The sequence below is a fragment of the Acomys minous genome (genome assembly GCF_964271855.1).
Source record: "Acomys minous genome assembly, chromosome: 1".
In the NCBI taxonomy this organism is placed as follows: Eukaryota; Metazoa; Chordata; class Mammalia; order Rodentia; family Muridae; genus Acomys; species Acomys minous.
Window position 1 is genome coordinate 1,824,530 of NC_140483.1, and position 70,216 is coordinate 1,894,745.

General features: G+C 45.5%; 1 long non-coding RNA gene across 1 annotated transcript; it reads right to left on the reverse strand.

Annotated features, from left to right (window-relative positions):
- Positions 1-53,344: 53,344 nt before the first annotated feature.
- On the reverse strand, positions 53,345-60,459 carry LOC311609331. The gene is made up of 3 exons (XR_014783357.1): positions 60,378-60,459; positions 58,021-58,115; positions 53,345-53,400 (listed from the first exon to the last, which is right to left on the reverse strand). It is a non-coding gene; the product is annotated as an uncharacterized lncRNA (long non-coding RNA).
- Positions 60,460-70,216: the final 9,757 nt, after the last annotated feature.

Below are 70,216 nucleotides of genomic sequence, written 5' to 3' on the forward strand. Positions count from 1 at the left end.
CAAACTGAAAGAAAAAAAAATCACATGATCATCTCATTAGATGAAAGCCTTTGACAAAATACAACATCCCTTCATGATAAAAGTCTTGGAGGGATCAGGGATACAAGGCTCAGACCTAGACATAATAAAGGATATATATCATAGTTTTGATTCTTTCTTGGCATGGGACAATGGAGTCAAAGCTACTGCCTTAGGCCCATCTCTGATGAACTATGAGTGACTGGCATCTTAGGCCCCTAGAGAATGCACAGCTGAACCCTAAAAGGGCTTGTCACCTCCAAAAGCCTGTGACAGTGGAAGCCTTCTGTATGATGAGTCCTAGGTCATGAACCCCAGCCCCACACACTGGAAATCTAAGTAATTGTAGGAGCTATGGTGCACTGAGTGTTTACTACCTGCCAAGTACTGTTCTGTTATTTCTATATATTTTTATTTAATGCTCACAAGACTTCTCTGGAGCCAATCCATGAGACCCATTTCTACCACTGTGGAAACTGGGGCACTGAATAGCCCAGACAGCTCATCAGGCACCAAGATACCATTATAAAAAGGGGATTGAACCTTAGGTCAGCTGGCTCCAGACTCCTTGATCTGTAAGAATAGTCTCATCCATTTGTTGCCATGCATTTTCATTGTCTTTGGAGGTGGTCTCTGCCCCCAAGAAAAATGAGTTTTACAAATAAAATCATTCAGACTTTGAATGGCTACTTTTTAAAGAAAAAAACAGAAAGACAAAAGCCCACTAGTGCCTGTAACTTACTTCGTGGATCTGCCAGAGGCACTTGATGCTTGGTGACACTGTGAACAGTGAGGAGGACTATTTTCAACCAGTGAAGCTGTGCGCACAATCACAGCAGCTCCTGCTATGATGGTATCATCCCTAGCTTTACTGCCATGTTTTTTGTTTTTTTGTTTGTTTGTTTTGTTTTTTGTTTTTGCCCTTATACAACTTTGTCACCAACACTTGGGCATCCCACACAAATAACTTCAACTTTGAGAGGCTCTGTGCCCTCTACTACAAAATGGAGTGAAGTTTATACTTTTAAACTCTGATTTTGATTTTTCTTCCAATTGCAGTCTTCCTTGGGGACTCGATCTTCTAGCTCTTCCCTGAGGACTTCTGTAAGTCCTAGAATCTGTGAGTAATAGCTCCAATCAGGGTTACATGCTACCTTCTATTGTTCTACAATTGTTTCTTCTTTTTCTTTTTACTCCTCAAAATGTGTTGTCCAAAATGGCATTTCAGAACAATGTTTTTGAGAATTTGTATTGACGTTTTATATAAGAGATTTAACACAGCAGGCCCATGTACACACACACACACACACACACACACACACACACACACACACACACGCATGCACATGTGCACACACACAAGACAGAGGTGGGGGGGAGAATCAAGTTCCCTCTCAGTTGCCTAAGAAGAAATATCAGGGCTGGCAAGAAGTCTCAAAGGTAAAGGCACTAGCCACAGTATCACTTGGTGGATCCTAATGATCTAAATTTAATCCCTAAAGCTCACATAGTGATTGCAAGTTGTCCTCTGACCTCCACATACCTGTCATGGCATCCATGCGCCCCCTACATACGCACTAAATAAATGCAAGAGACGTCATCTAAGGGATTCTCAAGATGGCTTTCCCTTCCCCTTCATGCCACATGGGACCTGGCAGCTACCTTGCAGGTACATTCTCTGGAAGTTTCCGAGAGCTATGTCCACTATCATCTGTTTTCCTTTCCTACGTCCTATGCTTGACTCCAAGCTATCCAGCCAGCCTGAATCTCTTAACTCTCATTCCCAGAACTAGACATGACTGCTTGGTGGTGAGGCTGGAGCCCAGGCCCTTGCACATGCTGGACAAGTGCTTACAACCTGAGCTGCTTTGGAAGCCCCCAGACATAATCTTGATACTGATATTTTTTGCACATTAGTCACTCCAAGTTATCTAGTAACTTGAAATATTTGTTGCTTGAAAAATATAAAAAGGAAGAAGAAACACTCATATGCTCATCTTTTGTCTCTGAGTTCCTTTCTGCTCACTCACGTTTCACTATTTCCCCTGCAGCTCTTGGCCCCATAGCAGACACAGATCCATCCACAGTCAGAGCAGAACTTCCATCATTTGACATAGCATCAGCAGGGCGGCTTCCCACCCTAGTTACTGCCTCCGAGAGCCCCACAGACTAGAATTGCTAGTCCTGTCTTACAACCAGGTGTTTTCCCAGCAGAGAAGACCCAGGACTCTCAGCCTTGCTGCTCCCTGTGCCACCTGCCACTCACAGCTGCTCGATGACATTTGAGTACAATTGTAATTTGTACTCAGATTGGAATTTGAGAACATTGAGTACAAAACGGGATTACACTCTGGTCCCCTGGTGACTCTATGACACATGGTCGGTGCTGTAATAGCCTCTTTCCAGCATGGGGTCTAATAGTGCCCTTGGGGGTGCCTTCCCATTCTTTCTCAAAAGTAAAATTGTTGTCATTGTGGGGAAAACAGAAGTCACTAGATCACTGTCCCTGCTCTCTCAGCCACTGGCCTCAATCCTTCCCTCCCCCACCCCTCGCCCCCACCCCCACCCCCACCCTCCGCATAGACTCTTCCTATGTTGTGTTCTCTGAGCATGGTTGCTCTGTTAGGATTTTAGATCTCATCCTTTTTTGTGGCCTCTTAGATGGCACCCCTACCCAATCTCTCTCTTGTTAAACTCATCCCTTTATACGGAGGGTTTTCCTCTTTGAGACATGAACACCCTCAGACCTCTCCTACCAGGACTAAATGGCACTAACTAAACATGAGTCAAAGTCTTCTATAGCCAACAAACCTCAGAGCATCCTCTCCTGCCTCACAGTCCTAAGTGACACTAACTCAACACATGACACAGCATGGTCTCTCACCTAGTGTTTATACGACAACACTGAAAACAGTTGAAGTGTCCTCTCATGCCTACTGTGACTACAACCCCACTAATTCAAGACAGTTCACAACATTCTCTCTTAAGGGTTTTCCTACATCTACACAAACTCAAGACAGATCACAGCGTCTGTATCCTTTCATGTGAGGTACTCCTGAAAGCACACTACCTCAGGTTGCAGAATCCTTTCTTGTTTAGTGTTCCTATATTTACACAAACTCTATGCAGTTCACAACATTCCCTCTTACAAGATTCCTACAGTGGTAACTCAGCACATTTCACAGGATCTTCCATTGCTAAGGTTGCTACAGTGACAGTAACTCAGCACAGTTCACATCCTCCCTTGCATAGGCCTCTCCACAAACCCATTAATCGAATACAGTTCACACTGTCCTCTCTTGCCTAGTGTTCTTCCACCCTCATTTGCCCACACAGCTCACAACATCCCCTCTTGCCTATTGTGCCTACTCCACATAAACCACACAGCTCACAGTGTCTTTACTTAACGTTCCCACAGCAACACTGAACACAGGTCACAGTGGCCTAAACCCACCAACACAAAACAGCGCACAGCGTTCTCCTTCGCAGAGTTTTCCGTCAACCGCGTTAATGCAAGACCATTTATAACACCCTCTTTGGCCCAGTGTTCTTAAAAAGAAACACTACTTCAAACACTTTACAGCATAAGTTCCTTTAAAAACAAACAAACAAACCCAACTAATCAGTGCCTTTAAAAAGACAGTTCACAGCATCATGTCCTGCCTAGTATTCTCACTCTCACTAAGACAACACGGTTCGCAGTGTCCTCCACCACATAGTGTTCCTAAACCCACACCAATGCAACAGAGTTCACAGCTTTCTATCTTGACAAGTGTTCATCTAACCATAACCCAACCGTTCACAGCATCCTGCTTGCCTAATGCTCCTATGCCAATACCACATTAACTCAACAACCTTCACGGTGTCCTCTCTTGCCTACTGGTCCTAAACCACAGTAAGTACAGAGTTCACAGAGCCCTCTCCTGACTACTGTTCCTACAACCACACCAACTCAACACAGCCCACATAGTATTGCTTTGCCTCGTGTTCCTACATGTACACACAAAGCAACCACTGGTTTATAGCACCCTGGCTTGTCTAGTGTTTCCACAACCATACTATCTCAATACAGTTGACCATGTACTCTCTTACCTAGTGTGAGTAAAAGCCGCACTAACAAAACACAGTGCACAGTGTCTTCTCTCCCCTTCTTTTACTATATTCATGCTACAGCAACACAATTTAAAGCACACTCTCCTGTCTTGTGCTCCTAGATACAGACTAACTACTGAGTTTATAGCATTCTCTTACCTGCTCTTTCTACAACCACTCCAACAAAACACAGTGCACGGCATCTTCTTGTGTAGTGTCCATAGACACACAGTAAGTAAGTGTTCCTACAGCCACACTAACACAAAACGGTTCACAGCATCCCTTTTTGTCTAGTTTTCCTGCAGCCCCGCTAATTCAACTCAGTTCACATCGTCCTCTCTCGCATAGTGCTCTCCAAACAAAATAATCCAATATAGTTAATGGCCTCCCTTCTTGCTTACGTTACCTATGAGCATATTAATTCAACACAGTGCACAGGGGTCTCTCTTGCCTAGTGTTCCTACAATAATGCTCAATTTCCACAGCACTCTCTTAAATAGTGTTTCTACAATGACAATAACTCAGCTCAGTTCTCAGCCATCTTTTTTGCATAGTGCCCCTACAAATGCTTTAACCATCACAGTTCATAGCACCATTGCTTGTCTCCTGTGCCTACAAGTACCCTAAACCCAACATAGAGCCCAGCTGCTATCATTGCCTACATCTACAACTACACCAACACTGGTGAAAGAGTCCTCTCTCTTTTCTAGAGTTTCTATAACCTCACTAAGTCAACACAGTTTGCAGTGTCCTCTCTTGCCCGGTGTTCCTAAAACCACACTAATGTAACACATTTCACGGTGTCTTCTCTTCCCTAGCCTTGCTACAAACACACTAACCCAGGGCAGTTCACAGAGTTCTCTCTTGCCTAATGTTCCTACAGGCACACTCACTCAAAGCAGTTCCTTCTGTCCTATCTACCGTGCCTAGTGTTGCCTCAACTGCTTAAGTCAAGGCAGTTCAGAGAATCCTCTTACCTACTGTTCCACAAGCACACTAAATCAACAGAGCTCACTTCACAACCTCTTATCTAGTGTTCATACAACCACAGCAACTCAATGTAACACATATTATCCTCTCTTCCCTAGCGTCCGTGCAACACCACTAACACAGCACAGTATACAGGCCCCTTTTTTACTTAGTGTTCCTAAAAACACACTAACACAACACAGTACACAGTGTTTGTTCTCCCTTGGCTACTGGTCCACCAACCACAGTAACTCAAGACAGTTCACAGAGTCCTCTGTTATTTAGTCTTCCTGAAACCACCCCACCCCGAAATAGATCACATCTCCACCCTTGCCACACTAACACCATTCACAGCACCCTCTCTTGACTAGAGTGTCTACAGAGACCGTCGTAGTTCACAATGTCATTTCTTGCCCAGTGTTCCTAAACTGTCATTAACTATTCAGAGTTCACTGCGTTCTACCTTGCCTAGTGTTCCTGCAACGGCCCTGTCTCAACACAGAATACAGTGTACTCCGTTAAATAGTGTACCTATATGATAAGAAGTCAACTTTATAGCAATTTCTCTGGCCTATTGTTCCTACAAACACATTAACCAAAACAATTTAGTGCATTCTCTTTTGCCTAGTGTCCTTACAAACACACTAACACAATACAGTTCATAACATTCTGCCTTGCACAGTTTTCCAAGAACCACACCAACTCAACAGATCTTACTGTGCTCCCTCCCTTCTCCTAGAGTTTCTATAACCACAGTCAGCTGACACAATTGACAGCATCTTCTCCTCCCTGGTGTTCAAACAATCAGACTAATGAACACCAGTTATGAGCTTCCTCTCTTGCCTATTGTTTCTACACTGGTGTTTGTACACACTAACTCAACACAGTTCACATCATCCTCTGTTGCCTAGTGTTCCAACACCCACACTAACTCAACAGAATTCACCTTGTCCTCTTCCTTGCCTATAGTGCCTAGAACAAAAGTAACTCGGTACAGTAATACCATCATCTCTTGTCTAGTGTTTCTACAACCACACTCATGCAACACACTCCAGAGCATCCACTTGTGCCTAGAGTTCATAAAAAAAAAAAAGCACTAGCACAATTTAATACATAGAGTTCTCTTTTGCTTAGTGTTCCTAAAAATACAGGAATTCAGCAGATCACCAAACCAGTTCACAGAATAATGCATAGTGCCCTACAAACACATTATTCCAACACAGTTCACAGCATCCTCTCTTCCCTGGTGTTCCTACAAAGGTACTAAGCCAACACAGTTCATAGCCTCTCTAGCCCATGGTACCTGTAATTTCACTAACTCTACACATTTCAAAAGGTCCTCACCAGCCTAGTGTTGCTGCAGTGGCAATAACACATATGAGTTCACAACATCCACAAACACACTAACTAAACATAGCACACAGTACACAGCATCCTGTCTTGCACAGTATTCATACAGCTACACTAACTCAGGGCAGTTCACAAGTGCATCTCTTGCAGTGCTGATACAATCACAGGAATACAGTGACATCCACAGAATCATTTCCTGTGATGTGTTACTCTAGACAAACTAACTGAACACAGTTCACAGCAGCCTCTCCTGCACAGTGTTCCTACAACCACACTAACTCAATGCAGCTCATGTTATACTATCTTAAAGAGTGTTCCTACAATGACAATAATTAAACTCAGTTCTCAGCAATAACCCTTGACAAGTGACTCTAAAACACACTAAGTAAACACAATTGATAGCATCCTTTCATGCTTAATGCTCCTACAACCACATTAACACAAAACTGTTCTTGCATAGTGTTGCAAGAACTACACTAACTCAACAGACAGCACTGCATCTTCTCTTATCTAGAGTTGTTAAGTCAACACAGTTGACAGTGTCTTCTCTTCCTTGGTATTTATAGAACCACTAATTAGTAAATAGCCATTCAGAGCATCCTCTTGCCTAATGCTACTATACCCACACTGAGTTACCAACACAGTTTACAGAATTCTCTTGTCTACTGCATCTACAACCACACTTACCCAAGGAATGTCACAGAATCTACTCTTGACTAGTGTTTCTAGGGCAGTAACACAATGCCATATACAATGTTCTCTCTTGTTGTTCTTAAAACAAAAGTAACTAAAGACAGTTAGGTCACAGTTTGCCTGGTGTTCCTACCATAACACTAATACAATACTGTACAGTATTCTTTCTTGCTTTGTATTCCTACAACCACAGTAACTCACAATGGTTCTCAGCATCATTTCCTGCCTAGTCTTCCTAAGGTGACAGTACCTCAAAGAATTCACATATCTTCTCTTGCCAAGAGTTCTCTCATCCTTACTAAGCCCACAGCCTACAGTATCCTCTCTTGCTGAATGCTGCTACAACCTTAGTAAATCAAACCCATTCATGGTGTCCTCTCTTTCCTCGTGTCCTACTAACCCATCAAAGATAGAAGAGTCCTATCTTGCTTAGTGTTCCTACAACAACAGTAACTCAACACTGTTCTCAGCATCCTCTCTCACCCACTGTTCCTAGAGCCACGCTACCTCAACACTGTTCTCAGCATCCTCTCTCACCCACTGTTCCTAGAGCCACACTAACACAAGTCACTATAGGGTTCTCTTTTGCTTAGTGTTCCTGCATCCACACTACCTCAACGCATTTCACAGCCTCCTCTCTGACCTAGCGTTCCTACAACCACAATAATTCAACACAGTTAGCCGAGTCCTCTCTTGTCTAGTGTTCCTGCACATATAATAGCTCATCAGTTTACTTCATCCCCTCCTGCCTAGTGTGCCTGCCATGCCTTTCATTTCTTACTTTCTCAAAGGTGTTGTCACTGAATGCTCAACTTCTTTTTTTTTTTTTTTTAGGTTTTTTTCCATTTTTTTCACCTTTATTAATTTATTCTTGTTACATCTCAATGGTTATCCCATCTCTTGTATCCTCCCATTCTTCCCTCCCTCCCATTTTCCCCTTATTCCCCTCCCCTATGACTGTTCCTGAGGGGGATTACCTCCCCCTGTATATGCTCATAGGGTATCAAATCTCTTCTTGGTAACCTGCTGTCCTTCTTCTGAGTGCCACCAGGTCTCCTCCTCCAGGGGACATGGTCAAAGGTGAGGCACCAGAGTATGTGAGAAAGTCATATCCCACTCTCCACTCTACTGTGGAGAATGTTCTGTCCATTGGCTAGATCTGGGTAGGGGTTTAAGGTTTACCGCCTGTATTGTCTTTGGCTGGTGCCTTAGTTTAAGTGGGACCCCTGTGCCCAAATCTGCCTATCATAATGTTCTACTTGTAGGCTTCTAGGACCCTCTGGATCCTTCTACTTTGCCATTCTCCCATGATTCTCTCATCTAGAGTCCCAATAGAATGTCCTCCCCCCTGTCTCAGTTTCCTGGTAAGTGAAGGCTTTCGTAGGACATGCCCCTTGGGAATGCTCAACTTCTTGCTCACCGTTTCTCCATTCACCGTTCTTCTCATAAAGCCTTCTTTCTTTCGTGCGTGCATGCAAGTCATGCCACGTCTTTTACATTTGCTTTTAATACATCTACCTCCTATCTCATGTAGCCATTACTGCTTTATTTTGAATTCGTCTGAATTCCCCCCAAAAAAGTTTTCTAGCTTATCTCCCATCCTGAAGCCTGGTCCCTTTTTTTTTTCAACATATCCTCCTCCCTGCAGACAGAGTTGTCCATTTATAATGGAAATGTGCCCCCATTAAAAGCCTTCAACTGCTCCCTGTGGTTTCCAAGATAAAGTTCAAACTTCATAGCACATAACGTTCCTTGTGGTCTGGCCATAGAGCAACTTTTCAGTCTCCAGCAGTAGGGAAATGCATGTGATTGCCACAACCCATGGTCCTAGTCCATGCAGCCTGCTACCTTAAACTTCAGAGTCTAGATGATTTATAAATTACAGAACCTCATTCCTCTCGTTTATGTGGACTGGGATGCCCAGGATCAAGTTTGGGTTATATGCTAGCATATGCCATCCATTCCCAAGATGACACGTTCACGATGTGCCCTCAAGACAGAATGAGTATTCAGGACACACAGGGCTGGAGGTACCTTGGCTAGCAAAGCTGAGCATTGTAGTAAGCCTTCTCATAAATGCTCTCATTTCTTCCTTGACACAATAGCCTTGTTAGCCTTACCTCTCAAGTCCGTCACATTATACACATGTTCCTTTAAGGGTGAACCCTCAACAATCATGTACTTTCACCAGTTGTCAGTCTCTACATTAACTACCCACTGCAAAAAGAAGATTTTTTGACCAGGGCTAAAATCTGCACAAGTCTGTGGCTATAAACAAATATTTAGAAGGTATTTGATATACGCCTTATGTAGGCTATGGGTAGTAAGTTCTCCCCAGGACCTAGGGTGTCCCAATCCATGGGCTTTTGGTCAGGCTTACAGTGCCAGGCATGAATTACCATCTATGGGGGATGCTTCAAGCCCAAGCATAAGGCAGAATAGTTAGTCCCGTAACAGACACGTTCTTATGTCTAACCAAATGGCACGTCCTGTCCAACATGTCAATATTGTATCTATCAAGGGTCACAGTTGCTGGCATATGATCATCGGCAATGCCCCCACCTCCCAGCAGCCTGCATAATACCTTTCAGCACCATGAATGTTAGTTATCCAGTGAGCAGCGAGCAGCAAGCTTCCACCTCAGCTCCAGCTCTATTTCTCTGTGTCCTGCAACCACAGTGTGGGGCGTCTTCAGCAATAGGGTCTTATGATCTAGTCGTGGTGAGCAACCAGCAGCAACAGTATAGCGTTTACTGACCACAGACTCATAGAGCAGGCAGCCCGCACCTGATATTAGTGTGTCCATTTCATAATTATGGCTTCTAGGAGTAAAGCTATCCATCCATTCAGGACACTTCCATTAAAGCAATATTTTTTTTAATTAATAGTTGAGTTGCAAAGTAGTATATTTCCATATGGAGGTATTTTTGACATCTTTAGATTCTGACAATCACTTCCTGACTCCATCATCCTTTAACCCTTACCCCACCTAAACATCTATACCCCCAGTATGCCCTGCTTCTGTTTTCACATCACCCATGTTTCCTATGCTCCCCAGTTTAGCATCTCCATCCCCTCAGGAGCCCTTTCCTAGATTTCTGGCCTTCAAATTAAACAAATAATCTAAAATCTGAAGCAACTGCCTACATGTGAGAGAGAGAGAGCATGTAGTGTGTGTGTTTCTGGGCCTGAGTTCCTTGCTTAATATAATATTTTCCATTTCACCCACTTTCTTTCACATTTTGTAACTTTTTTTTACAGCAGAACAAAATTCCACTGTGTGTATGTAGCACATTATCATTACCCATTCACCACTGCACTGGCCACACAGTGGAAAATTGGTTTGGAGATTTCTAACACAATTAAAACGGCACTACCATACGACCCAGTTATACTACTCCTGGGCATATGCACAAAAGACTTTGTTGTCCTATTATAAAGACACTTGCTTATCTATGTACATTGCTGCTCTATCTACAAAGGCCAGGAAATTGAATCAGCCTAGATGTCCACCAACTGTTTTCCTCCTGTTGTTGTAGTTGTTTTGTCCTGAGTTAGGGCTTCAACATACCATGTAGCCCAGGCTGGCCTGGAACTCTCAGCTTTCCTCCTGTCTTAGCGTTCATAATATTGGCTTTACAGGTATAAGCTACAAGACTCAGCTTTAATACTCTGGACTGATTTCTGTTCGCTCTCCTCTGCTTGTGTAGAATCATGGAACGTTTCTTTTTTTTTTTTTTTTTCCTTTTAAAAAATGGCATCTGAGTAGATGGGTGAATGAATAAATAAATGCCTTGAGTCTTATTCATCTTATATCTCCATTGCCTGGCATGGTCCCAGGCACACGATCAATAAAGTTTATAAAACTGATTTCTCCCCGAGAGGTGCTTTTGGGAAATTAAACCAAGTTACAGTGTGACTTTGTGCACTTGCCCCTCGTGTGTTGGCCCCTCTTGGGAGGGTGCGCAGCAAGTCTGGGACGAATCTGGACTTAAACATGGCATAGATTTTCTGCACGTTTTCTGATATGAACACGGCATTGCTTGAATCCTAGAGGATAGCATTGTGATATGGTAAGAACTTAACTCGCACGGCACTTCACGCTGACTGACACGGCCCCCGCTGCTATCTCTCATGCCTGTCGAGATGCTTGAATGTGCAGATTTGGGGGATCCAGGCAATGGGGGCCAGTAAAGCCTTTCAATAAAATCACGAATGGCAGCCAGCGGCAAATCCTACCTGCAATTTCTTCCCTTCCTGCTTCGATCCAGGGAAAAATGTCTATGATGCTGTCGGATAAGAGCGAGCCATTGATCTGTCTGTGTGCGGAGAGGCTGGAATATTGATGTCACGAGTCCTCTGTGTGCAAACTGCTCTCAGTAAATGAGGTGTCTGAGGCTCGGGCTTCTTGGACTAATAAACACCTGAAGGGGCTGGAGCCACCCATGCACTCTGCCTTCGCAGCCAGCCCCCATGTGAACCGGAAACCAGCGTTTGTGTAATCACTGCCTGTTCCTCCCTCCCCTGGACTGGAGTTCGTTGCTTGACTGCTCTACATTTCTTAGTTCACAGCTGAGTGCGAGTGGCCCTACTGTGTTATAACACACAGTGGGCTGGGTTCCAGCTGGTTGGGGCTGAAAGTCTCCTTTCTCTTTCCTCCTGTTTGCTTAACCATAAGCTGACAAACTGAACTGAATGGGAAACGCTTTAGTGCAGATTTGTGTGGGATTGGGTCAGAGATTCCTAGCCTGTAGTCTATGGATGAGGTTAGGGCTTCTGTTAAGTTCTAGAAACTGGGTAAAACGTTGATACATGCATTCATGCTTCTATCAAGAAAAGTCACAGTTTGGGCCAAGTTGACACGGGATCCTGAAATTCTCTAAAGCCATGAAACAGGTCGTGTTCTATGTTCACACTTGTGCTCTCTGGGCAGAGCCACCTCGTCACCAGAGAACTCCTGAGGCCTTGGGAAAGAAATAAAGTCTGACAGTCAGTACTGGGTTCTAACCCAAGCTTGTCCACTTGCCTCTTGTATGTTTTGGTGAGTCACTTTACTGACTCTATGTTAGAGTCTACGAAATGGCATAAGAATGCCCGCATGTGCTGTGAGGAAGACAAACAGTGCGCATGAATGTGCTCTGGCTAGCTGTCTAAATATCCAAGGATGCTTGTTCCGTGCACATCTGAAGAAGCAGAGCATTGAATGATGCGTTGCGTGCCTGAATGCCCTAAGTGCCATCTCAAACATATAGATTGATGATATTATCCACATAAATATCTAGATATGGATAAAGATAGATAAGTAAATAGATAGCAATAGATGATAGATAGACAGATAGATAGAGAGATAGATAGATAGATAGATAGATAGATAGATATGATGAATAGATGATAGATAGAAAGAAAGAAAGAAAAAAGGAAGGAAGGAAAGGCACACACTGAGATTGATATTTGGGAGAAGAAAAGGAGGGAATGGGCACAGTTAGTACAGGTTAAACTTGACAAAGACAAAAAGAAAAGGGTCATTTCTATGGAAACCTCATCCTGACACTTCAAAAATATGATAATCCCATTCCACTAATGCTGATTTTACATTGGAGTTGGTCCTGTTTGGGGGTACACTCCCAGTGAGAAGCAGCCTGGGACTGACAAGAGGGGTTCTGCATAGGTGGATATCTTGGAATATCTGAATATTTAGAACCAGCACTAGCCTCCCACCCATTCTCCTAACACCTGCTGCACCAGCATCCCCCAAAGGCTGTTAATGTTACCTACTCCTTTCTCTCTTCCTTGCATCTTTCTCAACCTAGGTACCACTTTCCTTTGGAAGCAGTCTCTCCTTCAAAGATGGTGTTGATATTCCGCCTGTATTCATTTAATGAAAGTAAACCCCTATAACAAATTAACAGACAGATACACATTTAAAATTACATCAACCTTCAAGGCGTCATTACCTTCAGCTTGTAAATGAGAAAATGAAGGTCATGGTGTTACTAAGACACAGAATGGGTTTGAATTCAGATGCCTCTGGCTCAAAAGCTTTCTAAAATAACTCCGAGCTCTCAAGATGCAGGGTGATGGTGAATAGTGTCAACCTAACAGGCATTAGAATTAGTGAGGCTACAAAGCCCTGGGCATGTCCATGAGGGAGTTTTGGCCTGGAGTGAGGGACGTGGGAACACCCACGCTCAATGTGGATGGCATCATTATGTGAGTGGAGGTTCTAGACTGAATAGGAAGGTAAATGTGGACTGAGCACCAGCATTTATCTTTCTGCTTCCCAACTGTGTGGGTAACGTGACCGAGCACGAGCTGCCTCCTGCTCCAGCTGCCGTGACCTCACTGTCACGATGTGCTACACTTGGAACTGTGAGCCAAAAGAAGCTTTCCTTCCTTAAGCTGATTTTGTCAGGTATTTTACTGTAGCAAGAAAAATAACTAATACTCACAGTGCCACATGAAAACAGCCTTTGTTCTGTTTGGTTTAATGCAAAACCTAGGCCTGGAACATGACTTGGACCGAACATGCTTGTGATGGTCAATAGCATCACCTTCACAGAATCTACAGTCACTCAAGAGACAAGCCCTGATCGTACCCATGAGGGTTATGCAGATGAGACTGAACAGAAGGATCCACCATGAACGTGGGTAACGCCATCCTGTGGGCTGGACCCTAGACTGAATAAAGAGAAGAAGAAGCTGGGCCCTAGCATCTGTGTCTCTCTGTTTCCTGATTGTGCGTGCAAGGTGGCCAACTACCTCAGGCTCCCACAACCAGGACTTGCCCATCAGGATGGACTGCACTCTTAAACTGTGAGCCAATGTTTCTCACAAGTTACTTTCGTCAAATATTTTATCACAGCAAGCAGAGAAATAGCTAACACAGTGTTCTCCACGCTGAAATCAGAAATGAAATTGCAAAGTCCGGAGAAGTCACCAGCGAACTCAAGCACATGGCATTCAACATAAATGCTCCTGACAGTGTGACTTGTGAAAAGCTTTGCATTCTCTTTGGGGCCTGAGAGAAGGGAGGCTGTTTTCCTGCCAAGAATAAACTTACGGTCTCTACCCTGATGCTCTGGAAAGAGATAAGGGCTTTGGGGACCCCAGCTACTTTTTTCCCTCTCCCCTTCCCTAACCCCAAAATCCCAATCTCAATACAAAAGGTTATAATTTTCCTTGGCAGAAATTGTGTTGACCTCAGGTTTTCACAAAGAGTATAATATTTCTGCTTGGCTGCACAGCCTAAAACACTGCTAGAGTAGCCAGAGAGCAAGGTGTTCCTAAGCACGTGAGGAGAGCTAACCAGAGGTTTCACAGAAGTGATTGAGGATGGGAGGGTGACCAGCGTACAAAGATTCTTGTAAATCCAAAGAGCTGGGCTGTATCTGGCAACTGTTCTCCTCCAGGGCTCATCCCTCCACTGCATCCCACCACTAGGAGAAAGTGGTCAATGCCCAGCTGATGAGAATGCGAGGGCAAGGCTCAGAGCCTCCCATTCCTGGAAGGCTGGGCTTCTTAAACTGTGGATCGTGAACCATATGAGGGTCATGTAACTGGATGTGGGTGTCGAGAAAAAATCTTGGCAACAGCAAAGGTTTCTGAACACTAATGAAAGAAATTAATTTAAAAGGCAATGTATGATGAATCTGATGTGTTTCTGGCAGCATTTGCCATGCGGTATCATGTGGCATCACCTGGTTCTGCAAAGTGCTCTGCCTGCAGTCAGACTATGCAATGTTAGCCAACACTGCCTGAAACACCTCAGCCCAGATTCCAGACTACTGTACATTATGAACTGCAATATTTTAGTATGTATGCCACATTTTCTGCTTTTCTAGAAATATGTTGGTTCAAATATAGAAAACTTAGTATTTTTTAACCATCATTCCTCATCAGGTTAATATGAAATTAATGTGCTTTTAGATTGTATAGTATTAGAATATTTGTTTCCTTTAAAAAATGTTTGAATTGCTGGCTTGAGACCCTTAAAGACAGTCATTAATGAATTTTGACTTAGAATTAGACTATGATTTCCAGCACTTTCTGCATGACCCTGAACATACTTCTGGAACTCAGTATTCTGTATTTATGTGAAGTGACATTCCCATCATTGACTATTACAAAATCAAAATATAGATCAACTCAATAATGTGGAAAATGCTCTATGTCCTACAGTATCAGCCATTCAACCCTGAGTGAGTAAAGTCTCGAGTGAGCATGGACTTCTGACAAGAGCATGGCCGTGCCAAGGACACCAGAGCCTCGGAGCCATGAAGAATGACAAATCCTTCTCCCCAGGGAGCAGAGGCAAGTGCAAAGCCTTCCCTTCTGGTTGTGTGTGGATGTTGATAGGGTGTGCACAAAATGTCCACCAGCTTTATCTCCTGGATATTTACCACCCCACAGAGACTTCTCCTACTGAAGTTAACTAAACATGTCCCCTTGGTTCAGGTTTATATCGTAAACCCTGCCCCTTCCTTTATTGATATGCAGTAACTCCACGCCCTTGTTTACCTGTGTACAATAACTGTGCCTCCCTCTGCGACTCTACCTAATAAACACACTGAGCTTCCAAGATGCTGTTATTTCTCTAGCCAAAAACCCAAACACCTAATTCCAGCTTTCTGTCCATGTGTCCATCTGTCTGTCTTTTCTTCATTCATTCAGCCCAATCAGCTTCATCCCTAGAGCTGTGCTGGGTGCAGCCAACCTCAGGTATCACTGCCCCATCCCTGGAGCTGTGCTGGGTGCAGTCAGCCTCAGGTATCACTGCCGCATCCCTGGAGCTGTGCTGGGTGCAGTCAGCCTCAGGTACCACTGCTCCATCTCTGGAGCTGTGCTGGGTGCAGTCAGCCTCAGGTACCATTTCTCCTTTTAGAACATTTCTAACCTCCATACTGTGACCTTGGCTGCTCTGTCTTTTAAGCATTTGATAGCTGATGAACAGCAGCAACGGCAGCACAACTCCCTGGTCCTTGACCTCTAGGACACTGATGTCACTAAATGGAACAGTTCAGTGTGAAACGAGCCACAGTAACTCCCTGAAAACTTCTACTAAATGAGCATTTGTGTAGAGGTAATTGCCCTGCACCTAGCTCAGATTTGTTAAAGATGTATATATTTAACATCTCGGGTGTTAATAAACCCCTTTTTTAAAACTAAAAACCCTGTGAAGAGAGGGATATAAATTACCAAATCTTACTATGTTTATGATACTCAATATGCTGGCCCCCTAAGGCTACTAATGTTATAGGAACAAGAAAGACCTTCTACTGGGAAAGGCAAAGTATTTCAAAGTAATTTCAGAGTTTAAGATATGTCTAAAATAGAGAACCAATCATGAGAGCATAAAAACGATATCTCGCTGTTCTTAAGCATATCCAACATAGAGACTCTAGGATTGGGAACCAGATAAAAGGTCAGCTATATGAGATAATAAGGAATAAGGTGCTTAGCTGGCATGAGATAAGATGCTACTGAAAATGAAACACCATACTTCATCCAACAACAAAGGATCTGATCGCCTGTAATTATCAACTCCAGAGTGATCTGCAAAGGAACAAAAGAGAGGAAGCACAAGGAGACAAAGAGGTGTGTGATAGAAGCACCGGGGACTCTTGTCTCAAAGCAGAATAAATCAACCTTTCTACTAAATAATTTGGTTAACACTTATAGATTGTACAGACAATGCAAGATATATTGTGTCTTTGATTGTCCCTTCTGGAACCTTCTCACAGCATCTGCCAGCATTTCACAACACTTCTGAGTGGTTCCTCAGTGATGGGCCACAAGTGTCCAGACCAGAATGGATGCTCACTTCAACAACCATCTGACCGACATGCTATGCTAAAACTCAGAACAAGAGTTCAGGCAAATTAGACCACAGAATACAACATACAGAAGAGAAGGACAGAAGCGAAGACATTAGAAAGAAGAGCAGCTTTGATGTACTAAAGCCACAAGTAAGCAAAGCCATGAACAAGAGAGAAGGGACATTCACTCTGTAGAAAGGCCAGGCTCACCCCAAGCAGCAAGCAGCAAACTATTTGGCTACTGAGGCTATCATACCTGATGGGCAAAGTGTGGTCTACTCTGCTGTCTTTCCATTTGCCTTGGTTTTCCAAACACTACTCAGAAGAAGGGAATCCATACAGAGCAGAATGTGTACATCAAACTGAAGGGAGAGACCATGGGAGCTAGAGTGCACAGGAAAGGAACAGTGGAGGACGTAGCCCAGACAAAGCTTAGAAATCTGAGAAAAAGCATCTGCCTGAACATGTATGACTGTGCAAGGAAAGACCATGGAGAGAGGCTTCACACAGCCAGATCCAGACCACGGTGAGGGCTGGACTTAGCAGAGGATGGGCACTTACTCCGGCCCCTGGGACACTGAAGATGCCCTTGGAATAAAACCACCTTAGTATGGGGATTATTTATCCCTGGACAGAATGCTGCTCTGCGCCTGACTACAGAAGTAAAAGAGACTCACTGAGCCAAACAGATATGAAATGCCTGGAAAGCAAGCCGAGCTACGGCAATCTTTAAAATAATACTATAAAACCCAACCTTCCAACACAAAACAGTCACATCTGTTTTCAATCAAACATGTGCAAAGAGGTAGAAAAATATGAGGCAGAACCAGAGAAAATTGAATTGAAATGAAACTAGAAATGACAGGTGACTCAGAATTATCCAACAAAGTTATTGTAGTTGCTATCTTTAATATACTTCCTTCCACTCAGAAAGGAAAAAGACAACAAGAGTAAAATGAGAAGACATAGGAGTGGACATGTATGCGTGCATATGTGTGAAAGTGTGTGCGCATATTGGTGTGCATATGTGTGCGTGCATGTGTGTGTGTGTTTCCAAATAGAAGGGTTGGGCATACAATGCATAAGTCACTAAACTTCTCAATACTCTTAGGAAAGATATGGAAATGTTTTCACTCAATTCTGGAGAATACAGGAAGGCTTAAGTTGAGTTGAGTTTTGTTTTGTTTTTCTCAAGACAGGGTTTCTCTGTGTAAGCATTGACTGTCCTGGACTCACTTTGTAGGCCAGGCTGGCCTTGAACTCAGAGATCCATCTGCCTCTGCCTCCCTGGCATTACAGGCATGTTCCACTGTGTGTGTGTGTGTGTGTGTGTGTGTGTGTGTGTGTGTGTGTGTGTTTCAAGACAAGATCTCACTATATAGCTCAGATAGGCCTTAAACTTACTGTGTAGGCCAGGCTGGTCTCAAATACAAGCTCCCCTCACCCCACCACAGCCTCTTGAGAGCTAGAGTTATAGCAGATCCCACACATGCCTGGATTTAGATGTTATAGAGCACTGTACTTTATTACCCCTGACTTTAGTCACACAGGTTCTGTGAGTTCCACAAGCGTTTGCATACATGTCTACCAGCCAGCCAGGACAAGAGTTTTTCACCTCCCCACAGTTCCCTTCCGCCCTTTCCTGCCAGCGTTTGTGTCCGCTATGTCAATCAAGCAATGTTCTCTCTGCCACAATTTACCCTGAATCCTATGTCAATCACAGCCACAATTAACCCTGAATCTATACAAGTGGAACAATACAGTGCATAGCCGTTTGCTACCTGTTTCTTTTGCTTATAAAATAGTGTTTCTAGGGTCAACCATGTTGTGGCATAGAGTGGTTCATATCTTAAGACACCGACTAGAACTTCACTGTCACTATCTCTGAGTGTGATGATGCAGAAAGCCATCAAACACTGTATTCAGCAGCAGACAAGACAGTGAAAGAATGAACAGTACACCTGGAGACAGACACAGCAGCACGTGGGTCTTACTTTCAGTTTCCATTTCTATGATAAAACACCATGACCCAAAGGCACTTTGTGAGGAAAAGGTTTCTTTCATCTTACACTTCCAGGTAACTGTCCATTATGGAAGGAAGTCAGGAAGTTAAGCAAACAGGAACCTGGAGGCAGGAGCTGATGCAAAGGCCATGGGGCGAGCAATTTATTGCCCTGCTCCTTGAGGCTTGCTCCACCTGCTTTCTTATAGCACCCCCCCCCCAGAACCAACCAGCCCAGCAATGGCACTGCGCACCATAAGCTGGGCCTTCCCACACCAACAGTCAATCAAGAGCATGTACCACAGGCTTTCCCATAGGCAAGAAGTCCCCCTTCTCAAATGACTCTAGCCGATGTCAACTTGCCATAAAGGTTAACCAACAGAGCATCCCATCCAACTGCAGTGTTAGACAAGTGCAAAATAAAGCCACAATCTCTGTGAAGGACAGCCACCATATATCAGTGTAAGATGCATATGGATAGGGAAGGAAATTCCTGAAGAAAACAGTCAAAATTTTCCAAATTTGAAGAACATATGGATACACACACGCAACGTGCTCACAAAATACAAGCAGAGCAACCAAAGCACACCAAGGTGTGTTATGATGAAATTTCTGAAACTGGTAAAGAAGAAGCCTTACCAAACAAACAAACAAACAAAAAACCACAAATAAACAAACAAACAAAAAATGAAAGAGGAAGGTCACATCCATGCAAGCAGTGAGAATACAAAGACTGCAGCTCATACTGGAAAGTAGATAGGGCTAAAGGCTCTCTGAAAGTTAAGTGACATAAGGAAAGAAAAGGAGGAGCTGAGAAGAGAGGAGGGACGGTGAGGGAAGAAGGGTCCGGGTGAAGTGAGAGGCGGGTAACCTAGGCGCTAGGAATCAGGGACATGGCCAATGCCGCCTGTGTGAGCGGAGTGTCAGCGAAGGTCACTGATTTGTACAGACAGTGACAATTATATGCATGCTCACATTTACGATAATAAGGGGGATGGACACAGGGTTTTGAGCAGTGAAGGAGGCTATCAATTTAGAACTCAATACACAGAAAAATATATTTCAAACATGAAGATTAAAAATAAATAATCTATGCTGACAGAATGTATTTCCAACTAATATGCATGACAAAAATATAAAAAGAGCATCATCTGTGGGCTGGATATGCAACTCAGCCAGTAAAGGTACTTGAGTTCAGTCCCCAGGAGCCGCTATAAAACAATAGGTCCAACAGCTCACACTTAAAGCCCCAGCCCTGGGGACGTGGAAATAGGAGCTCCCTGGAGGCTTGCTGGTCAGCGTGTCTAGCCAAAGTGATGTGCTCTAGGCCAACCGAGAGACTGCCTCAAAGGAGCAGAGTGGAACGCAGCTAAGGAAGCCCCCCAACACTCACGTGCAGTCTTCTTCACACATACACACATGCATACAAGTATATCTCCCATACATATGTACATATTCACCCACACATGTTCATACATATATGTCACACACATGCACCACACGCACGTATAATCCATGCACATACACATGCATCCACACATGCACTAATGCACATACACATTAAAAACTGAAGCAACTTCCAATCTACAAAATGAACAGCAAATGATGAATGTGAGCTTAAATATAAAAAAACATTTTATCTTATTTTATAATCTTCCTAGCAGATAATTGGCAATTTCAAGAAAATAAAATAGTAAACTAATATGATAGTAAGTAAACATAAAATGAGTGACTGAAATCGTAAAATAGAAAAGGGAGCTACAGCATAGTGACACTCTTACACTATACATGCAGTCTTTTAATATTACCTAATTTTCTTTTAAACACTACCTACTATGATTTTAATATTACCTAGATGATGGTGTGTTGAAACTACATTGAAACTCTACAATGAACGAATAATCAGCTCAAGGTGAACTAAAAAAAATGTGTTTAAATTTAATTAATACAAAAGAAGACAGGAAAAGAGAAAAACAGAAACAAAGAGAAGATGGAACAATAGAAAAGAAATAACAAGATGGCAGAAGAGCACACAACCATGCAATAATCTAACATTAAATGAAAGCTAGTCAGATATCTCTATTAAAGAGTAAAACTTTAAATAGTTCACAAAGTGAGTCCCAGTTTTACTAGCCTGTAAGGAATACGCCTTGTTGACAGGCACAGACCTCATCCATGAGAGGGAAGGATTGCCTGGGTAGCTCAGTCATATAGCAAGTGTAGGGCCTATTTCTAGCACCATACAAATTATAAATAAATAGGATGATGGAGGTATGTCAGGTGGACATTTCTAAAATGAAAACTTGCACTGACACCTTAGTTCAGACATGCAGACCTTAGAATCAAAACCACTGGCAGGAATAAAGACAGAAGGGTCCCCAGGGGACAGGAGCTCCACAAGAAGACCAACAGGGCCAGCAAATCTGGGCCCCAGGGACCCTGAGGAGCCTGATGCACCAACCAAGGACCATGCACGGGAGGACGTAGGTCCCCTGACTAGATGTAGCTTATAGGCAGCTCAGTCTTCATGTGGGTCCCCTTACTCTGACACGGACTCTGTGGCCTGCTCTTGTGATCACTTCCCCCTGGCGGGGAGGCCTTGCCAGGCCACAGAGGAAGAGGGCACAGGCAGTCCTGATGAGACGCGGTAGGCTGCGGTCAGTCGGCAGGGGAGGAGGGCTCCCTCTTTCTGAGGGCTAAGGGAAGGGAGTAGAGGGAGGAGGGAGGGAGGGTGGGGCTGGGAGGAGACAAGGAAGGGGGCTACGATTGGGATGTAAGTAATAATAAAAGACTAAATGAATAAATAAATAAAATAGAGCAAATATAAAAAATAAAATAGAAAAGAAAGCACACTCAAGTGATGATACGGTCAAGGTTCATCATAAGAGCATAAAACTGTTCAAAACACGTGTACGTCACACCCAGGATCTGACAGTACATGAAGAAAACCAGTAGCACTGAATAGCTACATAATTAGATATACCAAGACTCTTTGCAGGAAGTGATAAAAATAGACACACACACACACACACACACACACACACACACACACACACACACTAAACTACCATATTCATGAACATGACTGAATGGCAATAGAGTTCTCTATTCATTAAGAGTAAAACACTAACTCAAAAAAGTCTGTAGCCTTCCTATACACAAATGACAAGCTTGCAGAGGAAGAAATTAGGAAAACTACACCCTTCACATTAGCCACAAGCAATATAAAGTACTTAGGAGTTACTCTAACTAAGCAAGTGAAGGACTTGTTTGAAAAAAATTTCAAAATTCTAAAGAAAGAAATTGAAGATGACATGAGAAGATGGAAGGATCTACCTTGCTCATGGATTGGGAGAATTAACATAATAAAAATGGCCATCCTACCAAAAGCAATCTACAGATTCAATGCAATCCCTATCAAAATACCTACACAATTTTTTAAAGACATTGAAAGTTCAATTCTGAACTTCATATGGAAAAACAAAAAACCCAGAATAGCTAAAACAATCTTGTACAATAAAAGGTGCTCTGGAGGAGTCTCCATACTTGATCTCAAACTGTACTATAAAGCAATAGTAATTAAAACAGCATGGTACTGGCACAGCAACAGGCTGGTTGATCAGTGGAATCGAATCGAAGACCCAGATATGAATCCACACACATATGGTCATTTGATTTTCGACAAAGAAGCCAAATCCATTCGATGGAAAAGGGATAGCATCTTCAACAAATGGTGCTGGTCTAACTGGATGTCTATGTGTAAAAAAATGCAACTGGACCCATATTTTCACCTTGTACAAAACTCAAATCCAAGTGGATTAAAGACCTCAACATAAAACCAGAGACACTAAGTCACTTAGAAGAAAAAATGGGAAAGAGCCTGGAACATATTGGCACAGGAGACAACTTCCTGAACAGAACACCAACAGCCCAAGCATTAATGTCAACAATTAATAAATGGGACCTCATGAGGCTGAGAAGCTTCTGTAAGGCAGGAGACACTGTCAAGAGAACAAAGCGACAGCCTACAGACTGGGAAAAGATCTTCACCAACCCCACATCTGACAAAGGTCTAATATCCAAAATATATAAAGAACTCAAGAAATTAAACACCACCAAACCAAATAACCCAATTGAGAAATGGGGCATGGAACTAAACAGAGAATTCTCAACAGAGGAATATCAAATGGCTGAGAAACACTTAAAGAAATGCTCAACCTCCTTAGTCATCAGGGAAATGCAAATCAAAACAACTCTGAGATTCCATCTTACACCCATCAGAATGGCTAAGATCAAAAATTCAAGCGACACCACATGCTGGCGAGGATGTGGGGAGAGAGGAACACTCCTTCATTGCTGGTGGGAATGCAAACTAGTACAACCACTTTGGAAATCTATCTGGTGCTATCTCAGAAAAATGGGAATAGGGCTTCCTCAAGACCCAGCTATTCCACTCCTTGGAATATACCCAGAAGATGCTCCAGCACACAGCAAAAAAATTTGCTCAACCATGTTCATAGCAGCCTTATTCATAATAGCCAGAACATGGAAACAGCCTAAGTGTCCCTCAATAGAAGAATGGATAAAGAAACTGTGGTACATATACACTATGGAATACTATTCAACTATTAAAAACAAAAAATTCCCGAAATTTGTGGATAAATGGATTGAGCTAGAAATGATCATAATGAGTGAGTTAACCCAGAAGCAGAAAGACTCAAATGGTATATACTCACTTATATCTGCATATTAGCCCAAGGGGCATGTCCCACGAAAGCCTTCACTTACCAGGAAACTGAGACAGAGGGGAGGACATTCTAGTGGGACTCTAGATGAGAGAAGCATGGGAGAAAGGCAAAGTAGAAGGATCCAGAGGGTCCTAGAAGCCTACAAGTAGAACATTATGATAGGCAGATTTGGGCACAGGGGTCCCGCTCAAACTAAGGCACCAGCCAAGGACAATACAGGCGGTAAACCTTAAACCCCTACCCAGATCTAGACAATGGACAGAACACTCTCCACAGTAGAGTGGAGAGTGGGATATTACTTTCTCACATACTCTGGTGCCTCACCTTTGACCATGTCCCCTGGACAGGGAGACCTGGTGGCACTCAGAGGAAGGACAGCAGGTTACCAAGAAGAGACTTGATACCCTATGAACATATACAGGGGGAGATAATCCCCCTCAGGAACAGTCATAGGGCAGGGGAATAAGGGGAAAATGGGAGGGAGGGAAGAATGGGAGGATACAAGGGATGGGATAACCATTGAGATGTAACAAGAATAAATTAATAAAGGAGAAAAAAAATGAAAAAAATAGAGTAAAACACAATTCTTTCCTTGGGCACAGATATGCTCACAGAACAACCCCACATTAGCCAATGAAATACACACCAAGTACATTTAAAATTAAAGCCATGAGCTCTCCAACTACAGCCAAACAAAAATGCAAATTAATAAAAAGCTATCCAGAAAACACCCAAATATGTGAAAACAAAAATTATGAGATTACAGCATAACATAAAGGTGAAAGGTATATAATTCCTTAGAATGTATGGATAGGGAAATATTTCAAAATATGTGGATTAAATTTTTAAAAAAAGAAAACTCACATGCAATCTAAATCTCTAGGTGAAAAAAAATACTATGTAAAGAACAAGCCACTATTCCCAAAGTATCAAAAAATAAAAATAAAAATAAAAAGACAGGAATTTAAATATTGAGTGGGATAGTCCTAGAGAAAAGTCAGAGTCATAGACAGATAGTATTGATATACCTCAAGTCCCCAGTTGGTTGAAGAAGGTACCAGGGAAGGGTACTCAGCAAATAAAAATGTTGGAGCTGTAAAGTACAAACCAAACACTGAATATTTCTAGAATAGGAGAAAATCTTTTCTTTCAATTAATAAAACAAACAACATTTCCTTCTAAAACTCCCGAATCCAGGCATCCCAGCATTTCTATCATTATCATCTCTTTAAAGATCTGACAGAAGAGGACACGAAACTCTGAGCATTCGGTGGCTTTTCCAACCCAAAGTTCCAAAAGCTCTCACAACCCTCCCCAAAACAGCACTATCAGGTCTGCCTTGGCAGCATTCTGTGGTCTGGTAGCAGTTCTGTCTCAGTTTGCTTCCTGTGCTGTGGGGAGAGGAAGGGTTCATTTAGCCTCACGGGTTATGGTCCATCACTGAAGGACGTCGGGGCCAGAACTGAAGCCGAGACCAGGCAGGAAGGCGGCTTTCTAGCTCAACTTTCCCTGGCCTGTCAGCTACTTGTCTTCTTATACAGCTCTGGGCCACCTGCTCAGGAGTGGCACCGCCAACAGTGGGCCAGACCCTTCCACAGACATCCCTGATGGAAGAAACTCCTCAGCTGACTCTCTCTTCCCGGGAGTCTCAGTTTGTGTCAGCTGACAGAACTAACCAGATATCTTACAGCTAAAAAGCACAAACTGCACGAAGAAAACCTGATAATTAAGCCACTACCAAATTGTTAAAGGTTGCTCTTTATTCTCTTAAGGGGAAAATAAAAACTGAGAAAAGGATAAATATGTGCAAAAAATATAACGAGCTCTACTGATTATTATAGCACAATAAAGACAAACAACCAAATTTAAAGTGGGAGGAAGTTATTTAATCCGAAAAGATATGAGAATACATAAACACATATTAAAAATGCTAATATCAACGGCGAATAGAGGAATGAATTTAAAATGGGCAAATAACTCCCAGATTACACCTCCTTGGCGGCCAGATCTAAAGGAGTGAAAATGTGGAGTGCTGGGGCAGATGTGGTGGGATTTGCACGCTGGCATCACAGGGCTGCAACTGCAAAGTGCAGCAACCACTTTGGAAAACAATTTGAAACTGGCAAGATCAAGTGCACACTTACAGCAAAACCAACCATTCCATTCTTAGAGTCATTAAAACTGTGCACACAGACTTGTCAGGAAGGTTGAAAGTGACAGTCTTCACGGTCCAAACCCCCCGGGAGCATGGTCAGAGTTTAACAGGTTAATTCCTGATTGCACTTAGAGAGAACGCACATTTGGGGGCCTCTCAGAGTTTGGATTTCAGTAGATTATTTGAATGACCCCCCAAAGATTCTGGCTGACCCCAGAGCGGAGCTGTGAGGGAGTGAAGGCAATTCTATGGCAGGCTATTTCAATAAACCAAATCTGAGGGGAGGACGTTAAGTGCTCTGTGGGTGATGGTGGTGACTTTTTCCCCCCACATCCAATAGGAGAATTACACAAAGATGACCTGGCTGTAGGCCAGTTGTCAAGTGACGGGGAAGGACATGCACTGTCCTGCTATGTTACTTTAAGACCCTCCTACCCCCCCCCCCCAAAAAAAACCTCAGCTTAGCCATAAATTGATCAAAAATAATCAAATCATGATGCGGGAGGAGCCTGGGGTAGAAAATGGTCACCACTGTCAAACTGCATTGACTCACATGGTTGCCGTTGATGCACTTGGTTGTGCACTGTTTTACTCTGGAGTCATGCGAAAGCTCTCACACTCCTGATCAGCTAACCTCCCCCAAGAACGATAGAGATTTTGTTACAACTAGGAAAGAATAGTAATTACTTAGTGGATCGCCTGCCCGAGTTGCCCTTGGTCAGCGTAAGCACCGCACTGTTTCTCTTTCCCCAAACTCAGCCTGTCGGCTGCTCTGGCATGCTTTTCTTCATACCAAGCTGAGTCCTATCCTGGCTCAGAGGAAAGGAGAGTCGGCAGGGAAATGGGGCCAGTGGCTTCTAGCCCTTTGACCTTGGGCCTTAACCCGTCAAAGGGAGACCATGGGTAGCAGAATCTGGCAGGCCCAGCACTTCTGTGTCAGAAATACAATCTATGAAAGTCAGACACAGGAGGTGCGGCCAGGCTGAAGTCTGCCCTGCCCTCTGTGCCCAACATTGCCAGGGTGGGCGGAGTAGGTACAGGGAAGAGATGCGGACCACAGGAGAGCAGACTCTGCTGTCCAATTACAACTGCCAGTCAGAATGGCTTGTGAGATTCTTGAGATGGTGTGGTGCTTAGTAATTTAATCAAAATGGTTATTGCTTACAGTGGAAACTGCCTAGCAAAAATAAGGTGAAAATAGCTGTGAGATAGTAACTAGTATCAGCTGTGCTGCTTCTCTTCTTCTCTGTCAAAACCTCCCTGAGGCTCCAGGGCCATTGTGACCTTTTGACTCCACACAAGGCGGCTGAACCCTGGCCCTACACTTTGGACAGCCCCCCTTTCTATCCAGCTCCTCTGACTGCACTCAACCCCACAGAATAAGAAGTCTATGGGCCAAGGGGCCGACACTACCTGGAGTGCCCAGTGCCATCCTCCTCAACCATCAGGACCGCAGCCACACTCAGGGTGGTAGCCTTCCTCTGCCTGTGAGCTGCGACGGCGCTCTCCTTGCACTTACTAAGCCTCTGCCCAGGTCTTATCACATGCACCTGTCTAAAGCATCTGTGTGAATCAGAGCTGGCAGCAAAAGGAAGGCCAACACCAGGGGCCAGCTGCTCCCACACTCCCGTGGAACCCTACGGCAACCACACTCTGAGAATTCTGAGTTTAAGGTCCCGAGTGCTAGCTAGCGATCAGGAAGGCCCTTGGGTGTAATCATCCATGCATTAAGAGTAGTATTTATGTAGGAGTTTGCTACACCCTGAATGTTTAAACATCTAGATATCCAGGGTGTGAGCTCTGCCTGGCCCTTGTGCCCTGGAGTTCTACAGCATTAGGAACAGGACTGTCCACAGCCTGTCAACAGGTCCGTGAGCGCTTGACCCTGTGAGGCAGCTCTGCTATTCTGCTGTGGGGATGGCTGGAGGGGCACGTGCTACAGACTTCTCTCTTCCTGCCTGGAGAGTTCCGGCCTCGGTCTTCAGAGCTTTGAGTCTCACCCATCTATCATTCCACTTAATTTAAAACAAAACTAATAAGTGGAAGGGTTCTCATTATGCACTCTGATTGGTGGTGTATCTAATGTGGATTGACCTTAATTTGCTACCACAGAGATTAGTTTAGGAAAAAGCCTAGTCTAGCATGAAGGGGAGGTGATTTTAAATCAGTTGAAAGACACTGCTAAAAGTAATTTTGAGCTCTACCAGTGAAATTGCTAGCCAGAGAAGGGGACAAATCAAACAGAAAATAAGTGGCTAACGGAGTGCCCGGAGAGCCCTGTGACGGAAGACATAGGAGGAGGGGATGAAAGCAAGGCTTGCTTACCTGTGTAGGGCCAGCACTGGGGAGGAGGGGTGGAGCTTCCCTTAGCTACTCCCCGCTGTTTAGGGTTATCGGGTCCCTTGGGGCAAGTCCAATCTTCATTTCAGGATATCTCCAACTTCTTATCAAACTACGTTAACAGCAGCCAGGAGCAGCAAGTGGGGCATGTACCAGAAGCCTTCTTCTTTCTCCGAGCCCTCCTCTCCCGCTGGGTTCTTGGTCTGGCATTTATTCCCAAGGGCAAAGACCACGCCCACGCACAAGGCAGTTCCCAGCTGACAAAGATCATGCGCCCGCTCATGGGGCAGTTATCAGCTGTGGACAAACGGGAGCAGCCCCCATAACCCACACCTGGGATGAAAGCTAAAGCATGTTTACATATGATAACCCAAAACTTCAACAACATGGTTCTGTAAGTGATGCTACTCCGGTTGGGATAGAGGCTGCAGAGAGGGAAGGCGCATGCAAAGACCATGTAGCCCGCCATCTAGGTGAGCAGGCAGGACATGCTCCCCTCACCTAGTGGAATAGAGTTACATTAGAAAACAGTAAGTTACACCCCAGGAACTGGAAAAAAAGTGAGGTAATCCTAAATTTTACCCGTAGTGCACCTGAGTGGAAAGCAAGAGAGGGTCATGAACTCCTTGCCTTGGTGCCCTCTAAGGAGGTGAGCTCTGGAGGTGTACTGGTTTGATTATCTGGTGGGCAGATGTCTGTTGTGGACACATACAGAGGCACTAAGATATACAAAACCTTCATTCTGGAGTCACAGGTCACAATAGCACTAGCACCCACGGGACAGTACAGGTCTTTTCTGGCAAGACTGACAACCTGAGTTTCATGACCAGGACTTATATGATGAAAGAAGAGAACGGACTACTGCAAATTGCCCTCTGACCTCTCACGTGTGCTTTAGAGCTCACATGTCCACACATAGACACATACTCTGAAAAGTAATAAATAAGTAAAATAAATGAAATCTTAAATTAAAAGTCCCTCCCTTGTACCTCAAGTCAGGCAACTTATTCTATTACTCAATACTTGTTTGACACTTACTGACCAGTGTCCCTGGGCATCTTACCTCTAAATCTGTTTCCTTGTTTGTAGAACTGGGAGGCACAACCTTCCCACTCTCCCGGCTCCTTTTAAAGCCTAATCAACTAAAGTATGCACAGCGTCAAGCCATAAATACCAGGGAGTGTGGATACTAAGATCCTGTCTCTGCCCAGGGTGGTGGTGCACACCTATAATCCCAGCACTCAGGAGGCTGAGGCAGGCAGATCTCTAGTTCAAGGTTAGCCTGATCTACAAAGTCCAGGACAACCAAGGATACACAAAGAAACCCTGTCATGAGAGACAGTAACAAACAACAACAACAAAACCACCCTATCTCTGACTCCATTTGCCTCAGGAATGCTTCTCGCTGCCTTCATCCTCCCATACCACTCCACTCCAGTCAGCAGGCGCTAAGTCAAGCAGCAGCCATTTACCATCAGCGAACCGTGGTGTCAGGAAGCGCTGGACCCTGTCACTCTGAATCTGACCAGTCCCTGGGTTGTTTCCTCAAGGCCCCAGTCACTCAGTGTGTGGAGCACAGACATGGGCGTGCGTCTATTAAGTGCTGTGACATGAGTTGGGAAAGGGTCTTCCTGTGAATTTGAGGACACTGAAGGCATTGAGTCTGTGAAGTCTCATCTGAAGAACCGGTGCCTCTCACAGGCCGAGTCTCCCTTGGTGGCTTTGACTTAAGTTCCTTCAACTATGATTTCTCTGTAACACCATCACCTTGCAATTGGATTCAATATATTTGCATATGATGGACACGTGTTATTATAATAACGCCAGGCTGGCCAAGCTTCGTGTGTGGCGCATTAACACACTGCATCACTCCCCGTATGTAGGTTTAGCCTAAGCACTGCTCTCCACCAGGGCAGGACCACTCACAGCATCCGTCCATGGGAAAGGCAGTGCAGGGCTGGCTGCAATGCTGCTGCCTTCTTTTGGATATTAGCATATTCAAAAGTCCTTGAAGCAATCTCTCCCTGTTTCCTCACCTGTACTTTGATTCCTAGGATCTCTGAACCATGGGGTGGGGAAGGCCTTCCATGATTGTAAATGGATTTTAAAAACTCGGAGAAGGAAACATCTGCCTCTCTGGAGAGCAAGGTGACATGACAGATAATTAGAGCAGCTGCCTCTCTGAGATGGAAGCTTAGCTACATCACACACTCGGAGCCCTGGTCCTTCCTTATCCCCTGGTGAATTCTGTCTGCAAACAGCCCGCTCTGCCAGCTGACAGCAGCTTTCACCTTGAATACTTCAGTCACCTTTCTCTAAAAATCCCTTTGCAGTGATGTTAATAGAAAGAGCTTGGCCGTCTTGCCTGTAGATGGAGTGTGTGCAAGTAGAGGTGACGCGAACCCCAGAAGAAATGGCCTATCCGTAGGACCATGCTTTAAATACAGATGTACAGCGTCCCACTTCTCACTTCACAGCAAAGACTGGGGACCTAGGCTGATTTCCAGGATGAGTGTTTGACAGGAAGGAGAGAGAAAGTCCAGGATGGGCGATAACAATGCTTCTCCCTGTGTGTCAGGTTGAAGTATTTCTGCACTGATGGGTACTCTGATGCTTCATGGGAGGGAAAACAGAGACCAAGATGCTGACCAGATCATGAGAAACGGCCTAGCAACAGGCCGGTTACTAGGGCTGCTTCCTGAAGCTTGTGTTGATGGTGACTGACGTTTCAGTGTATTGTATTTCATAAAGAAAAGAAAAATGCTCCTGTTTTATAGAATATGCCTTCTGAGCACATCGCTCTGAGTTGGGAACTCTCCTTCAACTGTCTTTCCCAAAACACAGTATTTTACACAACTTTCTCATAGTGGCATCCTCCCAGGAGTTGAAGAGATATGAGTATGAAATGCTTCCTGGGAATTTTCCAGAAAGAACCCAACCTACCTTTTGAAAGGAGAAGCAGGAGGCAGGAGATCCACAGTACAGCGCAGTGAGAGCCCCAGGTGTGCCTCTGAGGTGTTTCTTCCTAACAGGGATGGAAGCCCTTCACCTGCCTCCTCCTGTAAGCAGCAAGGAGATCACCAGTGTGTGACTTCTTACCCCAGAACTGCACAAGGGAGGTCTGGTACCTTCAGCAGGTCAAACAAAGCATGGCTGCCAGGATACTCAAGGTGAGCTCTGCCATGGCAAGCACAGAGGCCTGGGTGTGGCCGTGCCCTTCCGCACTTCTCCTCCCCCTACCTCCCAACCTTTGTTCTTTCTTTTCATTCCTATTCCAATAACAGAAAAAAGAAAAAAAAAAAAACGGCCAGTGTTTACTGAACACAGTTCAGGATTTGAACTCATGTCATCAACGAAAAACTTGTCCCATTAAAACATCACTGATCACTTGGATCACTTGTACTCCTCTTCATCCGCTTGGCCTCAGTGTGTTTGATTGTAAAAAAAAAAAACTTGGTCATTTTAAAGACTGTAGAAGATGCAGGTTAATCAGAAATGCCCCTCGCTGAGTTAGATTGGACGCGTGAGTTCACGGTGAAGGAGGGCACATTGTTCTAAATCTCTGGTTCGGTTCACTGCTTTGCATCAGAGTAAATTATGAGAAGAGAATGTTTATTCCAATGATTTCAGAGTTGTTCAGGCCATCAGTTTCAAAGCAGAAAATTAATTACTAGAACTTTCCAGATGCAGTAGGTTATTGGTGAATGGACTCCCTGTCCTTCCTGTCTCTTTCCAGGACACACGTACAGGGAGCTTTTGCCCTGGCCCGTTAGTCCCTGCCTTGTCCTCACTTTTGTTGACTGCGAGGAGAGTTCTTGAGGAAAAGAATGGCTTCCCGTGACTGTCAGCTCCCAGATCAGTAGGGGAGAGCTGCCTTAAATGCTGGACCACGAAGTTCTGGTAAGCAACAGATGCTGGCATCCAACCCCTTCAACAGACTGGACTGTGGAGGCCTGCACTTCCCCGAAATTAGCGTGTGAAGCAGACAGATGCCCCAGGACAGTGGGAAGAGCAGAGACTGGCAAGTGTGGCGAACAGTGTCAGGGAAACAACCTCATCTCTTTAAAGTACTGATTAGTTCCAAGATTTTTGATAAATAAACGATTGAAGATTTCTCAGCTTTAGTTAATTAAGCACAATTAAAAGGGAAGTTGATTTATTTACACAAAGTAAGGCAGGCCACACCAGGCTATTTTATACTTGTTTATTTGTATGAGTTTGTGTCTACCATGTGCATGTGGGACTCTGCAGGGACCAGATCCCCTGCTGTGTTAGATCCCTTGGAACTAGACACACAGTTCTTTGTGACCCCCATGTGGGTGCTGGGGACCAAACCCAGGTGCTCTGCAAGAGCAGCAAGTGCGCTTAGCTATGAAGCCATCTCTCCAGCCCTATTTTTATTTTTAGAGTAAACCCTTGCCTGATTTTTAGCTGCTGTCTGAGCTCATCATCTCTTTGCATTTGTTAGCTTCTCCCTCTCCTGTAGTAAAACTTAACCACTAGCGTTCTTGACGGTGTTTCTGGCATTACTAAACATTAATCTATAATATTTTCTCACCACACAAAATCCCCAGCTACTACATTGTGCATCCCATGGTGCGAAACAAAATTTCCTTCAGACTTTAAGTCCTCCTCTCACACTTTTAAACTTCTAATATATACAAGATTCTCATTACCCAGATACTACGTACTCAGCCAACCTTAACTCTGGCCACACATCTCCCAATTTAAGCCTCAAACAGTCTCAGTTGCTTAAATTCCCAGAAGTCATCACATTGCTATATGTGTTTCTTTAGAACAAGGTTTCTCTAGCTAAAATGCCATCTACTGGGGAAGTCCGTCCCCCACCCCCCACCCCCCACCCCACCACTTGTTCTAGCGCTCTCTCTCTCTCTCTCTCTCTCTCTCGCTCGCTCTCTCTCTCTCTCTCTCTCTCTCTCTCTCTCTCTCTCTCTCTTCCTCTCTCCCTCCCTCTCTCTCTTTCTGTCTCCTCTTCCTTTCCCCTTCCTCTCTCCCTCACTCTTTCTCTCTCTCCCTCTCCCTCTCTAGCTATCTCTTGCACTCTATTTGCAGTTTTACCTCTTAATGGAAGGACCCCCATGGCCTCCTGTAGCCTGCCCACATATTTGTATTTATTTGTCAATTGTGTATTTGTGTTATTGACCTTCTCATAACAGCACAGATCACTTATTGTCCAGATATAATCTAGGTTACAACTTTGCAGGGGGTATTTTATGTGCCCAGTTTTTGCACAGTTCTTGGCATGTATGAAGGTGCTTAAAAACATTGCAGTCTTATATGGGGCACCAGCGTTCATGTCAGAGTCAGTCTCCACTCTCCACATAACTGTGGAGAATGCCCTGTCCATTGGGTAGATCAGAGTAGGGCCTGATGGCACTCAAAGAAAGAATAAGCAGGGTACCAAGATGAGACTTGATAGCCTATGACCATACAGTGGGGGAGGAGATCCCCCTCAGTCTTAGACCTAGGGGAGGGGAATAGGGTGGGAGTGGGAGGGAGAGAGGAACGGGAGGATACAAGTGATGGGATAACAATTGAGTTGTAATCTGAATAAATTAATAAAATTTTAAAAAGCATTGCAGTCTTGAAATAAACATATCTGAGAAGCTATTTTGCATGGGTCCATAATCTTAATCTGTTATTTCTCTCTGCTGTCTAGACTTCTCTCCAGATTGCCCATACTTTGGAGACACTGGGTTTCCTTATGTGTCTCCTCTAGCGCTGAGTCTTGACTGCATAGTTATCTGTTGTAGGATGTACAAGAAGGTGGAGACAGGTTTGCTTCCAGCAGTGAGAGAATCCCTAGTTGCTAGTCATGAAAGAGGACAGTAGCCCTTCTAAACGCAGGAGACTCACACAGGGCTGACCATGCCTGTCCTTGCTAGAAGAGGAGAACGGTTGGTAAGGTGGAGCCGACGCTCATCAGGAAGGGAGCCCAAGTTCCGCTTTGAATTCTGTTGCTGTGCACTTGCCTAGCTGCTCCTCATAGAGGCCGTTGTGCTGTCCTCTGTGGAAAGGTCATTGGCTTTCAAGCAATTGCACATATTTTGCAAGTGCTAATAGTGGTGGAAAAAGAAAGCAGGAAGGGGAAAAAGGGAAAACAAAGAAAAGTGCGGGGGTGCTGGTTTGAAGGGATTTTTTATCTAATTTCATTTTAATTAGATCCTTTTTCTAACTGAGTTTCTAATTTTTCAATTAGCAATTAGCAGCTGCAGCTCATTCTGAGAGGCACGAGGTGCCAGAGACACTAATTACACCACAGGAGGAGGAGGAGGCTGGAAATGAGAAATAAAATTATCCATGAATGTTATTAGAAGAAAGGAATGATTCCTCTCCGTAATAATACACTGATGTGAGCCTAATTAGATTGAAGGGTTCAGAGGGAAAAGATGAGATTTAAAAGTGGATCACATTTAGATGCCTTGAGCTCATAAATTTGCTATGAATATTGCCTTGGGTGTCTCACTTGAAAACAGGTTTGCAAGCCTGGCAATGTTTATGTCAGGTTCTTCCGCTTGACCCCTGTCCCAAGCAGCTGATAGCACAAAACATCAGTGGCTTCTGAAATACCAACACTCTCCCCGTAAGGCATGTGTCTGGTATTTAAAAACAAACATTCACGTGCACAGACATAAACAAACAGTAAAAATAAATAAATAATAATAACTCTGAGATACTCAGAGGTGCGGAGCAAAGATGGCACCAGCACTACTGGGGACCAGGCTGGAATTTTAGCAGTGAAGCAGGAAGTTGTGCAGCTTTGCGATCTGTCGCTCCGTTCTTTCCCTCCCTTCTGTGACAGTCTTGAGCCCGTGGCCATGTTTTCCTGGGAGACGGGCTTGTGCCGATGACTCCTCCCCACTGGAGGCTACTTCAGTCAAGAAGAATGTAGCTATCTGTTATCGCAGCTGCCCTGGAGACTATATGTTTTTCTCAAAGAAGGGGACTCGGGACATTCAAAATATTGGATCCCTCCTCAAGAGTAATTCCTTATCACTTGTAAACTGGTCTCCCAGATTCCCAGAGGCTAATGTGACTGACCAGGTTTTAGTGGCCTCTGACAATTGAAAGGCTTCCAGAATATTCTCAGGACCTTGGCAGAGCAGTGATAACAGCCCTCACACTTTCTTGTCATTGGAAAAGTAGGAAGGCTTTGGAGAGAGGCAGAAAGGGCCTTTGCCCTCCAAGCAGCCTCCTCTCCTGATCTGTCAGGTCTCTGACCTGCTCTTTCCTTCTTTCAGCCATTTACCTCACGATTTCTGTTCCAGACTCCGGTCTGTGATGAATCTGAGTCTGCTCTCCCACTGCCTCTCTCATTCTCATCCTATCTGCTTCTGGGCAATTCAGTCAAATCCAGTCAGCACTTCTGCCCAGGAATTCCCCCAACACCTCCCTGCTCAGGACACTCCCCAGTGCATAGATTCCTCCTTTCCTGCCTTAGCTTCCTATCCAATCCTCCGCTAACCCCCAACAAAGGTCTCTGCACAGGTACTTCCACCTCTGTCTTCTGAAGAGCTGCCTGGACTGTCATTCTTGCTGGAACTAGTCGGCGCTGGTGCCTGCTTTGGAAGACAGGCCAAACTTCCCTGCCCCCAAGAACTCACCAGTGCATACTTTGGAGAGGATGTTTCCAGCTTCCGGTTAAATATCACAAGAGTCAAGTCAGTTATTTAGATCCATGCTTGGCTTGTGCTTTGCCCTTGAATTGATAACACTCATACCCATTTTCAGGAAGTCAACTCCTACCTGTTCTCAAAGATTCAGATTAAATGTAGTCATATGCTAACCTCCCCATGAATGAGTAAAGGGCTGTAATTTTCAGATCAAGTCTACCTCCAGATGTTTGCTTCAGCCTTGCCATTGCTTCTACATAGGGAGGGGTCAGTGTGACTGCTACTGTTCCTAGTCAGACCTCTTGTGACTGCAGCAAAGTACCTGACACAAATGACTTAAAGGAGGAAAGGGTTATTTTTGTCATTGTAGTTTCAAAGGTCTTAATTGGTCTTTGGCTCCTGGTAAGGTAGATCATGGTGGCAAAGCATGTGGAAGAAGCTACAGACCTAGCAGTGAACCAGATGGGGTGAGGAGGGAGAGAGAGAGGCAGAGACAGAGAGACAGAGACAGACAAACAGACAGAGAGAAAAAGACAACTGAGAGAGGCGAGACCACCAGGACCCTGAGTACAGCTCAGCCTCCAGTGAAACTCCCTGGCGATCCACTACTTCCTAAAGTTCCAAAACCTCAAAACGTCCTAAAATAGGACCATAGGTGGGGACTTGCAGTGAATGAGCTGGTGAGAGACACTTCCTGTCTAAACCACAGCAGCCTTCTTGTCTAGAGGAGGAAATGGCCTGGAGAACAGCCTGGTAATGGAGGTAGACCAGATGGCTGCTGGCTTGCTGCTTCCCTATAGGAGTTCTTTTTCACTCAGAACAGGCAGCATTCAGAGACAGCTTACTTCTGCTCTCATGTACTTAGGTGAAGCCTTGCGGCTTACGTCTGCTGCCCTGAAGGAACCCAGAGAAACAGACAGAGGAGCTACCACTCCTTGGGCCTATCTGTCTTTATATATCTGGGCACACTTGCTAGTAATTATATTTCTCTTTATAATCTGAGCTCTTGAGTTAAGTCGTGCAATTTATCACTCTTGAAAAATATCACTAGTTCCAACATGGACCAGAAGTATTTTGTCATGCTGTTTCCTTTTCCATTTCTCTAGTGTTAGGATTATTACGATGTCACATGCATCAGAGGAAAAAATACATAAAGCCTAGAAACGTGGGGGTTGTGACTGTCAGAGCAGAGGAGTTATGGACAAATTTGAGCATTTTATTCTATTTTTGGGACAGAAAAGGCAAAAGAATAATTTGAAGTACAAAGTAGCAAAAAGAGACGAAAATCATTCTCAGGGTCTCACAAGCCTTGCACAGCACCTGAAAAGAGAGTGTGAGATGCGGCCTTCCTCTGCAAGCTGGGTGCCACCTCTTGTCTTTGTCTTTGCTGAACGGTTGTTGATAGCACTGCTAATGACAGAGAGCCACATGAAACCTGGCTGAGGGTGAGAAGAAGGTGAACAGAACCAACAGAATGTACCTATATACATGCGGGGGCCTGGCTGGCTTACGTCATCGAACCTGCATAACATGGCAACGTGGCTTGCACACTCGAAAGATAAGAGAGCCCAAGCTGGAAGCCACTGCATGGAGGTCACACTGAAAGACCAAGAAGCTGGTTCCCTCCAGCGGATACGGAGGGAGGCATGCTCACTCAGGAAGAAGCAAAGGCAGAGGGTCTCCTTTACTTCAGGCTTTTATGACAGGCCTTCCCTGCTTAGTGAGTCCTCAACAGAAAGCTGTCTCCCAGGTAATTCAAAACCCAGTCACATTTGCAATTAGGATCAGCCACCACAGGGTGCCAGGAGGGCTCCTTCCAGCCCAGTAGCTAAAGCAGTGGCAACTCTTCACTTCTGTGCCATCGGAGAAGGAAAAGCCGGAGGGAAAGGCGAAGAAAATCAGGGAAAGCGGGTACAGTTGAGACAGAAGAACCAAGACTGAGAATCTGCAGACCCTTTCCGCCCTCGGGAAATCTCATTCTTCCCTTAGAGTTTTAGTTGGGGCCTCAAAATTCCTCTTTTGCATGCCAATGTGATTTTCTTACCAAGACAGTATCTCAATCTACATGGGCCATTGGGTGTAAGTGAAACTTGGCAAATCACAGGCACCTTGGTATGTAAATATAAAGAGAATTCAGCCAAAATGTAAACAGAGAAAATCCACAAATTGTCTGCAGATGCTACAAGGTGACCACTGTGTCTGAAGCAGTTATCATTTCCATAAACACGAACAGGATGGTTCCTACTGGTGTCACTGTGACAGCCGAGAAACTGAGGGTCCGGGAACCTGGACCCAGTTCTCAGAGCTGAGACTTGCTCTAGCGTTCAAACCCAGGTCTGCTGGATGGCCAAGCTATGGCTTCCCAGGATCCGCCATCCTGCATGCACCGCATTGTCCCCTCACTCCCTGGTCCTGGTCTGCTCGAGGCCTGGGAGTCCTGCGGATCTAAGGTAAAATCCTGGCTCTACAGTGTAAACACCAGGACTCATAGTCTCTAGTTAAAGTGACATATCTAAGAGCCAAGTCAGGTAAAGTAGCCTCTGGTGCATTGTGGGAAAGAACCTCTTATTAGCAGCCTACCTGCTCCTACCTTGTACCTGAGAGACAGAACCATATAATAGAAAGAACATGAAATACTATATTAGATGAGAACATCAGATGTTAACCTTACTTGTGTCATTCAGGATTTGTGTGCGCTTACACAAGTCACGACTTCCTGTTCCTTAACGTCTATTAAAGTAGGATTCCAATATTATATATCTTACAAAGCGATCAAGAGCCACAAGAATGTAATAATATACCTTCAAAATATGACAACATTTGAAATTCTGTATAATCATTTCATGTGTACATACATGTGTGTGCAGATGTGTGCGTCTGTGTGCATACAGGTACATTACACAATATGCTTCCCTTACTGGGAAGAGCTCTCTGTTCAAGCTCTACTCACCTTTATGCAGGTATGAAAATGTCCTGGAAGGCTTCGTACTCACTGATTATCCTTTCTCTGGCCCGAGCCTTCCAGGCCAAGCTCTTTCCGGTCCCTTGCGAGCTAGGGCTGAGCGGTGAAGCAGCAGCCCTGAGAAGGTTCCTGACTGTGGAGGGGCCTCCAGGCCTGCAGGATGAGCAGGCGAAGAGTGTGTCTACAGTTATCCAAGAATGGTGTTAGAAAGCAGGAGAAGCCTAACAGGCCTGGCAGGGACCCTCTAGGCTACTCTTCCATTCTTATTCTCTGGGGGGAAGTTTGCAGAGCCCTTTGCAGAGACTGTCTCGGCAGCGGCTGGACCCAGTGTCCTAGGGATGATGGGGGTGAGGAGCCAGTGTGCTCTGAAACGTGGTCTCTAAACCTCTAGACTGTCAGCCTCCTCCCCCCCCAACCCCGTGTCTTTCTCTCCTCTCTCCCTCCCCTCCCGTCCTTTCCCCTCCCCTCCCCTCCTCTCCCCTCCTCTCCCCTCCGCTCCTCTCCCCTCCCCTCCTCTCCCCTCCGCTCCTCTCCCCTCCCCTCCCCTCCCCTCCCCTCCCCTCCCCTCCCCTCCCCTCCTCTCCCCTCCCCTCCTCTCCCCTCCCCTCCCCTCCCCTCCTCTCCCCTCCCCTCCCCTCCCCTCCCCTCCCCTCCCCTCCTCTCCCCTCCGCTCCCTCCCCTCCCCTCCCCTCCCCTCCCCTCCCCTCCCCTCCCCTCCCCTCCCCTCCCCTCCCCTCCCCTCCCCTCCCCTCCCCTCCCCTCCCCTCCCCTCCCCTCCCCTCCCCTCCCCTCCCCTCCCCTCCCCTCCCCTCCCCTCCTCTCCCCTCCGCTCCTCTCCCCTCCCCTCCCCTCCCCTCCCCTCCCCTCCCCTCCCCTCCTCTCCCCTCCCCTCCCCTCCCCTCCCCTCCCCTCCCCTCCCCTCCCCTCCCCTCCCCTCCCCTCCCCTCCCCTCCTCTCCCCTCCCCTCCCCTCCCCTCCCCTCCCCTCCCCTCCTCTCCCCTCCGCTCCTCTCCCCTCCCCTCCCCTCCCCTCCCCTCCCCTCCCCTCCCCTCCCCTCCCCTCCTCTCCCCTCCGCTCCTCTCCCCTCCATTCTCTTCCTTCATTTCTTACCCTTCTTTATTCTCCTTACTTCTCCTCCTCCTACACCCTCCTTCTCAGGAGACTACCTGAGACAGAGACTCCTCTCTGTCAGCTTTCCTTTTGCCATATTCTGCTTTCCCCTTCTTTTCTCTCATCCTTAGCAGCTTTTCTTTCCTTCCTCTCTCTCTCTCCAGCACATCCTCCTTCTCCGTTCCTGCATATTACCCTTCTCCTAACCTACTGCTTTCCCCTCTCCTCCTCCGTTCCCTCCTCACATGCTCCCTGTCTACCCCTTTTCTCCTCCTCCTCTTGCTGCTGTCATCTGCCTGAGGGTGAGGAGCTGGCCCTGGCTAGACTGGCTAAGTAACCTGGGCGACAGGGAAGACTACAAGAAGGAAGGCAGCAGGGAGCCTCGAGACTCCCTTCATATCAGATAAAGAAAACACGTGCCTTGCTGGGCTTGTGACAATATTCCAGGCCCAAAGCTTGGACAGCAGCTGTCCGTGGCAGGCCAGACTTCGGCGCTGTCATCAGAGCCTTCCTGGTCTCGCTCCCTCTTTTGTTTCCAGCTGGTTCTTGGCCCCCTGCTATTCTCATTTGTGATTTCATTTCCCCCAAACCAGGAGAATTGTTCCAGGCTGGGCTCCTGTCCAGGAAGCCTTGCACACTCTCCCCTCTTCCTGGGCCTTTGCTACTCCTCTTGGGTACTCTCACTAGGTCTGTCTTCCCTCTCTCCATCTGGTGCTGCAAGCCTGCAGCCTGGGCCCTGCAGGGCTGGAGCTAGCCAGCAAAGCCTCCTGCAAAAGCTAACTGGGAATCCACACTGCCTAAGTTTCTCTGCCAGTCCGTGTCCAAGAGATAAAACGCCTAGAGAGGTTCAGAAAAGAAAAAGCAGCACACCAGCAGGGGTGAGCTTTGTCCAGCCAGCGCTTCCACTAGCAATATATCTGCTTTAAAAATGTATAAGGGAAAAAAGAGAAAAGCTGGGCAAATAGCTTTGATGGAAACCCATCCCTCCTATGTTCAGGCTTCCCCTGTGTCAGCTGGTGTCCCCCAGACACCAGTTCTGTAAGAGAACTTGCCCCATCCCAGTCCCAGCCTCCTGCAGGGCAGGCTGCTGGGGCCTGTGGCCAGCAGAGCCCATGGGGTGCCCAGCTCTGAGCTGACCCTTGCAGGGTGCTTCAGCTGTAAAATCCTGGGCTTCCTCCTGTCTCCATGTTGATGCCTGAAGGGGAAATGGTGGCCTGTGAGCTCAAGGGTCTCTCTCTCTCCCCATTCCAAGGCAGAGCAGGATTCCTGAGGGGTCTGAAAAATGGCAGTTCACTTTCATGGAGAACCTGAAGACTTCTTTCTCAGCAGGATGTAGAAACCTCAGCCTGCTTTCTAAAATATCCCCAGTGCTTGCTGCTAGCTGTGCAGTAGGAAAGCTCAACACTCATCTGAAGCGTGGTGCTGGCTCCCCTGCGCAAGGGCCTTGCTCCTCCTCTGCGTAGACAGACATCTCCTCACACACTTTACTCATGGCCCCACCAGTTCCAAAAAAAATCCCCCCAGCCAAATCAGAAGGCCAGCCTCCTCCTCCTGCCCCTCCTCTTCCTCTTCCCTCTCCTCCTCCTTTTCCTATTCTTCCTCCCTCTCCTCCTCCTCCTCCCTCTCCTCCTCCTCTTCCTCCTCCTCCTTGTCCTCCAGCTCTGGGGTAGCAAGGACTTTTGCCATCTGGGAAATCTTGCTGAATGGGGATTTGGGTCTCAGCATCTCTACCTGCCTCCCAAGGTCACAAGCACATAGTGAATTCAGGTAAGCACTGACTCCAAAAAGGGTGATCGTTTCCTGGCAAACAAACAATCAGGGAACAATTAGCAAGCCCCTTATTGGAGATCACGCCTCACCTCAGGACAGTCTTGCTTTTTACCTTGTCGATACATTGACAGGTTATAGATCAGCGGTTTTTTTCCTAGGGGTGAGACGCAAGCAATCTTGAAGCTAACTGGGCATGACTAGAAGATCGCACCCCTCCCTTCCCAGGATGTCATTCGCGTTTGGTTGCAAAGTCAGACTGAAGTCTCCAGCTTCCCCAGCGTCCTTAGGAGCAACAAGGAGCACTAACCGCTGAGACAGTGGAACATGTGTAGTTGGCCTCCGCAGACTTTTCATTTCCTGGCTCCAAGCGAGAGCCCTTGAACACTCCAGAGTGACAATTATGTCTTATGCGCTCTTCCATTGCAAGTGAATGAGCTGGGCACAGTCCCAGGCGCCTAGGATGGGCTTGGTCACCAGGAAGGCCTCAATCCTCACCGTGTTCTTTCTGCAGCTCTACAGGCATCCAGAAGGATCGGGCTTAGCAAGTTTCTGGATGGTTGAAGGTACCTAGACGGAGGCACAGCAGGGGAGAGCTCAGAAGTCGGCCTCTGTCTACCTGCCCAGCCCTTGCCTCTCTTCCCTTTGGCTGGTCATTTTCAGCCTTTGCTTTTGTGTATGTATGTGTATATATATATTTGTCAGACTAGGTATAGAGGAATTTTAATTCAGAACATGGCTGCTCTGGCAAGAGGTCGCATCCAAAGACCTTCTAGGTCTGTGTGATCTGGCTGGAATGCAAACACGCCTTTAATCCAAAAGACAGAGGTAAACAGATCTGAGTTCAAGGCCAGCCTGGTATAGAGTGAGTTTCAGGTTAAAAAAAAAAAAAAGTTTAGGTCCAGGTATGGTGGTACATGCTTTTAATCCCAAATACTGAAAGTAAAGGTGGTTTGTATAAGAAGGAATTACCCATGTTTGAAAGTGATGTCTAATTGAGTGGCAGGCAAAGTGACAAATCAGAGAAGAGTTGACAAAATAGGATATGCCCAACTCTCATGAGAAGAGAGAGGAAAAGGAAACAACTAAGGGCGACACAGAGAGTGAAGAGGCAGCTTTACCAAGGGAGTTCTACAGAGAGAGACTGAATGAGAGAACAGGCTGGACACAGGTGAAAGCAGAATGAGCCAGAGAGTGAGAAGGAGCCAGAAGATTAGAGCAGTTTGCTGGAGTTAAGTTTGAGGCCAAGCAGAACAATTCAGAGGCCGAGAGAGAAGCCAGAGTGCATTAAGTCAGCTGGGAGAAGGGCTTGAGCCCAAACAGCTGAGTTGAACCAGCCAGCCCAGAGCTCAGTAAAAACAAGATAGGGTGAGCTTATCAAGCAGTAAGTCTCAGAGACTGAGAACGTTCTAGGCCTAGGTTAGACTGTATGGAGGATAGAAGCTTCCAGACTAGGCCTAGGTTAGCAGACAGAGGCAGTAGGCCTCACAGGCAACTACCGAAACAGGCAAATGAAAGTTTCTTTTCCACTTAGGTCTCATGCAGCCCAGGGTGGAACTTGCCATGTAGGAGAGAGTGTCCTTCTCTCCCTCCTGCCTCTTCCTCCCCAGTGCTGAATCGTAGGTATGCACCACTATGATTAGTTTATGTGGGGCTAGGGATGGGAGCCAGGGCTTTGTGCATAATAGGCAAGCAGTCTACCAACAAAACTATATCCACAGGCTTTTATCTGTATCCTTGGTAACAAAGTAGACAGACAGCATGCGTTCCTGAGCTCACGAGAGCCCAATCTGCCTAGAGGAGGATGAGTGTGGACATCCCCTGTACTCCTTACTTCTCAGAGAGGGCTGTCGGCGTGATCCCGGGATTAATGCCAAGATAACATGGAAGAGAAGTGCACAGATGTAAGTAGAGGAGACTTCAAGGGAATGGCTGCCTGTTAGGCACCTCTGCTTTGTACATGGGCAAAGGTCAAGTGACGCTTTGGAGAGCGGAGTTAGGGACTCTGCCAGGAGATATGTGTTAGGATGCGGGGGGCGGGGGTTGGGACAGCTAAGGGTCACATCAGAGCTTGTTCAATCAGCTCACCACAGCCCCGAGACCCATCTCGGGTGACCAAGGCTCCCAGGCTTCACACATGAAGAACATCTCTCGGAGGATCTTCATGGCTTGTTGCATATAGAGAAAGGGCCAAGGCACGTCCAGATGTTTCATTCCTCCTGTGTCTTCAACAAGCCAGTCTATCCTATCTTGAAATGACTAATCTGTAACTTTTCCCTCAACCTGTGGGATCTGAGGTGACCCCAGGATGTGTCAGAATTGAGCTGAGCCACGGCACGGCACAGCCTGCTGCAGAACTGCTTAGCTCGTGTACCAGGAGAACACACACATTTTGATAAGCAAAGGTTAAATAGTCTGTGTTATATAAGCATGAGCAGAAGAAAATGAGGAATTTTCTTATACTTCATAGACCCGCCGATGGGCTAAGTGATCTTCCTATTGGTAACCCCGAACAAGGAAAAGTAACAAAGAGATGGAGAAGGCAATAAAGAAGAGAGGGTGAGCAGTGTCTAGAAACTTGTGACTTTTCTGGAACTAGCAAGGAAGAGAAGAAAGGCAAGAGTCAGAAACCAGGGACTTTGTCAGAATTGGTAGAAGAACTTGTCATGCAGTGGGTGTACCCCTCTGCAGTGCATTTTGACCAGGAGTCACATCGAGCAAATAGATTGGGTATCAATTATAGGTGAGACTTTCTAGAAATTGTCAGTGGGAGGACAGAGATGAAGTACATGGTTTATGTCACTGAGCAGTGATCAGTTCAGTTGGAGCTAACCGACCACCTCAGAGATAAACACCCAAATTTCACAGGATGGGAAAGATTCATGGGAGGGCGATGATATGAGCATCATCTGGGCTGAGCGCCCTCCTACGTAACAGGAAGAAGTGCTTCTTCTCCAGGGCCCATGGGATAATGAGTTTCTTGATCTCAGAAGATACCAGGATACAAAATGACACTTAACGCTGAAATATAAAACATTTCTGGAAGCTTCCAGGTTCAGATGTGCCCCCTCCCACACACACATATTTATGTCGTTCATCCTCACATGGTCTTCAGTGTCTATGTCTTGGATGTCGTATGTTTATTCTGTTTGTGGAGGTCCCATGCTTTTACAATCGTGTCTATATGTCTGTCTCTACAGAAAATTTGCTCTTTGGCTTCTGCCTTAGAGCCTCATGGCTAGCCGCAAGAAGGCTGCACTCAGGTGCAGGACGAGAGCTAGTTACTAACAGCGCACAAGATAGAGCGCCAGCTAGGGAAACAGCAGGTGCTACCCGTGTCTTCACTGAGGACTTAGTTTGGGGCCCAAGCAAGGATCAAGCAAAGACCATCAGATTACACTCTGGGACCAAGTCATAACCCTGCCACCTGTCAGCTGCATTGTCTTAGGCAAGTCAATTTCCTTCTTAGGAAACCCCCTTCTCTTCTATAACACAGCTATTGGATTCTGTTAGTCCTCAAGTGTGCTGGCCTCAGTCCTCTTGCAGTGCAGATGAACAGATCATCTCCCCAACTAGCAGGATCAGGACCTTGATTGATTGGACCGTCAGTGTCTGTGTATACAACAGGGCCTTGGAATGAATCCTGCAGAGGACATCTGAAGGTCACGGATCCAGTATCCAAATGCTAACCTCGTGTTGGCATTGTTGTTGAATGGGAAGTACGGAACACTTGATCCTCGCCTGATGATGCTGCTTTGGGAAATGTAGAACCTTTGGGTGTTAGATATGCTGGAGGAAGTGGGTCCCTAAGGATGGTATTTGAGGGTCATGGGCTAGCTGGTCCTGCCTCGGGCTCAGCTCTTTGCTTCCTGATTCCTGAGATGTGAGTAAGCCACCCTACAGGGTCTTTTCCCTTTTCTTTCTGTGATAGACTTCACTTCTCAAACTATGAGCCAAAATAAATGTTTCCTCCTCATCATTCTTCCTGTTGGTATTTTATTCACAGCAATAAGAAAAGCAAACTACTTGAAAACACTAAAATTCCCTGCTGGTGATATAGGATTATGGTGACATCACACACAGAAATGGCATGGAAGATAGCTTCCTTCTTTTATTATTTTTATTTTTATTTATTCATCACCTTCTTGGGGGAAGAAGAGTTTTCATGTGGGATAGAACCAGAGCAGGTGCCAAGGAGACCTAGATTGAATACCAGTATAGCAGGCCTCCAATTACTCTGAACAAGTCCTGGAAACTGCCAGAAAGAGAAGGTGAAAGGGGCTCAAGAATAAGAGTGAACAAAAAACCTTGTTTGCCCTGTGAGGAATTCTCCCTCTCCAGGCTGCCATCCTTCCCAGGAAACAAATTAACCAGCTGCCCGTAATGACCTCTAGACCAACGCCTGCACATTCTCCCTTGAAATTAACCTTCCATTCTGAATCTAAACAGCATCTAATTAGCCCCAAACACTGGTGAGCTAACACAAGAGGAGTCTGTAGGAAAGGAAAACGAGAGCTTTATCAGAGGAGGAAGAAAGAAGCAGCAGCAAAAAGCCACCCTCCAATTACAGTCCTTCTGCCCTCCACTTCCCATTCTTTATCCCGAATCTTCATCTGTCTTCCTTTCTACAAACCTTGTAAAGGGGATCGCTTTCAGACAAATATTTTCCCCATCTCATTTGACACTGAAAAGGCAGGAAAAAATATTGCCCATCACGATAAATATCAGTATAATATTCCAATTTTCCAGCATTTGACAGCAATCAAGGGGAAGAGTAATGTGTTTCCCTCTGTGACTGAATCATTTAGAGACCAAGGTATTCTGTCTTATACTCATTAGAGAAAAAAAATATTCTAATAATCTCATTATCCCAGTGCGAATAACGGTAAAAGGCACCAAGACTAATGACTTGCTCCTCTACTTGTGCCTCCATGGATACCAGGCAGGCTGGGCATTTATGGGAGTCGCATGGTGAAGAGGTCTCTTCAGCAGCCACCCCAAAGTGTTTGCCTCTCCGAACACCCTGAAGAACAAGTCTGCAGCTGTTTGCAGCAAGGCTTACTCACACCTTCAGCACCAAAGATGGTACATGGTTTTTTAACAAACCTCAGTGGAAAAAGAATGTGCCATGGCACGTTAAACTTTATGGAAGTTCTTCCAGGGAATAACATAATTTCACGGTGCATTGCTCTGAAATGACCGAATACTTGAACAATTAATCTTTAAGGTGTAGCGCTGGCTTGTCTTCCTGCACTTAACCCGTGTCTGATATTGTCAACAACTCTAAGGATTGGACAATGAGTTGGTGGAAGAGCCAAACCCTGAACATTATCCTCCCACTCTTGTGCTTCCTTCCAGACATTAGTAGTCCCTTCTTTGGTTCAAAATGAAAAGACAAAGATTCCATTATGTCACAGTCGGCATAGTCAGGCAGAAAGCCAGCACACCCCGGAGACATGAACCCTGCCTCTGGCCTTTGCCAGTCATGGCCTGGGTCGCCTTGGGATGAAGGTGTAGGGATGGAATTTGGACTCTATGCACCTAAAGGGTGGTTTTATACTGATAGATGCATAGATTTGTAACACACCCTCTGACCTCTGTTTATTCCTACCCTTTAGTTTTCTTGCTGGCTACTTGCTTTCCCTTCCCTCCTCTGGTGCACTAAGGTGAGGGGAGAATTGGTATGCAAGTACCTCTTCTTGAGGCCCACAGGAGACACTTTAAATTCACAGGAAACAGCTGTAGAATGGTAGAGTTGGAAGGGGTCTTATAAAACATCATATGAATTCCTTCCATTTGGGGAAAAATAAAAGACAAAAAGAGGAAAGTTTCTCCCAAGGTCACAGAGTTGTTTATTGGCAGATCCACCAATTCCCAGGCCGGCACTCAGCCCCCGACACCCTGTGGCATCAAATCATTAGGTTCTCCTTTCAAGCCAAGCTCATGAAAACAACAGTGTCTTGCATTTATAAGCATCCGAGTAAAGGGAGTTGAGGGCTGGAAGAACTTTACAAATCACTGAGGCTGGCTGTAAGGAAGATGGCCAACTCTCCAGATCTGTCCTCCTTTGGCATGAGGCAGTGCTGAAGACGTGGTGCTTAAGCCAGAGACATCTTGAGTAAACTAATGAGTTGGTTGCCCTGACCCAGGCCCAAGTGATGACTGATGAATTTATTATTTTAGCCCTCAGATCTTGACGTGAATCTCTTCAGCACAAAGGTGTCTGTGACATTCTCATTTAGGAAATGGCACTGCTGGAGCCATCAGGGGTTCTGTCCCTGTCATCACACTGAACAGTGCAGATAATGGATCTGCAGAAAGCCCACCACAGCATAGCAGCACTAAGATGAGACTTTTGCCTGGATCAGAGAAGACGATGGAGTTAAGAGATGCACAAAGTGAAGGATTCTAACATTTTTTTTTTTAATCTCCATTCTTGCCTTCGTTCAACAAAAGCCAGCTCTTCTCTTTCTGGCTACAGGGTCATGACTCAGTGACTACAGAGGCCCATGTTACTGTGTTTTGTTTTCCTACTTTTCTTATAACTCAGTGTCTCAGCTCCCATTCTAAGGCCGTGGCCTTGGGGTGATGGACAGCTTGGAGGGGTCATGCCTCTGAAGCAGTGGAACAGCCAGGCGTTTTATGTAAGCTCTCTGGAGTCCCACTCATCTCCGGCTGCAGCTCCACCCAGCTGATTATGGTTTTGGTTAGCACTCTGATGAAACGGATGACTGTGCAAGTCTCGCTGTTATTCCCCTGAAACCGTCCTGACTGGCCGTTAGCTCTTTCTGTTCTAGGGGTTGGCAGTTACCTTCCTCCCACAGGACAGTGGCCATTCAGGTGAATTTTCAAGGTGTAAAGGCAGATACTGAAACAAGGGGACAAGGAATAATAATTTTGGCTGGGCTTCTTTCCTTCCGTATTCCTTCCACAGGGCTTCTCGATGATCAGGCACCCCTGACCTTCCTCCATTGCAGATGGATCTGTCTAAGTGCCACATGTCCCAAGTTCCCACCTGCTCTCGTTTCATTTATGTTGCTGTGATAAAATACTCCACCAAAAGCCAACTCCTGGGGAGGGCATTTACTCAGCATCCCTCCATGTTACAGTCCATAACTGGGCAGAGGTTGAGGCAGGAACACACAGCAGCTAATCACGTCTCATCCACTGTCAGGAGCAGAGAGAAATGAATGCATTCACGATGCTTTCTTCCTAGATGTGTTAGTCAGGTCTCCTATTGCTGACCGAAAGCAACTTGGAAATGAAATGATATATTTGGCTTATACTTCTACATCACAGTAACTCGAGGCAGGACTTGAATCAGAGGCCAGGAAGAGACACTGCTTACTGGATTGCTCCTTGTGGTCTGTTCAACCTGATTTCTTATAGTACCTAAGACCAGCATTCCTGGGCTAGCACTATCCACAGTGAGCTGGGCCCTCCCGTAGCCAACCACTAATGGAGAAACTGCACTGCAGGCTTGCCAGCAGGCCAATGAAATAGAGAGAGTCATTTTCCCACTTACCAAGTGACTCTAGCTTGTGTCAAGTTGACATAGAACTAGAGCACACAAGCTTTGTCCACTTGCAGTTTGCTTGGGACCCTCTGTCTAGGGAATGGTGCTGTCCACAGTGGCTTGTACCTTTCTACATCAATTAGCAATCCAGATAATCCTGTAGGGACATGCCCACAGGCCAATGTGGTCTAGATAATTCCACATTAAGACTCTTTGTAGGTGATTATAGGTTCTGTCACATTGACAACTAAAGCCAACTAGCATACCATCAATACTCCAAAAATAATTTAATTAAAAGATCAAAAGGGGAAAAAACCCAATCCATTCAAATATAGATAGATGATGATAATGTTCAAAAGAGAATAATTTATATAACTAAAGAAATTTCTACTAAGGGGATAATACGGGTTTTTAACTTTCCTAAGTGCTTTTTTGTCCTAAAAGAAGAGCTCACAAGTCATAAAAGAAAGTCCCTAATTGGTGTTCGAAATGCATGAAAAGCAAAGGAGACTTTTCAAAGTCTTGCTTGCTCTGGATCCTTGGTCAGCTATCATCCCAGCCTTCCAATAGCTACACGATCCCACATTCTTCTCCATGAACCATGTCAGGACATCCAGGATAACTGCTCCTTCTAACACTGGTGCTATTACCTTTGCTCTTTTGGTTAAAGCAAACTTTATTAGGTATTTCCGATGCAAACTTAATTAGTATGCATTTTTCTTATTATTAAGGGAGATGTGTTCTTAGTACATAAATACATTGCTTCTACCCAAATTGTAATCTGCTAACCTTAAAATTCACTAATGATTCTTGCCTGTGCCACATGGTAAGATGGAGGGTGAGCCATGGTGAGTTTTTTGAATTTCCATAATTACTTAAATATTTAGTAGTTCTGTTTATTCCATCACTTGTATTAGTATGGAATTGTAGATTTTTTTATGGGATGAATCAGAAACCATTATTTATGTTTGATTATTTATGTTAAAGTTATCTCTGATTAGCCAGTAGATGTTTGAAGTAGAGGTGGCCCCTATCCCTGTCATGTCCTGGTCAGTCTGTGACCACTATCTCACCTTCCCTCCCATAATGGTATGATACCCTGTGAACCAACTCTAGAATCAAATATTTCTTTTAAAAGTTCTGATTTCCCTAAGTAGAGAGTGGCACTGAAAAAGCAAAACCTAGCTGTGTCCATTGTTCCTGAAGTGACATTAATTTTTATGTCTTCTTGTTGAGCAAGGCTATGAAGTGTGCATATATGCACATTTGTTTCTATTCCTGTATCTCCCTGCATATTTTTAGACAGACACACTATGAGTTTGCACCAGATCCCCCACTTCTAATCCAACAGTGTAGAACTTCCTGTCGCCTTCTCTCTTCTATATTTGTAACTCTTAATTAGTGGTAAGAAACAAGTAAATGCCAACAAGATAAGAATCCTTGTTTTCTCTGTTCCTTCCTTTAACCATCCTGAGTGTCTCCTGGTCATAAATGTACTGGGTTGACTTTACAAACTGCATCCTTGGCACCATCCCTGTTAGGCTCTGCATCCCAATAAAATGTTTGGCCCTGATCCTGAAGGACACACAAGACAGCAGTTAATTCTTCACACTAAGCCACATTGGTACCGTTTTCTGTGTGTGTTAATAGTCAAAATCCTTTGAGGGGAATTGAAATATAACAGGATTTTTGTGTTCACAGATTAACTCTTTGTTGTGTTGTTCTTTCTTCCATGGGAAACAAGGTTTCAACTCAGTAACAAATACATACCCTGTTTTCATTCTGTAATTTAAACTTTTTTTAGAGAAGAATTATCTGTTTGTAACTGTCTGGGGAAATGACAAAGATAATTTTACTGAGACAAACTAAAGAATTAAAGAGTAATATTTTGCTTTCTTTTCTTTGTCACTTCTTGTTTGGTTTGGGTTTGGTTTTTTGATTTGTTGATAGTATTTTTTCTGAGACACTCTTTATTATTTCTGATGTCTGAAGAGACTCCAGCCAGCGCAAGCACGGCAAACATGGCTCTGCCGGGCCTTGCCCTTCTCCCCATCCTCTCTGCCCCCAAGGTCTGGTCCCTTCTTTGGCTACTTCCTCCTCCTGAGACTGACTACCAAGGTCCAGCTATCCAAGTATTGAAGTCCAGCAATCAAAAGCCCCTTTGGCTCACCAATTAACATGCCCAATTAGAATTAAACAACTCATCGTGACACAGGATTTTCCCCTGCACCTTTATAAACCGACATTTTCCTATGGGCCACATCTGTCTCCTATCTAGAGGCAGTCTTATGTCCTCTAAGACAAATTCCTCTTCCTCCTTTCCCTTGCTCCTTTGCCCTCATCCTGTGCCTCCTGTCTTTGCCTCGTACTCCCTGCCCTTTATCCCTTGGGAGCACGTACATCTCCTTTATCCCTTGGGAGCACGTACATCTCCCTTGATCCTGGGGGTCCTGAGCCTATACCAACCCTTCCCATGGCAGCCATCATTCTTCTCGTTCTGCCTTAGTCTGTAACACATCACTTTTTAAAACACATTCCCTTCACATCCCTATTACAGCCCCTCCCCCCTCCCTTAGTCTTCAGAAAGGGGGAGCCCTCCTCCCCTACCATCTGACCCCAGCCTATCAAGTCTCATCAGGACTGCCTGCATCCTCTTCCTCTGTGGGTTGGCAAGGCCGCCCCTCCAAGGGGAAGTGATCAACAGAGTGGGCAACAGAGTCCATGTCAGAGACAGCCCCTGCTTCCCATATCAGGGAACCCACATGGAGACTGAGCTGCCTATCAAGTGCGTCTAAGCAGGGGGTCCAGGTCCTCTCCATGCATGGTCCTTGGTTGGTGCATCAGTCTCTGGAAGGCCCCCTGGGCCCAGATTTGTTGGCTCTGTTGCTCTCTTTGTAGAGCTCCAGTCCCCTCAAGGTCCTTCTATCCCCTCAACTTTTCCATAAGGCTCCCTGAGTTCTGCCCAAAGTTTGGCTGTGAGTCTCAGTATCTGCATCGATGCCCTGCTGGGTGGAGTCTTTCAGAGGACATCTATGGGAGGCTCCTGCCCTGTTCCCTCTCTTCAACCATTTCCAGTGTCTGTTCTATTTGCCCTTCTGAATGAGCACTAAGCATCCTCCCCAGGGTCCTTGTTACTTAGCTTCTTTAGGTCGGTGGAATATAGTGTGGTTATCCTGTATTATGTGGCTAATATCTGCTTATAAGTGAGTATACAAGTATATACCATGCATGTCTTTCTGACTCTGGCAAACCAAACAATCCAATTAAAATAGCGTACAGAGCTAAACAGAGGAATATCAAATGGCAGAGAAACATTTAAAGAAATATTCAATGTCCTTAGTCATCAAGGAAATGCAAATCAAAACAACTCTGAGATTCCATCTTACACCTGCCCATCAGAATAGCTAAGATTAAAAAAAAAAAAACTCAAGTGACAGTACATGCTTGCAAGGATGTGGAGAAAGGGGAGCACTCCTCCATTGCTGATGGGAATGCAAAGTTATACAATCACTTTGGAAATCAATCTAGTGCTTTCTCAAAAAAATGGGAATAGTGCTCCAGCTATTCCACTCCTGGGCATATGCCCAAAAGATGCTCCACCACACAACAAGGAAATTTGCTCAACTGTGTTCATAGCAGCTTTATTCATAATAGCCAGAAACTAGAAACAACCTAGATGTCCTTCAACCAAAGAATGGATAAAGAAACTGTGGTATTATGAGCATTAACAGGGGGAGGGGGTCCCCCTCAATCACAGTCATAGGAGAGGGGAGTAAGAGGTAAGTGGGAGGGAGGGAGGAATGGGAGGATACAAGGGATGGGATAACAATTGAGACATAATATGAATGAATTAATCAAAAAGATATTTTAATAGATTTTTAAAAAAAGAAACTGGTACACTTACACAATGGAATACTACTTAGCTATTGAAATCAAGGAAATCATGAAATTTGCAGGCAAATGCAGGGAACTAGAAAAGATCATCCTGAGTGAGGTAACATATCACTTTTATTTAACTGCTGTTAATATTTTTTAAAGTATTACTGTTTAGTGTGTGTGTGTGTGTGTGTGCAACATGATGTGTCATGTGGGTGTTGTGTGTCACAACTTGAGTGTAGAGAATAAAAGACAACTTTTCTGGTTCTTACCTTCCGTCTTCATGTGGGAGGGCTCCAGGGATCGAGGGAATCAAACTCGGGTCATCACATTTACCAGGCAAGTGAATTTACCTGTTGATCCATTTTGCATTTTGTTAATTTTGAACAATTATCAACCACTAATGTTTTATTAGCAATCTCATCACTGAATAGATTATCTATTTCTGATACTGTATTTCTCATTTCTAATATTTCCACATGGTTCTTCTTTATACTTTAATTTATCTGCTGAATCATTTATTTTTATGATGGCTCATTCAAAATCCTCATTTTCTAATGCCTATATCCATGTCATTTATGGGTCTTCCATAGTTATTTTTTATAGTTCACATTCTCAAGCTTCTTCCTATTTTTATAAGTTCATATTGTATTAAAAATGTCATGTGTAAAAAGACAGCAAAGACTAAAGTAAATTATATTTGTCCCCAGAAAATACATCTTCTTATGCCGGACTGATAAGATTTCAAACAGATTGACTCTAGAATGCATGTTAGCTGAATCAGGTATTTGGGGCAACTTTAATCTCACCGAACTTCCCAAAAATGTAAATTATTCTGAGGATGAAATGAGGTCTTTTCCTTGAGCAAGAATCCGGGCCTGGGGTTGTGACAATCTGTAGATTTCCCTGATTCTAACTTGTCAACTCTAACTTGACAACTCTTGTAGTCACTTGAGAGTTTTCTTGGCTCCTGGGCTGTCTCTGATCTGGGATCCTCCTACCCTGGGGAGAGCTAATCAATCTGCAGACCTGTATCTTTCCACTATACTGTGCTTGCCCAGTGCAGTGATCATCTCTTTGTCCTGTGCTCCATGGATCCTGCTTTCCTCTTCAGAGAGTTCCCTCACACTAAAGCAGCAATTCCTCTGAAGACTTTAGAGAACTGTCCCAATGCATTTAGGAAAGACTGGGGATAGTGCTGCGTGTGTGGACACTCGGAAGTGAGATTCTCGAGACTCTGACCCATCATACCAGTCCAGACGAGGCTGTTTAAGTTCATTAAGTTCATTAAGGATCAAACAAACAAAAAGGGTTTTTCCCATCACACCTTCAGCACTTGCAGAAAGGGATCATTTCTTCCCATATTTTAGTATATGTCAAAGCCTCTAGTCTCTGATGGATTTGGGGTAGGGGAATACTATGACTTCATAGGTAATCCTTTCTGGTTTTACTGTCTCTTGTTCCAGTTCTGTTTTTAATCTCTTCCTCTGCTTCCCTTCTACAGCTCTGGTTGAATATGACCCTCCTCATCACCCTCATCACCCTCCTCATCACCCTCATCACCCTCCTCATCACCCTCATCACCCTCCTCAAGACCCTCCTCATCACCCTCCTCATCACCCTCCTCATCACCCTCCTCATCACCCTCCTCAAGACCCTCCTCATCACCCTCCTCATCACCCTCCTCATCACCCTCCTCATCACCCTCCTCATCACCCTCATCACCCTCCTCATCACCCTCCTCATCACCCTCCTCATCACCCTCCTCATCACCCTCCTCATCACCCTCCTCATCACCCTCCTCATCACCCTCCTCATCACCCTCCTCATCACCCTCATCACCCTCCTCATCGCCCTCCTCATCACCCTCCTCATCACCCTCCTCATCACCCTCATCACCCTCCTCATCGCCCTCCTCATCACCCTCCTCATCACCCTCCTCATCACCCTCATCACCCTCCTCATCACCCTCCTCATCACCCTCCTCATCACCCTCCTCATCACCCTCCTCATCACCCTCCTCATCACCCTCCTCATCACCCTCCTCATCACCCTCATCACCCTCCTCATCACCCTCCTCATCACCCTCCTCATCACCCTCATCACCCTCCTCATCACCCTCATCACCCTCCTCATCACCCTCATCACCCTCCTCAAGACCCTCCTCATCACCCTCCTCATCACCCTCCTCATCACCCTCCTCATCACCCTCCTCATCACCCTCCTCAAGACCCTCCTCATCACCCTCCTCATCACCCTCCTCATCACCCTCCTCATCACCCTCCTCATCACCCTCATCACCCTCCTCATCACCCTCCTCAAGACCCTCCTCATCACCCTCCTCATCACCCTCCTCATCACCCTCCTCATCACCCTCCTCATCACCCTCCTCATCACCCTCCTCATCACCCTCATCACCCTCCTCATCGCCCTCCTCATCACCCTCCTCATCACCCTCCTCATCACCCTCATCACCCTCCTCATCGCCCTCCTCATCACCCTCCTCATCACCCTCCTCATCACCCTCATCACCCTCCTCATCGCCCTCCTCATCACCCTCCTCATCACCCTCCTCATCACCCTCCTCATCACCCTCATCACCCTCCTCATCACCCTCCTCATCACCCTCCTCATCACCCTCCTCATCACCCTCCTCATCACCCTCCTCATCACCCTCCTCATCACCCTCCTCAAGACCCTCCTCATCACCCTCCTCATCACCCTCCTCATCACCCTCCTCATCACCCTCCTCATCACCCTCCTCATCACCCTCCTCAGGACCCTCCTCATCACCCTCCTCATCACCCTCCTCATCACCCTCATCAGGACCCTACTCATCACCCTCCTCATCACCTTCCTCATCACCCTACTCATCACCCTACTCATCACCCTCCTCATCACCCTCCTCATCACCCTCCTCATCACCCTCCTCAGGACCCTCCTCATCACCCTCCTCATCACCCTCCTCATCACCCTCCTCATCACCCTCCTCATCACCCTCCTCATCACCCTCCTCATCACCCTCCTCATCACCTTCCTCATCACCCTCCTCATCACCCTCCTCATCACCCTCCTCATCACCCTCATCGCCCTCCTCATCGCCCTCCTCATCACCCTCCTCATCACCCCACTCATCACCTTCCTCATCACCCTCTTCAGGACCTTCCTCATCACCCTCCTCATCATGCTCCTCATCACCCTCCTCATCACCCTCCTCAAGACCCTCCTCATCACCCTCCTCATCACCCTCCTCATCACCCTCCTCATCACCCTCCTCATCACCCTCCTCATCACCCTCCTCATCACCCTCCTCAGGACCCTCCTCATCACCCTCCTCATCACCCTCCTCATCACCCTCCTCAGGACCCTACTCATCACCCTCCTCATCACCCTACTCATCACCCTACTCATCACCCTCCTCATCACCCTCCTCATCACCCTCCTCATCACCCTCCTCAGGACCCTCCTCATCACCCTCCTCATCACCCTCCTCATCACCCTCCTCATCACCCTCCTCATCACCCTCCTCATCACCCTCCTCATCGCCCTCCTCATCACCCTCCTCAGGACCCTCCTCATCACCCTCCTCATCACCCTCCTCATCACCCTCCTCATCACCCTCCTCATCACCCTCCTCATCACCCTCCTCATCACCCTCCTCATCACCCTCCTCATCACCCTCCTCATCACCCTCCTCATCACCCTCCTCATCACCCTCCTCATCACCCTCCTCAGGACCCTCCTCATCACCCTCCTCATCACCTTCCTCATCACCCTACTCATCACCCTACTCATCACCCTCCTCATCACCTTCCTCATCACCCTCCTCATCACCCTCCTCATCACCCTCCTCATCACCCTCCTCATCACCCTCCTCATCACCCTCCTCATCACCCTCATCGCCCTCCTCATCGCCCTCCTCATCACCCTCCTCATCACCCCACTCATCACCTTCCTCATCACCCTCTTCAGGACCTTCCTCATCACCCTCCTCATCATGCTCCTCATCACCCTACTCAGATTCTTAGTTTATCCTTTAAGAAAATGCTTTTGACTCTTCCCAGGTCAAACCTTGGAATTTTGAAAATCTATCGTTGGTATCTTTTTGTCTATTTATGTTCTGACATTGGAAAATGGCTTTTGCACACTCCTTGGTAAGAATCTGGACAGTTACTCTTGGGAACTAGTTAGAAATGATGAATTCTATGAGCCATAGAAGATGATTTGGAAGTTAGAAATTCCTAAACATTAACTGTCATTTTACTCTGAAGAGGAGTGATAACTATTTAAGAGCACAGACCCCACCCCCACCCCACCCCGACTCCTGTCTATGCACTCCAACAGAGCTTGAAGAAAAGCAAGTGCCAGCAGGGACAGAAGTGAAGCTGACTGCTGCTCTTCTTCATACTGTTCCTCCCTGCCATTTTGAAACCTGCCAAGCTTGAGTTACGGGAGGCAGAAAAGAAAAGAAGGCAAAAGTTGTCTCTTGCCTGTTCCTGTTTTAAAGTGGTTCTGCTATATCAAGCCCTGGGTGAAACTTAAAGCTGATTTTTTTTTCTTCATGAGTAAACTTGCAGGCTCAGGACAGGAAGCCTCCACAGGGCATCCTCTAGCTATAGCTTTGATCTGAAGTGCTCCCCTAAGGTCTATTCATTAAAGACTCAGTCCCCTATGTGGTAGCACTGGAGGTGAGGAGGTGGGACTTCATTGTGGGAAGTTCTTAGGTCATTCGTGGTGTGCAGTCAAAGGGGACTATGACATTCCAAGGCCCCTGTTTCTCTTCTGAGAAGCTTTGCTCTGGCCATGATTAGCCCCACAGGCCCAAAGCACTGGGGCCAACTGACCATGGACTGAAAGCTCCAGAGCGCAGAGACAAACTGCCCTTTCCTCCTCGGGTTTGTTGCAGGGGGAGGAAACTGGTAAGCACAGATTCCTGGGTCAAGATAACTTTTTAGACGATGCTGTGTCCTCACCTTGACCTTTATGTCCTGCGGGGACTTGGGCACGCCTGAAGGAAATGCAGTAACCTCCAGTAGCAGCCAGCTGCCCCAGCCTCTCATCGGCGATTCTGTAGACAAGAGTTAGATGCCAGTTGATAGCTCTCTCTTCTAAGTAGGGAGTTTGCATTCCAAACCCTGCAGCTAGTCCCTTTTGAACTCAAGTGAGAAATAATGTGAATCATAGACCTAAATTTCCCTAAAGTTATCGTAAATACCTACACATCTTTTCACATTTTTCTCACTCACGTGGACCTCATCAAACATTCTCATAGGCCTGCTTTTAAATAGATGCCTGGTTACCTATCCACAGCCAATTTGTAATGTATTACGCTTCTGTATCTTGATTTCTCAATTCTCAAAGTTTAGATTTGCATGCAGGTTCATCTTCCTTCCCCTGACTATTACCCATTGCTATTCCACAGGTTTCTGTCCTTGAGCCAATTATGTCTACCCTCAACACACCTGCCTCCTGAGTACCACTTCTGCTCTCCTAGCAACTGCAGGCATGCAAATTAGCCCGAGTCCTGCCTGGCTCCATTCCCTCCCTCACATCTCTGATTTCTAATTGCAGCGACGTACAGGATAATAACACACTGGCCTCATGGAACTCGGAATTTAACCAGTCCCAAACAAGCCTCCTATTTCCTTAATCGTGTCTCTCTCGCCTTTTCACCACATCCTTTGCTCTCACATTCTCTTGCGACATCTCCCCTGCTCCTCTGGCTCCTTCAGGTGCCTGGAGAACACTGCTAATCCTCCAACTTAAACGTTAGCTCACCATTTCCCAACCAGGATTACTGAAATTTTCCTCTCCGAATCCCTTAGATTTTAGCATTTGTGACTTGCCCTCTACATAGACACATATAAACTTGTCTGTTTTCATCACCCTGGAATTCTTCCGTGGCTAGGGCACAGAAGGCCTGCCTCTAAGTGTTCAGTCCTGGTATGTAGATTGTTCTCAGTGCATGTCTGTTAACTTGGGTTTATATGCATTTTGTTATTTGATTTCTATAACACCAAAACCAAATTTTTTACTACACCCAAATGTCAGATAAGACAAGCACAGTTCTAGGATGTCAAGGCTCTGGCTATATGGTCCTTGGAATGGGGCCACGCTGTTTGTATACCAGCCTTATATGACCTGGCCTTCCTAGAATCCTTAAAGTCTTTTCTTTCCCCAGACACTATCATCCTTTTTCCAATGTTTTGTGCATTGCTAAGCAAGTGGTTTTTTATATAAATTACTTAATTTATTCAAATTACAACTCAATTGTTATCCCATCACTTGTATCCTCCCATTCCTCCCTCCCTCCTGCTTTCACCCTCTTCCCCTCCCAAAGGTCTATGACCGAGGGGGACCTCCTCCCCCACTATATGGTCATGGCCTATCAAGTCTCATCTTGGTAGCCATATGCAAGTGTTCTAATACTCAGCTATATCCCCAGCCAAGCTACACATTTTAGATGAAAGCTATGTGAGGACTGTGCCCCTAGTACTTTGCCTGTTTCTTCCTTACTCCTTAAAAAAAGAACCAAATAGCCATGAAGTATTACAATTACTTCATCTGAGTATTCAGCATAGTTCTCTCAGGATGCCCACAAGAGCTGGTCAGAACACTAGCATGATGCCAATGCTGCTCTTCTGTTTCTCTGACTTCTTTATTCACACAGAGAGTTGGCCAGAGCCTGGCCCACCGTTGTGGTTATGCTACAGAGCCCTAGGTTTTCCACGAGCCAGGAGAAATGTCCAAAGATGCCTCGGGCTTTCTCAAAGGCCTGACTTCTAACTCCTGTCTGAGGTCAGGCTTTTTCTTATTAAAATATTTGATTCTGACTTGGAATTTCCTCAGCTTCACCTGCTGATATAAGAATGTGCCTCGGCAACCACTGAATCAGAGTGGCATGCAAGTCATTTTCTCTAGAAAACAATTTCATGAAATGAGAATCAAGTAATGAGGGTAAAGGGTTAAAACCGGAGAGGGAAAAGCGTGTACAGGGGGTACTGTCAGACTGACCATGCCTTCACCAGTGGTCCTCAACCCGTGGGTCATGACCCTTGGGGGGTCATATATCATATACCCTGCATAATGGATATTTACATTATGACTCATAACAGTAGCAAAATTAAAGTTGTGAAAGAGCAATGACATAATTTTATAGTTGGGGGTCACTATAGTGTGAAGGCTGTATTAAAGGGTCACACAGTAGTAGGAAGGTTGAGAACCACTGCTAGAGACAGTTGAACTCCAGTCTCTTTGGCCTCTTCTGGAGAGCTGGTATAAAATGTGCTTCAGAAACATCTACTCAGGGAAGGACATCCAGACCACTTACCTCAAGGCCCCTTGCTCGATGTTCACAACTCCACAGGTAGAAGTTCTGCCTGCTTCTCAGGTGTGTGGTGACGCCCAGTTCCACGGCATCCTCACAAAGGCAGAAAGCAAGGAGATGGCGGTTCACACCTGTGTGAAGCCAGCTGCCCTAGTAACGGCTGCAGTGAGAGCAGGCTGAGTAGATGTGAGAAGACACTCCTGTAATCCAGCGTCCTAGATGGACATGATATGCTGGCTTCCAGGAACGGGGTGGCGCCAGAGGTGCCTTTAGGACAATGCGGGTTTCAAGGTGGAAGTCAGCATGAATGTAAGGGTCTATGAAAATGCCTCAAAATCTGTTGCTGGCAAGTGGAGGAACAGAGGGGCTGCCACGGCACTGCCAGCAAAGCAGACAGAGGTCAGAGGGCAGAGCCTGGGATGTTCACGAAGGACCTGTCTTGTGTTCTACAGCTGCATAGAGATGAGTACACTCTCCAGACAAGCTGAGTGCTCCAGGTGTTACCCCCACTTCCGGTTGCACACAGCCTAGCTACATACCAGAGGGCAGTGCTGTCTTCCATCCCCGCTGCCTCCTGCTGGCCTCTTTGGTTTAATTCTTATCTCCTACCCACCCAGGGGACCCACATTTGCTGCCTCCCGAATTGCTTCACCCTCGTGTCCTCCTGCAGGCCTGTCGCAGGCAATGTCCCAGCACCTTGTCCACTCTGTGTTATTTGAGCTTACGAGGAGCAGAATAATAGCTTCAAATTCTGGAGCCTGTGAGCATTACTACATTACATCACAATGCGAAGGGGACTTGGCAGATTTAATTAATGCTACAGACATTAAAACAGGTACATCATTCTGGATTACCCTGCTGTGTCCAACCTAATCACTTGATCCCTTAAATATGAGCGATGTCTGCAGCTGCAGTCTGTGGAAGAGATATGACAAAGGAAAATCAAGAAATATCACATGGAAGCAGCGGTTGGGGAGGGAGGAGCTGACCTGCTGCTGCTGGTTCCGATGACACAGGACAGAAGCCAAGGCACGTGGGGCAACTCTAAAAACTGAGAAGGATCCTCTACTGACAACTCGGAAGGAAGAAGAACGGCAGGTCAGACACCACAGGGGACTGCTGACAGTCTGCGAGAGTCAGAAGCAAATTCTTCATCACAGGAAAACAGCTAGGTAACTACAAGGGGACGGCAACTGGCTGTATGATGCTCCTCAAAAGAAGTGGCATTTTCACACATGAGGTCATGGGAGGAAAACGGGAGGTTCTGAGATACGGTAACAATCCCAAAGGCACCCTGCTCCTTCCTCGTTGTCAAAACTGGGGTGCTCACATTGTCAACACAAAGGTGCTGACAGAGCAAAAGCAGCTGAGGGGCTCTTGGGCTGGTGTCGCCCTGCTTTTGGAGGATATTTCTTCTCCACTCAGCCACAGAGTGAGCTGCGGGGAGTGCCCAGCCAACGCCCTACTCTTCTTCCTAGGCTCTCTTAAGGATACCAGCTGTAAAAGGTCTGTTCCTTCCCCCTTTACTTCCTGCTCCTCGGCTCCTCTCTTGGCAGATAGCAGGCCTCCTCTGTCACCCATCCCAGTGGAGAAAATGGCAATAGGGAAACTCGGAAGCTGTGGGGATACTGAGTACCCTTCACTTCTCACTGAAGGATTCCTGACCAGGAGGGGGTTAAAGGGAGAATGACTCTGCCGTGTTCCTTTGGGTCACTCTGTGCTCAGCCTGCATCACAACCCCTCTCAGAGAAGAAAAGGCAAAGAGAGGAAATAGTTATGGTTGAACCCAGGAAAGCAAAGCAGGTGCAAAGACAGATGGATACCTCATGGTGGACCCAACCCAATAATTCCCCTTAGATGATTATAGTATATACGAACATTGGCCGTTTATTAATATTAGTGTGAATGCTTACATGGTTGGCTAGAAGAAACTGTAACCGCCTGGACGGCACTGCTCCTCCACAGCACCATTGGCTCTAAGCACCTAGGTAGCCCTGGTGTGCTCCTGAGATTTAACTTTTTATGAGCCCCAGTTGACACGCTGTTTTATGATTCCATCTGCCTTGAAGCCATACATCTCGTCCAGGCTTCCTCTGTATTTACTAATGAGATATCCTCGTCTTAACGAGCTGCAGCCACATCTGGGTTTCATTTATACCAACGACCTGTAATTCCAGGTTGAACTCCACCTTGAGACAGAACTCTTCCATGACAGTTAACACTCGTATACCAAATCTCTCTTCCGATTTCAACCTAAACCACCTTAAATCATCACCTGCATCCCTGAGGAGGGATGAAAATTGGACACGACTTTGTCTCCAGAGATCCACTTCATGAAAGGAAAACTACACAGGAAGCAATCAGTGAAAGATGAGCAAGTAGGCAAGAGGTTTGAGGGCAACGGTGTGCGCGTCTGTTGGGAACCAAGGCCTGACCAGGTCAGTTTACGCTTATACAACATGGCACTGCTAGGAATGACTAACCTGGGCCAGGATGGCTGCTGCTGGACACTGGGAGGCCATGGGCCAGTACAAATGGGCTGATATAGAATTCCAGGGAGCCCCCAAAAGTTAACAGTGATATAATCTGCTATATAACTATTTCTGGCAGGATGCCACTTTTGTGTAAGTCTATATAAATATGACCTAGAGGTTAGAGGTGTGAACTTTTGCCTGAGCCATTGTTAGCCTGCCCGGGTGTCTGTCTGTAGGCTTGCGTGTCTACCTCTGTTTCAGCCTGTGTGTCAAATTACATGTGCGTCTATGTGGCCATGTGGGCCAGCGTATGTCTGGGTGCCTCCACACCTGCTGCCGTCCCAGGCTCCTGAGACCCTGCTTGCTTCCTGGCATCAGAGCTTGTTTCATCTCTATAAATCTCTAACCAAGTGTGTGTTAATTGCAAAGAAAATGACTTTTTTTTTTCAACAGAGGAAGGCAATAGATCTCTCCCAACCAAGTGACTGAGGTTAACGCCACATCCGCATTATGAGTGCTGACACAATTCACAAAGAAGAGCGTGTTGTGTCTGTGGTACTTTAGCTGTAAAATGAAGAATCTTCACCAAATCACAAGAAAACACATAAAAATAAAAGACACTCTTCTCTCCCTCTCTCTTTCCACCCCCCTCCCTTTTTTTTTTTTTTTTTTTTTTTTTTTTTTTTTTTTTTTTTTTGAGATAGGGTCTCATTTAGCTTACATTATCCTTGAATGCATGATGCTCCTGGCTCCCCCTCTTCAGGGCTAGAATTACAGGAGGATGCTACCACACTCCATCCAGAGGGTAAAAGACAGTGTATAACAGAACATGGCTGGAGTTCTCCAAAAGTGGCTCAGGGATGAGTGGCAGGAGAAAGCTACAGCGTTGTCACACCCTGGCAGACACTGAGGAGAGAGAGATCTAACAGCTCGGTGCAAATATGGAACCTTCATTAGGTCCCGGAAGATGGGAAAGAAATCAGGAAATCTGTACAAACTTGAGAGATGCCAACACCATATCATGTTGATTTCGTAGGCTTTATCATTATATTGTGGCTTTATAGTATATTAACATTAGAGGAATCTGAGTTGCAGAAACACAAATATAAAAATAGCTCTTCCAAAGTTTACCTACACAATCTTAAATTTGTCTGGTTTCAGTTTCTTCCTCTATGAGAACTTCTGAATTGCCCCCATAGAAGTCCAAGTGGCTTAAAGACAGACGTTACAGTCAGGAGTCGGGGTGTTGACAACCAAAACGTACAGGATGCCTCATCCAGAGATCCGCTGCTTGAGATGACGTCACAGTTGCACTCCACTCTACCTGTAGAGCCAGGTCCAGAACCAAAGCAAATGCATCCGAACTGATGCGGAGGAGGAGACTGAGCTGCCTAAGACCTGGCTCTAACTCAGTGAATATATGTAAGAAAGTGGTTCTGACAGATCCTTGAGCAGAGGTCTGAAAGAGGAACCAGGGAACACTTTGAAGACTTGCAGGAGATACCTGCTTCTCACACTAGTGAGTGAGGACATGCGGTCTGACCAAGTAAAATGTTAGATAAAACATTGTTGAAGTATGAAGGAGATGAAAAGATGTGCAATTGTCAGGCTTAAAATAGAAAAAGATTTAGGACTCATGGGAACAGGCTGGCATTTGATCCCACTTTTGCCCTGAGGGAATCAAGGTTAAAATAGCTATAAAGCTATCTAGAGTTGTGATAGGTTCTACAGATATGAAAAGACAAACTGAAAACTCAAGTCCTAGTCAGTTAGAATCCCATAGAGTAATCTCCCTTCACATAACATGTATAAACACATGCACACACAAGCATATGCATGTCTATGCACACATGCACACATACACAGCCAGAAAGGAACTACTCACACCCTTCTGTGTCCAGGCTTTTGAGAAGTAAATGCACACCTGACAGGGCAGGTGGTACACACCTGACAGGGCAAGCGGTGAAGAAGTGTGAAGAGAGGGAAAAGACTTCTGGAAATCAGGCTCACACAGTGAAAATTGCTCAAATTTGAGTGCAAAATTGTCAAGTCTGACTGCATCCTCCCAATCCCTAAAAAGGCAAAGTTTGGTTAGCTCTGAAGGATGCTCTCTCTATTCCAGCCTTTGAGAATCATACCTTTGGGCACTGGTGGCCAAATGTCTCACTCCCACAAGGACATTGGCAGCAGAGAGTGAGAGCAACTCAGACAGCGAGAAGCCGCCACGGGTCCTGGGTGACTGGAAATCAAAGGCCGTAGAAATGAAACCTTCAAACTTTCATGCCCATTACTTAAAGGAGTTAGAATAGCATCAGGAGAGGTTTCAAACCCAGTATGAAAGAGTCTGGAAGTCATTTCTGGCCTCAAAAGAAATCAGGTGGACAAAATAAAAGTCAACTTCGAATCTTAGATCCATAGGAGACTTAAAGGCACAGAGAGAACGTATCCCCTGAGTGACAGAAACACAGGGTGCATGTGAAGAACCACAGCTTCCTGAAGCAGAAGTCTGGGTGCCATTTACCTCCACAGAACCAATGTTTCTGTAGGAAGACTTAACTGCAGTGAACTGATCTGGAGGTCACATGCACAAGAGGCGACCTTAGAGATGGCAGCTACACACTGGTGAGGCTCACCCCTAGGGACTCCACCAGGCTCTCAGAGTAGAAACCAGAGACCACTCCCCACATGTCTCCATGGGACAGGGTGGCCACAATGTCTAATGCCCCTGTAGTGGGTGGTTCTTCTCTCCACTTTATGTGTGTAACTACATGTATGTATATGCATGCTGTGTGTGTGTGTGTGTGTGTGTGTGTGTGTGTGTGTGTGTGTGGTATCCTTCGAGGCCAGAAGGAGGCATTGGATTTCCTGGAACTACAAGTTCAGACAGTTGTGAGCGGCCATGGGTGCTGGGAATGGAACCTCATCTTCCCCAAGAGAAGGGAAGCTCTTAACTGCTGAGCCATCTCTCCAGCTCTGTGCTGCTGGGCTTAACAGTTCCTGCCCGTAAGGGTCTTCCATCTCAATTAACTCAGCCAACACAGTCCTTCCCAGCCAAGCCCGGGAGAGGAGTCATCCCTCAGAGGTGTCCCTGGGGGGCTTATCTCCTAGGAGGTTCCAGATGTTCCAGATGCTGCCGAGGAGGTGATTAGCTGTTAGTGTCAGAACAAATTCTTGCCTCTGACACCTATGACAAATTATAAATATAACCTAGCCTAGAGACTGAGCGGCACTAAAGCCCACATTAAAGAACCACTTGTCTCAGTTTCTTCGTGTCAAGCATATCACATCTGGCTTTCATAAAAATATTGCATGATCTATTAAAAGACAAACAGTATAATATGAGGGAACAAGAGCAAGCCTGGAGAGTTAGAACCAGGATTATTAGGAAGGGGTTTTAAAATAAATCATGCTGAGAACTTGAAAGAGTGAACAGGGTGAAAAACAAGTGGTAGAGTAAGCAAGATGAAAAAACCATCACAAGAAAGGAAAGAGTGCTAAAAATGGAAGAAGACCATGACAGAGACAATGTGTGAGGCACAAAATCCGACAGGAGGTGCTGAGGAGATGATGGCTGAGGGGATGGCTGAGGAGATGGCTGAGGAGATGGCTGGTGAGTCATTAGAAACCCTTCAAACTGAAATGTGGGTGGAAAATGGAATGAAGATTCAGGATAGAAACTCTAAGAACTGAGCAAAGATTACAGAAGGAGGGATTAGCTCAGCTGCAGTGCAGCAGGAGAGAAAAAACCAGAATAATGTCTGAGAACTTCCCAAAATTAGTGACAGACAACAAACCCCAGACCCAAGATTAGAAGGACGCTGGACTTTCAGGGGCATGATGTCTCTTTCCAGCAAGAAGAGTTGGAGAGGAAGATTTAAAACTGTATGTTGAAGGGCTGAAAAGTGGCTCAGCAGTTACGAGTGGAGGCTGCGCTCGCGAAGATCTGGGATTGGGTTCCCAGCACCCACATAAGCAGCTCTCGACTGCCTGTGCCTCCAGTTCCAGAGGATCTATGCTGTGTTCTGGCCTCTGAGGACACTGCATGTACATGGTGCACATACAGATATACATGCAAGCACATGCTCATACACATATAATAAAAATAATTTTTTAAAAAAGGAAAACAGTAGAGGTCAAAGCTTATATTTATGTGAAGAAGAATTTTATTAGACAGAGTGACAGGAACCGCACTGCCTCTTAAATACAGTGCTCCTGGGACAGACTTCAGCTGGGAGAACAGCAGCACTTAGGAGCCTACAGGAGCATTGTTGCAAATTCAAGATCAGCCTGGCTGGATCATGAGTTTCTGTATATCCTTGGCTATAAAGAGTCTCTGTCTCAAAAAACTATAATAATAATAATAATAATAATAATAATAATAATAATAATAATAATAATAATAATAAATATCAAAAATTTAAAGGTTTCAATTAATTGAAAATGCATAATGCAGAATCCAAAGGCCAGCAACTAAAACATTATTTTAAAAAAAAATTGAGAGAAGTTGAGAGTCATCTACTATTGGCAGAAGACACTAATTCTTGTGCTGCAGATGACCTACAAATCACACACAAGATAAACATTTTTAATTGGTATTATACATATTATTGTGAAGCTACAAAGAACAAGAAGCAGGGGAGAAATATTAAAACCACCCAGAGTAATGTTTAAGAAGTACAGTCATGCAGGAATATATGCACAATAAGCCACAGCAGACTTAGAAAGGCTCGGAGTGTTGGAAAGATTGTAGGAAAGTTAATTTCTTCAGTAGCTAAGTGGGAAGCAAGGAAGCAAAGGCCTTTGTGGGTCGGGCGCAACACTGGCTCTGGGCTGCAACACTGGAGGCTGGGGCATGCTGCCACGTCACAACACACTACTCAGCTTTTCTACTTCCGTATACATATTTGATGTTTTCTACAATAAAATCTTTGCATGTGTTTCTGTGTAGGTAATGCCCATGCATATACATATGCATGCAGGTGTGTGTACACACACAGACGTGTCCATTGCTGCTGTACGAAGTTCACTTCTCTGCCTTATCTTGCTGTATTTGATATTAACTCTTCCATCCACCTCTCTCTCCTTCCTTCCTTTTCCCTGGTTCTTTCCATTTCTTTCTATAGGTGAGAGAGAGAGCGAGAGAGAGAGAGCAAGAGAGAGAGAGAGAGAGAGAGAGAGAGGGAGGGAGAGAGAGAGAGGGGAGAGGAGAGGAGAGGAGAAAGAGGAGAGAAGGCTAGAGGCTAAAACTGGGTGTCTTCTTCAATCACTCTCTACCATATTTGTTGAGACAAGGTCTCTCTCTGAAGCTGGAGCTGTCCGTTGGGGTGCCATGGTTGGCCAGCAAGTCTCCTTCCCAGTGCTGAGATTACAGGGCCCAACCCTACAGCCCAGCTTTCACCTCAGTGCTGTGGATCTAAACTCAGGTCCCTGTTCTTGCACAGTAGGTGCTTTACCAGATATCTCCTCTGATGGAAAGTGGCAACATTTAAAAATAAACATGGTGTGCTTTTACAACATGGTTTCAGGAAAGTAGCGGTAAGACTTGAATTTGTCAATACCTTGGGTTATGTAGTAGGTTCAAGGTCACCCTAGGCTGCAGAGTAAATGCCCACCTCAGATGGGGGAGCAGAGACGGGGAAATGAAGAACAAGAAATAAAGAACAAAAGGAAGAAGAAGGAAAAGAGGGATGGAAAAGTTAATCTTAAATACAGGAAGATCAGATGAAGAAGGGAAAGTCTTGCAGAAACAACGGGCAACAGACACTAGTGCAAATGAATTCTTCATTGGACCTAACTACGTAACTCCTCACCTTAAAAAAAAATGCCCTTAAGAAAAGGAACAAAGTCAACATGCTTTGTGGAATGTGTAACAAACACCAGGACGCTCCAGAGGACAGTGCTTCTCCAGAGGACAGTGCTTCTCCATGGTCATAGGCTTGGGGGAGAGGATGCCGTGAAGAAATGAGCTGCATGCAGACTGCGTGCAGGGACTTCAGTGTACGTACGTAAGCAAATGCCCTAGCCCAAACCTGCTCAGAGCAGCAGCTCACTGCCCAGTGTGATAATACATACTATCAAACTCCTGGATCATAGCACACAGAGGAGGCCATTATAGTCTGAAATCATAAAGTGCTATTATGGGTCCTAAGATTCTGATTAACTGCTCCTTTATTATGTATGTTGTAAACTTGAGGTTCCTAATAAAAGAAAAGCTTTACTTTTGTCATCAAAATCTTTATAGAAGAGAAAAATATCTAACAACAAAAATGAAGCAGTTCAACCAGGCACAGTAGATGGTACACATATATAATGGGCCCTGAAGGCTGAGGCAGGAGGATGCTGAGTTTGACCTGCCTGAGCACTTAGTTCACATTCAAGTCTGGGCCACGTGGGCTACAGATGGAGACGGTCTCCCCAGCTCCACAGACCTGATGCCTCTGGCCTTCATGGAACCTGTACAGGCCACACCCACACCTGTGCCCCTGCACAAGCCCACACCCACACCCACACCTGTGCCCATGCACACATAACTTAAAATTCATAAAAAATAAATCTTAAAAATATCATTGTTAATCCAAAATGTAACCACAAAAGGAAAGGCGGCCACATGCACACAGAGCAGGAACAGCAGACACAGAGCAGAAAACAAGACATTGACCTTGCACTCAAGGCTCCAGGAACAAGTAGACATAGGTAAACAAACAATTCAGATGAAAGATTCCAAAACTCACAGACCTCCGTTTTGTCTGTGGCCACTGCAGGTAAATGGATGGACCTGAAAAGGATCTAATGGAGTGAGGTGGCCTAGACCCAGAAAGACAAGCACCATGTGTTCCCTCTTATCTGTGGTTCTTTGATCCAAGTCTTCAGATGTGAATATACAATATGAAAAACACTGAAAATGGGAAAGGATAAAGAGGCCACAGATGCGGAGGGGGCAACACAGAGGGGAGTAACAGAGTACAAGTGATTTGAAGTGGGCAGTAGAAAAGTCCACGTGAGGACGTTAATTAAGGAATTAGGGAGGAGGAGAAAGGTCAGTACAGAAACAAAGGGTAGGATGAGCAGTAAATATATCTGAAAAGTCATAAGGAATCATATTACCTATTTACCTAAGACTAGATATAAGTATCTCTCTTCTCCCTCCCTCTCTCTCTCTCTCTCTCTCTCTCTCTCTCTCTCTCTCTCTCTCTCTCCCTCTCTCTCTCTCTCTCTCTCTCTCTGTGCGTGTCCCCCACCCCGTGTGTGTGTATGTGTGTGTGTGTGTGTGTGTGTGTGTGCATGTGTGTGTGCATGCTCATGTGTAGTTTAAATGAAATTAACCACATATGTTGACAATGCTCACTGTAAGAGCCAAGACTATCTAAA